The sequence below is a fragment of the Physcomitrium patens genome, chromosome 26, assembly GCF_059467195.1.
Source record: "Physcomitrium patens ecotype Gransden chromosome 26, ASM5946719v1, whole genome shotgun sequence".
Lineage (NCBI taxonomy): Eukaryota > Viridiplantae > Streptophyta > Bryopsida > Funariales > Funariaceae > Physcomitrium > Physcomitrium patens.
The window spans coordinates 11,329,655-11,401,743 of NC_143435.1; the positions used below are offsets into that span (position 1 = coordinate 11,329,655).

Genomic DNA, 72,089 nt, shown 5'->3' on the forward strand with positions numbered 1-72,089 from the left:
CAAAGTTTTAAAAATTCATATTTTTTAATATATTGAAGATAGATATCAAACTTTCTTTTATCTTTTATTTTCAAATTGATAGTCAAATAAAATAAGTCAATAAAATTTTGGAGAAATATTTGTGATGCACCATCAACTATCAACAAGATGATCAGATCTTATATTTATCTTTAGTAGAATTTTCTTATAATAATACACTTCATTCTTTCACTCAGCAAAGACTATTTTATATCAATTATAATTACTATCCAAAGCTTGATTTGTTAGGTATACTAAAAGATGAAAACTTAACAACTAAAGATCTTGCAAAATACTTGCCACAACTCCAAATAACTTTGAAGCTCTATTTATAAGCAATTTAAGATTCTTCTAAAGCATTTTTAGATAAAAATTCCTTACTTTTTAAATTAGAAATAAAGTACGACTTCTTTAACAAAATATCAAGATTAATTGACCTTATAATAAGTTAGACTATTAAAGATTAAGATCATTTTTTATTTAAAAGAAAATCAATCTAATGGCTAACTGATTGGAACTATCCATATTTATGAAGATACATTCAATTTTTCATATTTCTCTTTTAAAAGCTTATTTACAATTAACTATTCCAAGAAGAATACAACCATCACTACCTTGTATTAAAATAGATAATCATATGGAATATGAGGTAAAAAATATCTTTGATTTATGGCAAAGAAGAGACAAATTAGAATATTTTATTCATTGGCATGGCTATAATATCAATGAGCATACTTAAGAACCAATAAAAAAAAATCTAGTTAATGCATTATAAAAGGTACAAGAGTTTCATTGATAATGTCTTCAAAAAGTTAAATCTCTTTTAAGATTACTTTTCTATAAAGCTAAGACTAAGATGTTGTATGTAACAAAAAGAGTAGGTATTGCTCATAGCAACTTTAGAATTAAGTTTATCCAACTTATTGTCATAAATATATATTTATTATAATTAAATAATATAAATAGATAGAAATAAAAAGAAATATTTTAATTTTATTATATCTTTTAGGAAAACTTCTTAAAAGCTTCATAGATGCTATTTTGATTTTACATGTCTTTATAGTTGGTTGATATGTTAGAAACTTGGTCAATAAATTAATCACTTGCCACATATGTTGGTAGCTTATAGAATAAGGTAACTATATGATATCCATATAAAAACTTAAAATATATCACATCAATTTGCATATCCTTTAAAAATAATAATTAATGGTTATAATATCTTTATGATATTTAATACTATTAAATCTACTTCTAATCCAATTATTTTGATTCATTGTGATTAAAAAAATACAATCCTTTAATATATTAGATTTCCTATAGTCTTGATTTTTTTAAAAGTATAATTAAGAATATAATTAATTAAATAAAAAGACACAAGTTTAATACAACCAAACCTATATTTACATGCAAAAGTACTTTTTTACATGCTGCAAAAAAAAGATTACCTTATGTCATTTATGCCACACTAGTTTTTAATAGAAAAAAGACTTCAAATAGAATTCTTAGCCAATATCAAGATTTTCAAGATATGTTTGAGAAGAAAAATATAAATATTCTTTTAAAACACCATCCCTAAGACTACTCAAGTAACCTTCAAGAAGAAGCTCAATCACCATTTAGACCAATCTATAATTTATCACAAAATGAATTGGCTGAATTCAAAGAATATATTGAAGAAAATCTATCCAAGAACTTCATATGCCATTCCAAATCTCTAATGGAAGCTCCAATTTTATATGTGAAAAAAAAAAAGATAAATCATTGTAGATGTGTATTGATTATTAAAGACTCCATAAGATAACCATCAAGAATAAGTACCTTCTATCTTTCATATCTGGACTTCTTGATTAATTGAATCAAGCTAAAATCTATACCAAAATAGATCTATGGAAGGCATAAAATTTAGTATGTATTAAAAAAATAGATGAATAGAAGATTTTATTTTAAATTAGATATAGATATTTTGAATATAATGTCATGCCTTTTCGACTTAAAAATGTACCAACAAATTTTTAATATTTAATGAATGATGTATTTTAAGAGTTTTTGGAAAATTTTATTTTTTATTATTTAAACAACTTTTTAATCTGTTCTAAGAATATAAAAAAATATGAATTTTATTTTCATCATGTATTACAAAAATAAAAATATGTAAGATTCTATGCCAAGATAAAATATATATATATATAGATATATTTTATACTATTCAAGTCGGTTTTTTAGGATACATTATTTCAAATAATGGACTTACGATGGATTCCAAGAAAATTCAAACTATATGGATTGGAAGATTTCAAAAACTATAAGAGACATCCAATTCTTTTTGAAATTTGCCAACTATTATCGGATCTTCATTAAAGACTTCTTTCAAATTATAGTTCTACTTATATATTTGACTTGTAAAGACAAATTTCAATGGGATCAAGAAGTGGAAGCAACATTTGAAGTTTTAAAGTCAGCTTTTGTTTTACACCAATCTTATATAGAGTCAATTTTTTAAGCCATTTTTTATGAAAATAGATGCATTAGACTTTATTTTAAGTGACGTATTGTCATAAATAGGAAAAAATAATAAATTACATCTAATAGCTTTTTATTCTAAGATTTTTTTAATAATCAAGATCAACTATAAGATCCACAATAAAGAACTTTTTCCAATTATAGATTTTTTTTAAGAATAGTATTATTATCTAGAATGCACTCCTAGTTCAATTATCATGTATACAAATCTCAAGAACCTTAAGTATTTTATATTAGAACATATTTTGAATTGTGACCAAGACTATTGAAATATGTCTTTTTTAAGTTTCAAATTTAAGATTACTTATCAATTAAAAAAACAACAAGCTTTGTCAAACATTCTTTTCAAACAAACTTACTTTATACTAAATAAAAGAGATGTTGCGTCTCATCAATAATGGATAATTTTCTTAAAGCCATAGAATTTTTATTTTTGAGTAATAAAATCAATACTAATTATTGATTCAACTTTTATTATGTAAGTTTAGTCAAGTATGTCTTCTAATCCTCTTATTTATGATATTAAAAAAAATTTTGCAAAGTCTCGTGATACTTCTAAGTTTGAATTCAAAAATAATTTATTATATTTTGAGAGGGACTTATATTTTCTAGAAGGTGAAATTTGATTATGTGTTTTTCAAGCTTATCACAACTTTTCAACAACAGAACGTTTTGGGTACAATAAGACTTTGAAACTAATATTCAAGAATTTTTGATGGCCTCAAATGTAGAAGGCAGTTAAAGATTTTGTAAAATTTTGTGATATTTGTTGAAGATCAAAAACTCTTCATCATCAATCTTGTAAACTTCTTCAGCCATTACTTATTTTAAAACAACCATAGTCTTTTATTTTTATGACTATATGATTATCTCAAATTCTTATGACTATATCTATGATAGTAGATTGTTTCACCAAGATGGTATGTTTTATATTATATACAAAATCTATGGTATGTGAAGAAATAGCTAAATTTTTTCTTCACAACATCTATTTCTATTATGGATTACTTAAAGATATTATATCAGAAGAAAAAAAATCTAATTTGTATCAAATTTTTAGAGAATGTTGTCATGATATAATACGGCTAATGAAAGAAAGAGACAAGAAAAATTTATATTATAAAATATCTTATTTTAAAATATAATAATAAATTATTTTAAAAATATAAATAATAGTTAAAAGAATAATAAAATCAAAAGGTTCTAATATTACCTTTTTATAAAATAGACTTCTACTAACTTTTTACGGCCATAAATAAAGAAAAAAAAATACATTAAAAAATTAAATGATATATACATGTATAGAAGGGAGTTAAGATTAGATTTTAGCAAAATTTACATAAAAAAATCAAGAATTGATATCTAGAGAGGACTAGTTGTCAATCGATATCAAAATCAAATTCTAAGGCAAAAAATCATGCACCTATAATGACTCTAAAGTTCTATGGTAGATTAAAAAAGAAGTTTTTAAAAAAAAACTTGAGAAGAAATTTTTGGAAATTGATTTTGTATCAATTGAATCAATATTGAGCTTTTGAGAGATTTTCAAAGTTAGTGATGTTTTCAATTAGTTTAGATTTTGAGAAATAAAAATATGTTTTCTAATTTGAAGGTTTTTTGAATTTTGTGGTATGAATATGAGTGAATTTTGGAAAATGTGCTTATATAATAGTTAAAAATGTGTATAGACATAGTTCAAAAAAGAGAGATTGGTGTAGAAAATTTAGTATTTAATTTAGAGTAAGAAGCTATCTAATACACAATTGAATTATCTTGCATTTTTTTCAATCAATAAGTGTGATTGATATAATCTTTCTTTTTCTTGTTTCTTAATAAGACATTAAAAAGTGTATAAATTTTGAGTTGATATTTGTTAGGGACATAGTCCTTAGAACCTTCTAGAGACAAGCTTCTAGAACCTTCTAGAAGCAAGTCTCTGGAACCTTCTAGAAGCTTCTTACTTGGTAAAAGATGTTAGGGACATAGTCCTTAGAACCTTCTAGAGATAAGTTTCTAGAACCTTCTAAAGGCAAGTCTCTGGAACCTTCTAGAAGCTTCCTAGTTGGTAGAAGTTGCTTGAGAAGCTTCCTAAATAGGAGTATATATTGGGATCGAGGCTGAAGAGTTCTTCAGTCTCGACAACACATCTCTTGGAGCTCTAGCTCACCTCTCTCGTGTTGTTCTCATCTGATTAATCTAGTTCTTGCCAGTTCTTCTTGAACTTCTTGTTAGATCTCGAGTCTATATATCTGTGTTCATGACAATTTATCGAGACTTCACTCACCTCAGATATCAGAGCTAGTTTCTTCTTTGTTAGAGTGTGGATTACCCCTGTGCTTGGAAGTGTACTAGCACTTTAGAGGTTGCGGATTACCCTCCTCTAAACTGATACTTCTTTTGTTACAATATTGGAGTCTTATTCTTCTTGAAGAGAGTGGATTACCCCTTTTCTTGAAGCTCTTAAGGCATTTTAGAGGTTGCGGAGTACCCTCCTCTAAACCAATATTGTCTTCTTGTAGAGTCATTTCTCTCCTTCTCTTAGAATGGTCGGGGGCCAAGACATTAGTATGACAGAAAGTTCAGAGTCCAAGTTAGATGCTATCATGAATGTCCTCGCTACATTATGTCACGGCCATAATCATGTAAGCTAATAATTACATATAGAAATAGGTAAAAGTAAGTAAAAGTAGGTAAAAGTAAGTTAATTCTATAATATTTAATATAGAAGCTTCCTAGAAATTTCCTAGACGCTGCTTTGACTTCATAGGTGTCTTTAATTGACTTTTTGGATTAGAAACGTGGTCAACAAGTTGGCCATGTGCCACACATGTTGTTAGCTTGAAGATCAAGCTAACTGTGTGGCCCACACGTAGAAAAACTTACCTTGTAAGTCAAGGCATGTGTCCTACAAAGTCAACACATATTGGAGGTCCTATAGAACGTCACCACGTAGCCCCTAGTTAGAGAGTATATATAGAGACAAGAGTGAAGGCTTTTTCACTCTTGTCAACTCCTTTCTTGCTTCTAGTCTGTTTCAAGGGTCTCCAGTTTTCTTGTCTTTTGGCAATAGCCATTCTTGTTTCTCTTTGAATATATATACTTGTTTATATATATTTTTTTACCTCTATTTGAGTGAATGCTCACTTGTTTGAATTATTTTTTCATCGAGTTCTTATCCTTGACAGATTGACAAGAGTGCACTTACAATATCAGAGCTTTGTTTTTCTTAAGTAAGAGTGAATTACCCCTTTCTCTTGACAAGACATAAGCGTATTAGAAGTTTGCGGATTACCCACTTCTAAACTGATATTGTTCTTAGTATCTTCTTTGTTATCAAGTCTTTTCTTTTTCTTTTGTCTTGAGCAATATCAGACAAATTTTTCTTCTTAGTATCATTATGGCAGAGCTTGTTGAAATGAAGAGTGCAATGGCACAAATGCAAGAACAAATGAGGGAGTTAATGCTTGCGATGCATCAACTCAATTCACCAACACATGAAAGAACAAGAATAGCAGAAAGTGGAGATATAGAGATGATCGGAGCTGCTTCAACATCTGCACCAAATCACATTCCTTCTTCAATTGTACAACACCCTGAAAGCACTAAAGAACCAAGAATTGCTTTATCCGAGAAATTTGATGGTACAAGATCAAAGTTTCAAGGATTCATCAATCAAGTACAATTGGCAATTGAACTTCAACCGCAAAGCTATCCAACTCCAGGATTACAAGTTAGGTTTATTGGCACTCTACTTTTTGGTTCTGCATTATCGTGGTTTTCATCTTTTCTTGAACAACGAAATCCAATATTGGACAATTTGGAAGCTTTTTTGGCGGAGTTTCGATCTATGTATGGTGAACACGATGCAACTCGTGTCACAACAAACAAGATCCGAATTTTGGGACAAGGAAACCGCTCAGTAACAATGTATGCTTCACAATTTCGACAACTTGCAATTGACATCAAGTGGGATGATGCTGCACTCATCAGTCAATTTCTTTATGGATTGCAATACGAAGTAAAGAAATTGATGCTCAACTTACCTGATCCTCAAACTTTGAGTCAAGCAATCGATTTTGTGGTAAAATATGACAATCGACTTTTTGAATTTCGATTCGAGAGTCGTACATGGGAGCCTCAACGTTATTACTCAATGGCAACATCAGCATCTTCGCCAAACGTACATTCGAAAGTAGAAGACATGCAAATTGACGCGGTACGTTTTAAACTCCTAACTGAGCAAAAAAAGATTCGTCGTCGTCAAGAAGGATTATGTTTATACTGCGGAGAACCTAAGCACACTGCTCAACATTGTCCAGAGAAACAACGTAACTATAAAATGAGAGGTACGGCGGTCAAAGAAGACAACATGTCAGAAAACGGATTCGTCCAACTACAATAGGGACCATGTAGCTGGAACCTTATACAATTCCTAATGAAGGTCCTATCCTCTCCTCAGAACCCTCTTCTTGTTTTATAATAGAATTATATTTAGGACCTAAGAATTACAAAGCCTTTGCTTTATTAGATTCGGGAGCCTCAGCATGTTTTTTAGATAAACAATTTGTTAAAAGTCATAAAATACCTTTTGTACAGAAAACTAAACCCGTACATGTAGAAGTCATTGATGGCCGTCGTTTGTCTTCTGGAGATGTCACTCAAGAAACTCGCCCTATAAAAGTAACAATAAACAGTCATGTTAACTACATAGCTTTTAACATAATTAAATCCCCGTCCAATATAGTTAATTTAGATTTATCTTGGCTAGAAAAATATAACCCTCGAGTAGAATGGAATTCTCGTAAACTGGACTTTTTCCAAAGTATTATTAATAGTTCTACCAACCAAGTAAAAAGTTATAAATCTACTATAGTAAAACCCGTACTTATAGGTGCAAAAGCATTTATATACGCAACAAAAGAAAGATCAACTTTTGCTATTTATGCTACACCTATTTCTGAAAGCGTAAAGACTTCAAGTGGCATTCCAAGTCAATATCAGGATTATCAAGACGTTTTTGAGAAAAAGAATGCAGATATTCTTCCTGAGCATCGCCCATATGATTGTTCAATCGACCTCAAGGAAGGAACTCAGCCACCATTTGGATCAATTTACAGTTTATCGCAAGATGAGTTGGCTGAACTCAAGACATATATTGACAAGAATTTAGCGAAGAATTTCATATGCCATTCAAAATCTCCAACAAGAGCTCCAATTCTATTCGTAAAGAAAAAAGATGGATCTTTACGAATGTGTATTGACTATCGAGGACTCAACAAGATCACAATCAAGAACAGGTATCCATTACCTTTGATATCAGGACTCCTTGACCAGTTGAATCAAGCTAAGATTTATACAAAAATAGATCTAAGAGAAGCATATAATCTAGTACAAATCAAGGAAGGAGATGAATGAAAGACTGCGTTTCGAACCAAGTACGAACATTTTGAATATAATGTCATGCCTTTTGGACTCACGAATGCACCAGCTGCTTTTCAACATCTCATGAATGATGTATTTCGTGAATTCTTAGACAATTTTGTCGTCTGCTACCTAGACGATATCCTGATCTATTCTAAGAACGTCGAAGAGCATGAAATACATGTTCGTCAAGTATTACAAAAACTTAGAGATGCAGGATTGTACGCCAAGATGGAAAAGTGTGTATTTCACACTACTCAAGTTGACTTTTTAGGATACATCATTTCAAATGATGGTCTCATGATGGATTCTAAGAAAGTCCAAACAATCATGGATTGGAAGATTCCAAGGACAGTAAGAGATGTCCAATGTTTCTTGGGATTTGTCAATTACTATCGGATCTTCATCAAAGACTTTTCACGAGTTGCAGCTCCACTTACACGCTTGACCAATAAAGACAAATTCTAATGGAATCAAGAAGCGGAAGCAATATTTGAAGCCTTGAAGATATCGTTTGTATCTGCACCAGTCTTATATCTTGTTGACTTTTCCAAGGCATTTTTTATGGAAACAGACGCATCGAATTTTGTCTTGGGTGCAATTTTGTCACAAATGGGAACAGATGACAAACTTCATCCGATAGCTTTTTATTCAAGAAAATTCTTAGCAGCCGAGATCAATTATGAGATCCACGATAAAGAACTGCTTGCAATCATGGATTCCTTTCAAGAATGGCGTCATTATCTAGAAGGTGCTTCTAGTCCAATCACTGTGTATACAGATCACAAGAACCTCGAGTATTTCATATCAGCACGCGTGTTGAATCGTCGTCAAGCTCATTGGAATATGTCTTTGTCAAGATTCGAGTTCATTATCACTTATCGGCCAAAAAAACAACAAGGTTTGTCCGATGCATTGTCTAGACGTTCTTATTTTACACCAAAAGAAGGAGATGCAGCTTTTGAGCAACAAAGAACGGTCCTCTTGAAACCGGAGCAATTTCATCTCCGAGCAATGAAATCAACATTGACTGTTGATTCAACTTTTCTCAAGCAAATCCAGTCTAGTATGTCCTCAGACCCTCTTGTTCATGATATTGAGAATAATTCTTCCAAGTCTCATGATTCTTCTAAGTTCGAGTTCAAGAATAATCTATTATATTTTGAAGGACGCTTATATGTTCCAGAAGGAGAAGCACGTTTACGTGTTCTTCAAGCACGTCATGATTTTCCAGCAGCATGACACTTTGGATATAATAAGACTTTGGAACTCATATTAAGAGATTTTTGGTGGCCACAAATGTGGAAGTCAGTCAAAGACTTTGTACAATCATGTAATATTTGTTCAAGATCAAAAACTCCTCATCATCGACCTTATGGACTTCTTCAGCCATTACCTATACCAGAACAACCATGGTCTTCTGTTTCTATGGATTTCATCACAGATCTTCCAAGCTCAAGATCTTATGATTCTATATTTGTGATAGTAGATCGATTCACCAAGATGGCACATTTTGTACCATGTACAAAATCTATCACAGGTGAAGAAACAGCTAAGCTTTTCATTGATAATATCTATCGCTATCATGGATTACCTAAAAATATCATATCAGATAGGGGAACTCAATTTGTGTCGAGATTCTGGAGGACCCTTTTCAAGATTTTAAAAGTGGACATAAAGCTATCTTCGGCTTTCCATCCTCAAACTGATGGACAAACAAAGCGCGTAAACCAAGTCTTGGAGCAATATTTAAGGTGTACCATCAACTACCAACAAGATGATTGGACAACCTTTTTGCCATTGGCAGAGTTTGCTTATAATAATACGGTACATTCTTCCAGGCAATAAACACCTTTCTTTGCTAATTATGGCTATCATCCACGACTTGATGCTTTTGATTTTTCAAAAGTTGATAATCCTGCAGCAGATGATATGGCAAATCGGTTGTCAGAGTTACATGCAATAATGAAGGCACAATTGAAGGAAGCTCAAGAACGACAAAAGATAAATACCGAAGTATATCGTAAGGAGCAACCACAACTTAACGTGGGTGATAAGATATGGCTACTTCGTCGTAATATCAAGACCACTCGTCCTTGCGATAAGTTGGACTATCGAAGGCTGGGACCATTTTCTATTTCTGCACAAATCAATCCATTTGCATATCGTTTACATCTACTGAAGACAATGAAAATCCATCCTGTATTCCACATGTCTCTTCTTGAACCATACAAGACAGTGGACATACCAAGAAGATGACAAGCTCCACCTCCTCCTATAGAAGTGGACAATAATGAAGAGTTTGAAGTAGAAGAAGTCTTAGATTTAAGGCGGCGTCGAAATAAAATAGAATATTTTGTCCATTGGCACGGATATGATATTAGTGAATGCACATGGGAGCCAATGAAGAATCTTGTAAATGCAGCAAAGGCGGCGGAGGCTTTTCATCGACGATATCCATCAAAATCAAGATGAAAACCTTCTTTATAAAAGAAACAACATCTAGGCAAGATAACATTCTACTTTCAATTCTTGTTCGTAGCTTCGTTGTAGTATTGGCGCTCAGGAGATGGAGAACCAACAACCAACGGATTTAACTCAAGAGCCTTCATTTGCTGACCTGCCGAACGAGACATTATGATTGTCACAACCTTCAAGATGACGCAATCGAGATGAAGATCTTCAGGAACGACATGTTCTTCCTTGAATAGATGGTGAGATACAACGCATTTGGTAACACGATTTGGGAAGGGACTCCCGATGTTTGGTGATTTTGCTGGAGGTAGGAACAACTCCTGATGGTGTTCTGAATATTCTATTCAAAGGAAGTTACGAAGGCCTCAACAATGATCAAATAACTGGGTGGTCTTCCCGCCCTGGTATGGGACACTACCGATGGTTGAGAGGCCCTATCAATCATCTTCGAAGAGAACAGAGATCAGAGTATGTGGCGAATACAATTCGTCGCATGATAGATTTCCTCAACATATGTTGACCGCTCCTCGTGGAACTCGTCCCTAGAAGGGGGGATAATGTCACGGCCATAATCATGTAAGCTAATAATTATATATAAAAATAGGTAAAAGTAAGTAAAAGTAGATAAAAGTAAGTTAATTCTATAATATTTAATATAGAAGCTTCCTAGAAATTTCCTAGACGCTGCTTTGACTTCATAGGTGTCTTTAATTGACTTTTTGGATTAGAAACGTGGTCAACAAGTTGGCCATGTGCCACACATGTTGTTAGCTTGAAGATCAAGCTAATTATGTGGCCCACACGTAGAAAAACTTACCTTGTAAGTCAACGCATGTGCCCTACAAAGTCAACACATATTGGAGGTCCTTTAGAACATCGCCACATAGCCCCTAGTTAGAGAGTATATATAGAGACAAGAGTGAAGGCTTTTTCACTCTTGTCAACTCCTTTCTTGCTTCTAGTCTATTTCAAGGGTCTCCAGTTTTCTTGTCTTTTGGCAATAGCCATTCGTGTTTCTCTTTCAATATATATACTTGTTTATATATATTTTTTTACCTCTCTTTGAGTGAATGCTCACTTGTTTGAATTATTTTTTCATCGAGTTCTTGTCCTTGACACGTTATCGCAAAGAACTGCAGAGATTAAAGGAGTCGTGGCAAGGCTTCATAGTGATGGCGCATCTGGGATGGCACAATCTAGGTTGCACTAGCCTCAAACTTCTACACTTAGAGAAGCAACTTTGCCTCAGGTTCGACAAGCACCGCTGGTTCTACAACATAAGGAACTCCGAGTTAGTCTTTTGGACAAGTTCGATGGTATACGCTCCAAGTTTCGAGGATTCGTCAACCAAGTCAGGTTAATAACAGCTTTACAGCCCGAACGCTATCCAACGGAGGAGTCACGTGTTTGGCTTGTTGGAACCTTACTTACAAGACAAGCTCTATCATGGTTTGCTCCTTTGTTTGAGAAACGATCGTCCATACTAAACAACTTTGAAACCTTTTTGGAGGCATTTGCGGAAGCATTTGGTGAACACGACAAGGTTTGATGGGCTACAACAAAGATCCGATGACTACGACAAGGGATGCGTTCTACATCAGTCTATGCATCGAACTTCAGGCAATTAGCATGCGACATCAATTGGGACGAAGAAGAGTTGATGAGTCAATTCTATTGGGGTTTAAGGGACGATGTGAAGGATTTGCTGTTAACTCTTCCTGATCCGCAAATGCTCAACGAAGCTATTAGCTAAGCTGTAAAGTGCGATAACCGCCTATTCCAACGTCGCCAAGATCAACGTTCAAGACAACATACGGTTTCTCACACCCCAACTATGTCGACAAGCAATGTGAATTCACATTCAGAGTTAAAAGACATGCAAATTGATGCGGTACGTGTCAAATCTCTTACTCTAGAAGAAAAAAAGCGGCGTATGGAGGAAGGTCTATGCTTGTATTGCGGTGAAGAAGGCCACAAAGTTGAAAACTGCCCCAAGAAGCAAAATCGATGTATTATCAAGACTAGGGGCACGTTTATTCAGGAAAACGAGGATGCCCAGCCACAATAGGAACCGTGCGGCTGGACAGTGAAATATCGCAATAACAACCAGGTTCCTTTCTTTCCACTCAACCTGTCCTTTGTTTTACAATCCTTTTGCTTATTGGCCCTCAAAAACTGAGAACCTTAGCATTATTAGATTCAGGAGCATCTGCTTGTTTCTTAGACGAAGAATTTATAAAGCGTCATAAGATCCTTTTAGTACAAAAATCCCAACCTGTTCACGTTGAGGTCATAGATAGACGACCTTTATTGTCTAATAGTGTCACCCATGAATCAGAACCTATAGAAATGACGTTTAAGGACCATAGTAGTCATATTATTTTCAATATTATTAGAACCCCATCAAATCCTGTTATTCTTGGTCTTTCCTGGTTGGAAAAGCATAATCCATCCATAGATTGGAAGTTGCGAAAGATGACCTTTCCCACAAAACTACCCAAGAGCAAGCCTAGTAGAAAACCCCGAATAGAGAAATCCTTATTTATTGGAGCAAGAGCGTTTATAAGATTGTCTAAGGAAGGCACACCATTTGTCATTTATGCGGCTTCAACTACCAAAGAGAAGATCTCGACAGCAAGTATACCGGAGCAATATAAGGATTTTAAAGATGTATTTCAAAAGAAAAATGCTGACATGCTACCGAAACACAGACCATATGATTGCGCCATAGACTTATAGGAAGGAGCACAACCGCCTTTTGGCCCAATCTACAATCTATCGCAGATGGAGTTGGCAGAGTTGCGGAAGTACATCGATGAGAATCTAGCCAAGAACTTCATCCGTCATTCAAAATCATCAGTTGGAGCACCCATCTTATTTGTGAAGAAGAAAGATGGCTCGTTGCGGATATGCGTGGACTATCGAGACCTCAACAAGGTAACAAAGAAGAATCGTTACCCATTACCCTTGATTTCTTGCCTCTTAGAACAACTTGGACGTGCAAGGATCTTTACAAAAATTGATCTAATGGGAGCTTACAACCTCATACGAATCAAGGAAGGAGATGAGTAGAAGACAGCGTTCCGTAAAAGGTATGGCCATTTTGAATATAATGTCATGCCCTTTGGTCTTACCAATGCTCCAACGGTCTTTCAACATATGATGAATGACATTTTCTGAGAGTACCTTGACGATTTTGTTGTCATTTATTTGGATGATATTTTGATATTCTCCAAAAATGAGGAAGAGCATGAAAAACACGTTCGTTTGGTATTGGAGAAACTACGAGAGCAAGGACTATATGCCAAGTTGGAGAAGTGTTTATTTTACTAAATAGAGATGGAGTTTCTGGAGTTCGTTGCGACTACGAAAGGCTTGAAGATGGACCCCAAGAATGTGGAAGCAATTTTGTCTTAGGAGGTTCCGAAGACGGTTAGAGACGTACAATGCTTTCTTAGTTTTGCTAACTTCTATCGGATCTTTATCAAGAATTACTCTCAAGTTGCTGCTCCTCTCACTCGGTTGACATGCAAAGATAAGCTGGAATGGGGACCTCTAGCAGAGAAGGCGTTTCAAAACCTGAAGACCGCATTTACTACGGCTCCAATCTTGGTACATCCAGACTTTACAAAGGCCTTCTATTTAGAAACTGATGCTTCGGATTTTGCTTTGAGAGCTGTACTTTGAGAAATGGGAGAAGACAAGAAGCTCCATCCGGTTGCATTCTATTCTTGAAAGTTCTCTGCTATTGAAATCAATTATGAGATCCACGATAAGGAACTTCTTGCTATAGTGGATTCTTTTCAAGAATGGCATCACTTTCTTGAAGGAGCTACACATCCAGTGACCGTATACACACATCACAAGAATTTAGAGTATTTCATGTCGACTCGAGTTCTAAATCGACGTCAAGCTCGATGGAGTATGTTGCTATCTAGGTTCGATTTTATTATCACTTATCGACCTAAAAAGCAGCAAGGACTATCTAATGTCTTATTGAGGAGATCGTATCTTGTACCAAAGGCTGAAGAAGTAGCGTTTGATCAACAATGTACGATATTGTTGAAGCCAGAGCAATTTCAGCTTTGCGCTACTTTTATACCAATTGATGCTGACTTCCTGAATCAGGTACGTGCCGTAACCATTGAAGATTCAGTAGCCATTGATATTAAGCAGCGCGCCAATGACGACAAGTTCAAGGTGGAGGGAGATCTTTTATACTTTGAAGAGCGGTTATATATCCCAAAAGGACCAGCACGACTCCGAGTTCTTCAATCTCGCCACAATTTTCCAGCTGTGGGACATTTTGGATTCAACAAGACCTTGGAGCTTATTTCTCGAGATTTTTGGGGGCCCCAAATGTGGAAGGATGTGAAAGATTTTATTCTCTCCTGCGACATCTGTTCAAGATCCAAGAATCCTCTGCATCGCCTTTATGGACTCCTACAGCCATTGCCGATTCCACGTCGACCATGGTCTTCAATTTCCATGGACTTCATCACGGACCTGCCATCATCGAACTCATTTGACAGCATCTTTGTCATGGTAGATCGGCTTACAAAAATGGCACACTTTGTCCCTTGCAAGAAGACATCATCTAGTGAAGTCACAGCATGACTCTTTCTCGATAATGTGTATCGATATCATGGACTACCAGATGATATCGTATCAGATCGAGGAACCCAGTTCGTATCAAAGTTTTGGAGATCTCTCTTTGAGATACTGAAGGTGGGTAACAAGCTTTCTTCAGCTTTTCATCCTCAAACTGATGGTCAAACGGAACGGGTGAACCAAGTCTAGGAACAATACTTACGATGCAGCATCAACTATCAGCAAGATGATTGGACCACATATCTGCCGCTAGCCAAGTTTGCATATAACAACACCCTCCATGCGTCGACTCAATACACACCATTCTTTTCCAATTATGGGTATCATCCAAAGCTTGATTTATTGAGTCCATCAACAAATAACAATCCAGCAGCTAAAAGGATTTGCGAAACAACTATCAGAGCTTCAAAATACGTTGAAGCTTCAATTACAATCCGCTCAAGAATCCTACAAGGCGTCTGTAGATAGATTTCGGAATCAAGCACCTACTTTCAAAATTGGAGATAAAGCATGGCTTCTTTGACGGAATATCAAGACCAAGCGACCATGTGATAAGTTGGACTATCGAAGATTGGGACCATTTATCATCCAAAAGAAAATCAATCCAGTGGCGTATCGTCTGGAATTACCGGCTTCTATGAAGGTACATCCAGTCTTTCATGTTTCTTTGTTGGAGCCTTATCGAGAGTCATCTCTTCCTAGAAGAGTGCAATGTCTGCCACCTAGTATTGAGATCGAGAACCACGAGGAATACGAGGTTGAAAAGGTGCTGGATTCTTGGCAAAGGTGGGACAAGTTGGAGTATCTTGTTCATTGGTGCGGCTACAACATTAATGAGCGAACGTGGGAGCCAGTTGAAAATCTCACCAATGCGCCACAAAAGGTACAGGAGTTTCATCAACAACATCCTCATAAACCTAAGCCGGTTCGACAATAGCTTCATTCTGAAGCTTGCTCACCCAAGAATATAAGAAAGGGAGAGAGCACCACCAAAATTCGTAGTTGATGTAGTTATTTTCTCCAAGATAAAATAGAATTTTTTCAGTAGCCATAGTTTGGTCTTCTGATATGGATAGCCAAGAGATAGATACTATGCCAGTCAGATTATCTCAACCAACTAGTTCAAGAAGGCAACTCCGAGATGAAGAATCACCTGCACCACGACGACGATGGAGGATACCAAGTAACCGATCATTGGTGATTGTATTTGAGTCCGAGCCTGCTTACGATGGTCAACCGGAAGGCATATTTGTAGGACAATTTCACAATAAAGACACGGAAGTTCATGCTTGGTCAGAAGTTGAAGGAGTGGGCCACTACCGTTGGCTTCAAGGGCCAATGAACCACTTACCTCGTGAACAACAGTTGGAGTTCATAGCAGACGTTATGCAATAGATCTTCATTTTCTTGCGTTGGTATTGATTGACAACAACATTGCTTCTCAGAGACCTCGAAGCTAAAGGAGGGGGTGATGTTAGGGACATAGTCCTTAGAACCTTCTAGAGACAAGTTTCTAGAACCTTCTAGAAGCAAGTCTCTGGAACCTTCTAGAAGCTTCTTACTTCGTAAAAGATGTTAGGGACATAGTCCTTAGAACCTTCTAGAGATAAGTTTCTAGAACCTTCTAAAGGCAAGTCTCTGGAACCTTCTAGAAGCTTCCTAGTTGGTAGAAGTTGCTTGAGAAGCTTCCTAAATAAGAGTATATATTGGGATCGAGGCTGAAGAGTTCTTCAGTCTCGACAACACATCTCTTAGAGCTCTAGCTCAACTCTCCGGTGTTGTTCTCATCTGATTAATCTAGTTCTTGCCAGTTCTTCTTGAACTTCTTGTTAGATCTCGAGTCTGTATTTCTATGTCCGTGACAATATTAATGGTTTAATTATTAGTTATTGATGTTCTATTTTTCAATAGGATTTAATTAGAATTTGGTTTAAAACTTATTTAGGATTTGACTTGGATTTAAAGATTTATTAGGATTTCATTAGGATTTGATCCAGAATTTGGTTATGGTTCAATTAAGATTTCAATTAAAATTTGATCTTGAATTTGAATTAGGATTTTATTAAGATTTAATTAAGATTTTAATTAAGATTATATTAATATTTTTATTTTTAATATAACTTTAAAATTCTTTGTGTTTCTTTTATAACTTTATTTAAATTTATTTCAATAGGTTAAAGTTTGATTGGATTATTAGGGATTACTTAAATTTTATTTAAATTTCTATTAAATTTGATAGAATTGTTGTTGCATTGTTACTTACCTTTCACAACTAGATACCTAGTGTATTTTCAAATAAGAATACATATAATCTGACAATACTTTTTAAGATTCTAAAAATAAATATAAAATTATATTTAGCTTTTCATTATCAAATTGATGCATAAACAAAGCATGTAAATTAAGTTTTGAAGCAATATTTGAGGTATACTATCAACTACCAATAAGATGATTAGAAAATTCTTTTATCATTAGCAAAGTTTTCTTATAATAATATAATATATTTTTTTATGAAAAAAATATCTTTTTTATTAATTATGATTATCGTTTATAATTTTATGCTTTTGACTTTTCAAAAGTTGATAATCACGCAAAAAATGGTTTGACAAATCATTTATCTGAGTTACATACATCAATAAAAGGGCAACTAAAAGAGGCTCAAGAACAACAAAAAAAAAACATAGATGTCTATTGCAAGTAAAAACTTTGTTTTTATATTGGTAGTAAGATATAGTTACTTTGTTATGATATTAAAACTATTTGTTCTTGTCACAAGTTAGATTATTATAAGCTTTGACTATTACTTATTTGTGAACAAGTCAATCTATTTGTTTATTGATTAAATCTAAAAAAGTCTTTAAAAATCTACTCCATATTTTACATATCTCTTTTTGAGCCATGTAAGATAGTGAATATTTTGGAAAGAAGATAAATACTATCCCTTCTTATAAAAATAGATAATAATTAAGAATTTGAGGTAGAAGAAGTCTTAGTCTCAAAGTGATGTCAACTAAGATTTAAATATCTTATTCATAGATGTGGATACATTATTAAAAAATGTACATAGGAACGAGTAAAAAATCTAAAAAATGCATTAGAAAAGATCAAAGATTTTCATCAATAACATCTATCAAAATTAAGATAAAAGATAGCAAATCTTTGCTATAAAAGAAACATAATTTAGAAAAGATTTTATTCTACCTTCTATCCTTATTTATAATTTATACTATATTAAGAAGATAGAAAATCAATAGCCAATAAATTCAACTCAACAGCCATCATTTGCTAATTTATTGAATGAGATATTATAATTATTAAAACCTTCAAGATGATATAATAAGGATGAAGATCTTCAAAAATAATATATTTTTTTTTGTATAGATGGCAAGATGGAACACATGTCACGGCCATAATCATGTAAGCTAATAATTACATATAGAAATAGGTAGAAGTAAGTAAAAGTAGATAAAAGTAAGTTAATTCTATAATATTTAATATAGAAGCTTCCTATAAACTTCTTAGACGCTGCTTTGACTTCATAGGTGTCTTTAATTGACTTTTTGGATTAGAAACGTGGTCAACAAGTTGGCCATGTGCCACACATGTTGTTAGCTTGAAGATCAAGCTAACTATGTGGCCCACACATAGAAAAACTTGCCTTGTAAGTCAAGGCATAAGTCTTACAAAGTCAACACATATTGGAGGTCCTATAGAACGTCGCCACGTAGCTCCTAATTAGATAGTATATATAGAGACAAGAGTGAAGGCTTCTTCACTCTTGTCAACTCCTTTCTTGCTTCTAATCCAGGTTCAAGAGTCTTTAGTTTCTTGTCTTGTGGCAATAGCCATTCCAGTTTCCTTTTAATATACCTACTTGTTTATATTTTGACTTATTATATCGAGATAGCCTTTTGGTGTATATTTTCCCTCATTGAGTCTTTGTCCTTGACAGATTGACAAGAGTACACTTACAATATCAGAGCTTTGTTTTTTCTTGAGTAAGAGTGGATTACCCCTTTCTCTTGACAAGACATAAGCGTATTAGAAGTTTACGGATTACCCACTTCTAAACTGATATTGTTCTTAGTATCTTCTTTGTTATCAAGTCTTTCTTTTCTTTTGTCTTGAGCAATATCAAACAAATTTTTCTTCTTAGTGTCATTATGGCAGAGCTTGTTGAAATGAAGAGTGCAATGGCACAAATGCAAGAGCAAATGAGGGAGTTAATGCTTGCGATGCATCAACTCAATTCACCAACACAAAAAAGAACAAGAATAGCAGAAAGTGGAGATATAGAGATGATCGGAGCTACTTCAACATCTACAACAAATCACATTCCTTCTCCAATTGTACAACACCCTATAAGCACTAGAGAACCAAGAATTGCCTTACCTGAGAAATTTGATGGTACAAGATCAAAGTTTCAAGACTTCATCAATCAAGTACAATTGGTAATTGAACTTCAACCGCAAAGCTATCCAACTTCAGGATCACAAGTCAGGTTTATTGGCACTCTACTTTCTGGTTCTGCATTATCGTGGTTTTCATCTTTTCTTGAACAACGAAATCCAATATTGGACAATTTGGAAGCTTTTTTGGCAGAGTTTCGATCTATGTATGGTGAACACGATGCAACTCGTGTTGCAACAAATAAGATCCGAATTTTGCGACAAGGAAATCGCTCAGTAATAGTATATGCTTCATAATTTCGACAACTTGTAATTGACATCAAGTGGGATGATGCTGCACTCATCAGTCAATTTCTTTATGGATTGCAATACGAAGTAAAGAAATTGATGCTCAACTTACCTGATCCTCAAACTTTGAGTCAAGCAATCGATTTTGGGATAAAATGTGATAATCGACTTTTCGAATTTCGATCCGAGAATCATTCACGGGAACCTCAACGTTATTAATCAATGGCAACATCAACATCTTTGCCAAACGTACATTCAGAAGTAGAAGACATGCAAATTGACGCGGTACGTTTTAAACCCCTAACTGAGCAAGAAAAGATTCGTCGTCGTCAAGAAGGATTATGTTTATATTGCGGAGAACCTAAGCACACTGCTCAACATTGTCCAAAGAAAGGACGCAACTATAAAATGAGGGGTACGACGGTCAAAGAAGACAACATGTCGGAAAACGGATTCGTCCAGCTACAATAGGGACCGTGCAGCTGGAACCTTGTACAATTCCTAATGAAGGTCCTATCTTCTCCTCAGAACCCTCTCCTTGTTTTATAATAGACTTATATTTACAACCTAAGAATTACAAAGCCCCTGCTTTATTAGATTCGGGAGCCTCAGCATGTTTTTTAGATGAACAATTTGTTAAAAGTTGTAAAATACCCTTTGTATAGAAACCCAAATCAGTATATGTAGAAGTCATAGATGGTCGTCCCTTGTCTTCTGGAGATGTCACTCATGAAACTCATCCTATAAAAGTAACAATAGACAGTCATGATAGCTACATAGCTTTTAACATAATTAAATCCCCGTCCAATCCAATTATTTTAGGTTTATCCTGGCTAGAAAAATATAACCCTCTAATAGATTGGAATTCACGTAAACTTGACTTTTCCCAAAGCGTTATTAATAGTTCTATCAACCAAGTAAAAAATTATAAGTCTAGTATAGTAAAACCCGTACTGATAGGTGCAAAAGCATTTATACACGCAGCAAAAGAAGGATCAACTTTTGCTATTTATGCTGCACCTATTTTTGAAAACGTAAAGACTTCAATTGGCATTCCAAGTCAATATCAGGAGTATCAAGACGTTTTTGAGAAAAAGAATGCAGATATTCTTCCTGAGCATCGCCCATATGATTGTTCAATCGACCTCAAGGAAGGAACTCAGCCACCATTTGGACCAATTTACAGATTATCGCAAGATGAGTTGGCTGAACTCAAGACATATATTGACGAGAATTTAGCGAAGAATTTCATACGCCATTCAAAATCTCCAGCAGGAGCTCCAATTCTATTCGTAAAGAAAAAAGATGGATCTTTACGAATGTGTGTTGATTATCGAGGACTCAACAAGATCACAATCAAGAATAGGTATCCATTACCTTTGATATCAGGATTCCTTGACCAGTTGAATCAAGCTAAGATCTATACAAAAATAGATCTAAGAGGAGTATATAATCTAGTACGGATCAAAGAAGGAGATGAATGGAAGACTGCGTTTCGAACCAGGTATGGACATTTCGAATATAATGTCATGCCTTTTGGACTCACGAATGCACCAGTTGCTTTTCAACATCTCATGAATGATGTATTTCGTGAATTCTTAGACAATTTTGTCGTCTACTATCTAGACAATATCCTGATCTATTCTAAGAACGTCGAAGAACATGAAATACATGTTCGTCAAGTATTACAAAAACTTAGAGATGCAGGATTGTACGCCAAGATGGAAAAGTGTGTATTTCACACTACTCAAGTTGACTTTTTAGGATACATCATTTCAAATGATGGTCTCATGATGGATTCTAAGAAAGTCCAGAGAATCAAAGATTGAAAGATTCCAAGGACAGTAAGAGATGTCCAATGTTTCTTGGGATTTACCAATTACTATCGGATCTTCATGAAAGAATTCTCACGAGTTGCAACTCCACTTACACGCTTGACTAGTAAAGATAAATTCCAATGGAATCAAGAAGCGGAAGCAGCATTTGAAGCCTTGAAGACATCGTTTGTCTCTACACCAGTCTTATATCGTGTTGATTTTTCCAAAGCATTTTTTATGGAAACAGATGCATCAGATTTTGCCTTGGGTGCAATTTTATCACAAATGGGAACAGATGACAAACTTCATCTGATAGCTTTTCATTCAAGAAAATTTTCAACAGCTGAGATCAATTATGAGATCCACGATAAAGAACTTCTTACGATCGTGGATTCCTTTCAAAAATGGTGTCATTATCTAGAAGGCGCTTCTAGTCCAGTCACTGTGTATACAGATCACAAGAACCTCGAGTATTTCATGTCAGCACGCGTGTTGAATCGTCGTCAAGCTTGTTGGAGTATGTCTTTGTCAAGATTCGAGTTCATTATCACTTATCGGCCAGGAAAATAACAAGGTTTGTCTGATGCCCTATCTAAACATTCTTATTTTGCACCAAAAGAAGGAGATGCAGCTTTTGAGCAACAAAGAACGGTCCTCTTGAAACTGGAGCAATTTCATCTCCGAGCAATGAAATCAACATTGACTGTTGATTCAACTTTTCTCAAGCAAATCCAGTCCAGTATGTCCTCAGACCCTCTTGTTTATGATATCGAGAATAATTCTTCCAAGTCTCATGATCCTTCTAAGTTCGAGTTCAAGAATAATCTATTATATTTTGAAGGACGCCTATATGTTCCAGAAGGAGAAGCACGTTTACGTGTTCTTCAAGTACGTCATGACTTTCCAGCAGCAGGGCACTTTGGATATAATAAGACTTTGGAACTCATATCAAGAGATTTTTGGTGGCCACAAATGTGGAAGTCAGTCAAAGACTTTGTACAATCATGTAATATTTGTTCAAGATCAAAAACTCCTCATCATCGACCTTATGGACTTCTTCAGCCATTACCTATACCAGAACAACCATGGTCTTCTGTTTCTATGGATTTCATCACAGATCTTCCAAGCTCAAGATCTTATGATTCTATATTTGTGATAGTAGATCGATTCACCAAGATGGCACATTTTGTGCCATGTACAAAATCTATCACAGGTGAAGAAACAGCTAAGCTTTTCATTGATAATATCTATCGCTATCATGGATTATCTAAAGATATCATATCAGATAGGGGAACTCAATTTGTATCAAGATTTTGGAGGACCCTTTTCAAGATTTTAAAAGTGGACATAAAGCTATCTTCGGCTTTCCATCCTCAAACTGATGGACAAACAAAGCGCGTAAACCAAGTCTTGGAGCAATATTTAAGGTGTACTATCAACTACCAACAAGATGATTGGACAACCTTTCTGCCATTGGCAGAGTTTGCTTATAATAATACGGTACATTCTTCCATGCAACAAACACCTTTCTTTGCCAATTATGGCTATCATCCACGACTTGATACTTTTGATTTTTCAAAAGTTGATAATCCTACAGCAGAAGATATGGCAAATCGGTTGTCAGAGTTACATGCAATAATGAAGACGCAATTGAAGGAAGCTCAAGAACGACAAAAGATAAACGCAGATCTATATCGTAAGGAGCAACCACAAATCAACGTGGGTGATAAGGTATGGCTACTTCGTCGCAATATCAAGACTACTCGACCTTGTGACAAGTTGGACTATCGTAGGCTTGGCTCCTTTTCTGTTTTTGAACAGATCAACCCAGTTGCATATCGGTTACATCTATTGGAGTCAATGAAGATCCATCCTGTATTCCACGTATCTCTTCTTGAACCATATAAGACAGTGGATATACAAGGAAGAAGACAAATGCCACCGCCTCCTATAGAAGTAGATAATAATGAAGAATTTGAGGTGGAAGAGATATTAGACTCAAGGCGGCGCCGAAATAAGCTGAAATATCTTGTTCATTGGCGCGGATATGATATTAGTGAACGTACATGAGAGCCATCCAGGAATCTAGCAAATGCATCAGCTAAAGTCAAAGTTTTTCATCAACGACATCCATCAAAAGCAAGATGAAAATCTCTCTTATAAAAGAGACAAGATTGAGGCAAGATAACATTCAATTTCCTATCCTTGTTTGTAACTTCTTTGCATTTGTGACGCTAATTAGATGGAGAGCCAACAACCAGCGGATTCAACTCAAGAACCTTCGTTTGTTGACCTGCCGGACGAGACATTACGATTGTCACAACCTTCAAGACGATGCAATCGAGATGAAGATCTTCAAGAACGACATGTTCTTCCTCGAACAGATGGTGAGATACAACGCATTTGGTATCACGATTTGGGAAGGGACTCTCGATGTTTGGTGATTTTGTTAGAGGTGGAAACAACTCCTGATGGTGTTCTGAATATTCTATTCGAAGGAAGTTACGAAGGCCTCAACAATGATCAAATAACTGGGTGGTCTTCCCGCCCTGGTATGGGACACTACCGATGGTTGAGAGGCCCTATCAATCATCTTCGAAGAGAATAGAGATCAGAGTATGTGGCAAATACAATTCATCGCATCATAGATTTCCTCAACATATAATGACCGCTCCTCGTGGAACTCGTCTCTAGAAGGGGGGGTAATGTCACGGCCATAATCATGTAAGCTAATAATTACATATAGAAATAGGTAGAAGTAAGTAAAAGTAGATAAAAGTAAGTTAATTCTATAATATTTAATATAGAAGCTTCCTAGAAACTTCCTAGACGCTGCTTTGACTTCATAGGTGTCTTTAATTGATTTTTTAGATTAGAAACGTGGTCAACAAGTTGGCCATGTGCCACACATGTTGTTAGCTTGAAGATCAAGCTAATTATGTGGCCCACACGTAGAAAAACTTGCCTTATAAGTCAAGGCATGTGTCCTACAAAGTCAACACATATTGGAGGTCTTATAGAACGTTGCCACGTAGCCCCTAGTTAGATAGTATATATAGAGACAAGAGTGAAGGCTTCTTCACTCTTGTCAACTCCTTTCTTGCTTCTAGTCCAGGTTCAAGAGTCTTTAGTTTCTTGTCTTGTGGCAATAGCCATTCCAGTTTCCTTTTAATATACCTACTTGTTTATATTTTGACTTATTATATCGAGATAGCCTTTTAGTGTATATTTTCCCTCATCGAGTCTTTGTCCTTGACAGCACATTTGATGTCACGACTTAAGAAGAAAGTTTTAATGTTTGGTGATTTTATTGGAGGTAGCAATGTCTCTTGATGGTGTTACAAATATTTTGTTGAAAGAAGTTATAAAGATCTCAACAATGATCAAATAACAAGGTGGTCTTTTTGTACCAAAATAAGACATTATCAATGGCTAAGTAGACCTATCAACTACCTTTAGAGGAAACAGAAATCAAAGTATATAGCAAATATAATTTGCTGCATTTTAGACTTTTTTGACATATTATCATCAATCCTGATGGAACTTGTCCCTAGAAGGAGGAATAATGTTATGGAAATATATTTATTTTAATTTTTATCTAAATAATATAAATAGATAGAAGTAAGTAAAGATAGATTAATTTCAGAATATCTTCTAGAGAAGCTTTTGAGAGGCTTTATAGATATTACTTTGACTTTACATGTACTTGTAATTGATTGATAGGTTAAAAATTTAGTCAATAATTTAACCATATGTGACACATGTTGATAGCTTGTAGAATAAGCTAACTATGTGGTTCCCATATAAAAAACTTATCTTGCAAATTAAGATATTTGTTGTATAAAGTAAACATGTTTTAGAGATTCTATAGGATGTTGTACATAGCTTTTAGGTAGCTAGTATATGTAGAAGCAAGAATGAAGCCTTCTTCATTCTTAGTAATTCCTTTCTTGCTTCTAGTTTAATTTCAAGAATCTCTAATCTTTTGGCAATAGCTAATCTAGTTTCTTTTTAATATACATACTTCTTTATTTCTATTTTATCATACTTCATATAAAGCTTTTCATATCTCTACTATCAAATCAATTGTTTCAGTTCTTGCAACCTTTAGAAGATCAACCTTGAAATAAAAATGGATCTTCTTGAGAGACAAAATGCCTATACTATCATAAACTGAAACAAAAAAACTTTGAAGATAATGCTCAAGATTTTGTCATTTTATTGCAAAAATGAAACCAATACTCTTTGTGGAACGTAAAATTAAAATTAAAAAAGAAATTAATATTATAGATATCCAATAATAATATTTTTAAAATATTTTTAAAATATTCTATCAAATTTTAGAAGGTTCTAAAATATTTTTAAAAAATTCTTAAAAAATTCTTAAAAAATTCTTAAATATTCCAATAGATTCTTAAAAATCCTAAAAAGGTCAAAGAAGTTGTTTAAGAAGCTTCTTTAGATTAATTCATCTTCAAGCACCATAAAAACTTTTTAAGAAATTTTTTAATATCTAATATATAATAGAGTCGAGGTTAAGAAGATCTTTAATCTCTACAATACATCTCTTGGAGCTTTTGTTTACCTTTCTTAGTATTGATCTTATATTGATTTGACTTAATCAAGTTCTTATTAACTTTTTTATAAAAAAAAAAAATTGTTCAATTTCATGTTAGGTATTTTGCTTAGTATATTTGTGATATATATGATTGAAAAGTTGTGATAAACTTGAAGAATATATAAACATGCTTCTTTTTTTGGAAGATATAGATAATCTTTGAGATAGAATAGATTATTCTTGAATTCAAACTTGGAAGTATCATATGACTTAGAAGAAGTATTAATGATATCATAAATAAGAAAATTAGAGGATATACTTGATTGAATTTTCTTAATCAAAATTGAATTAATAATCAATGTTGATATTATTACTTAAAGATAAAATTTCTTGAGCTTTATGATAACCATTTTTTTATTGATTAAACATTGTATTTCTTTGTTAAGTGCAAGTTAAGAATTACCTAAGTAAGAATTCTATGGCAACTTTTTATAAGGTCTCCAATTTATGTCCAACTTGCAAGATGCATGTCTAACTTATAAGACAAGCTTGTTATATGTGCACCACATAGTTAGCTTATTCCACAAGCTATTATTACATGCAATACTTAGCTAAATTGTTGGCCAAGTTTCTAAACTATCAATCAATTACAAACATGTCTTAAGTCAAATACATGTCTATAAAGCTTCTAAGAAGTTAGGCCACAAAACTTCATCAAGTCTACCTACATTTATCTTCTATTTGGTACTTCTTATCTATGTAAATATGTATATTTATGATACTTTTTTTTATATTTATTGATTCATTGATCTATTTTAAATGAAAAATATTTTGTAATATTGTTTCTATAAGAGCTTGTAAAAAACTTTCAATCCAAGTTCTTTGACATGTCTATTATTTCTATTTCAAGTAAGTATTATTTGATATTTTTATAAATATTTAATTAAAAGTATTTCTTATGTAGTCTTAATCCATTCTTTTAAACTTATAATTCAACAATGATAAATTTCTTGAATAATTAAAAAAATAAATAAAATCATCTTTAAAATTATTATAATTTTTTAATTTCATGTTATTTATTTAATTTTAAAAAAAATTGTAATTCACAATGCTTCTTAATAAGATATTTTTATAAAAAAACTAAATTAATATTTTAATATTCTATCCTTGAAGAAGACACTCTATAATTCTAACTTTGTCAATTCAATGATACATTTATATTTCAAACTTTCTTTCATATTATATTATATTATATATATATATATATATATATATATATATATATATATGAAAATAAATAATTTTTTATCAATAAATATTAATATTCTATATATAAGCCAAAATTTTAAAATTTAATAAGAAATAAAAATTTAGTTTATAAATTTATTTCTTCTCTTAAATTTTTGAATAATATATTCTAAATATATTAAATAAGTATTTATATATAAATAAATATATATCATCTATATTTGACGTTATTAAAATATTATTTCAATAGTTCCAAATATCATTCATATATTATTCATACTTAATACCACATAATAATCTTTACAAATTATAATAATATTTTTAAATTTTTTTCTACTAATTTTATCTAATTTGATTTCAAAGTATCATTTTTATTTTTTATGCTATTTATTTTAATTATATCATCCAATATATCTAATCTATTATAAATAAAAAAGTAGATAAGCTTATTATATAAAAATAAATAAATATTTAAGCTCACTCTATTATATTAATATATTTTTTTTTATCTATGATAAATATTATAAAATGTAATTTTTTTTTAAATTATTATATATAGATTTGATAGATTGAATGGTATAATTAAAACAAATAGTGTATCACCTAATTTTTATAATCTATATACATAATAATCCTTAAAATATTATATATTTTATAATATTTCTATTTAATTTTAATGAATATTATTATTTATAATTATGAATATTTAATTTATCTATGATCATGTTAAAATATTTGTTATTAGATTTATTAAATTTAAAAATGATATCAATAATTAATAAAAAAATTAAATAAAAAAATTCAAATGCATTCAAATGTCATCAATATATATATATATATATATATATATATATATATATATATATATATATATATATACATACTTAGATAATACAAATAGATAGAAATAGGTAAAAGTAGAATAATTTCATAATACCATTTAGAGAAGCTTTTTAGAAGCTTGCTAGATGCTATTTTGACTTTAAATGTATTTGTAGTTGATTAGTAGGTTAAAAACTTGGTCAACAAGTTAACCATGTGCCACATATACTATTAGCTTGCAAAATAAGCTAATTATAAGCTACATTTATTGATAGCTTACAAAAAAAACTAATTATGTGGCACCCATATAAATAACTTGTCTTGCAAGTTAAACTATGTATCATACAAAGTCAACACGTTTTTAGAGGTCCTATAGAATGTTGCTATATAGATCCTAGATAGATAATATATATAGAGGCAAAAGTAAAGCCTTCTTCATTCTTGTCAACTCCTTTCTTGTTTTTAGTCTAGTTTCAAGAATCTTTAGTTTTCTTGTCTTTTAGCAATAGCTATTCTATTTTTTTTTAATATAAATACTTCTTTATTTCTATTTTTTCATATTTTTTAAAGAGAATCTTACTTATTTATTTGCTTTCATTGAATTCTTATCCATGACAAATCGATAAAAGTATACTTACAATATCAAACTTTGTCTTGTCTTGATTAAGAGTAGATTACTATTTTTTCTTGATAAGACTTAAGTATATAAGGAGTCGAGATTAGTTTCTTCTAAATTGATATTATTTTTAGTATTTTTTCTCTATTTTCAAGTCTTTTCTTTTATTTGTCTTAAGCAATATTAAATATCTTTCTTTCTTTTAAGAATTATTATAAAAGAGCTTCTTGAAATGAAGAGTACAATGGTACAAATTCAAGAGCAATTGAAGGAGATAATGCTTGCAATGCATCAACTTAATTTACGACCATAAGATACAATAAGAATGGTAGGGAGTAAAGATATAGAAATTATTGGAGCTACTTCAATATTTGCACCAAATCATGTTCCTTCTCTTATGGTAGAATATTTTTTTAATGTTAGAGAATCAAAGATTGCAATGCTTGAGAAGTTTGATGGCAGAAGATCCAAATTTTGGAGATTTATTAATCAAATACAACTTGTGATTGAACTTCAACTCCAAAGCTATCTAATTCTAAGATTGTAATTTAGATTCACTAGTACACTCCTTTCAAATTTAGCATTATTATAGTTTTTATCTTTTTTAAAACTACAAGTTTCAATATGAATAATCTAGAGGCTTTTTTGACGGAGTTTCAATCAATGTATAGAAAATATGATGCAATTTGTGTTGCAACTAATAAGATCCATATTTTACAACAAAGCAATCAATTGATAACATTTTATGCTTTATAATTTTAAAAACTTACAACTGATATCATATAAGATGATACTGCACTTGTTAGCCAATTTTTCTATGGATTACAATATGAGGTAAATCAATTGATACTCAACTTACTTAATTGTCAAACATTGAGTCAAGTAATCGATTTTGCTGTGAAGTGTGGCAATCAAATTTTTGAATTTTGATTTGAGAATTATATAAGTGTACCTTTATGTTACTATAATTCAATGATAATGCCAATATCTTCTCAGCACATACATTCGGAAGTAGAAGATACACAAATTGATATTATACATTTCAAATCTCTTATTGAGCAAGAAAAGACTACTTGTTGTTAAAAAGGATTATGCTTATATAGTGGAGAATCTAAACACACTACTCAACATTGTCCAAAGAAGCAACCACAAGATGAAAAGTATGGCTATCAAAGAAGATAGTATGTTGGAAAACAAGTTTTTTCAGTTACAATAAGAATTGTATGGCTGAAATCTTATACAATACATAGTAAAGGTCCTATTCTCTCCACAAAATCCTCTCTTTGTTTTATATTAAATGTTATTTTAGGACCTAGACATTACAAAACCTCTTCCTTGTTAGATTTAGAAGTCTCAATATGTTTTTTATATGAAAAATTTATTAAAAGATATAGCATATTTTTAGTAAAAAAAACTAAACTTGTTCACATAGAAGTCATAGATAGTTGTCCATTGTCTTCAAAGAATGTTATTTATGAAATCTTTCTTATGAAAGTAACAAGTAATGGCAATAGTAGCTTTGTAATATTTAATATCATTAGATCTTCCTGTAGTCTAATCATTTTAAGTTTATCATAGCTAAAAAAATATAATCCAAAAAGAAATTAGATTTCTCATAGTCTTAACTTTTTTCAAAGTATAATTAAGAGTATAGTTGATCAAGTAAAAAGTCATAAGTCTAGTGCAATTAAACTTGTATTTGTAGGTGCAAGAACTTTCTTGCATGTTCTAAAAGAAGGATTATCTTATGTCATTTATGTTGCACCTATTTCTGATTGAAAAAAGACTTCAAGTAGTATTCTCAACTAATATATTATTTTTTTTATTTTTTTAAATAATTAAAATTTTAAATTTTAATTTATTATTATTGTTATTATTTATTTTATTATTTTTTATCTTTTATTTTTTATATTTATTTATTTATTATTATTATTATTATATATGTTATTTTCATTAATTATTTAAGTTGTTGAGCAATCAACTTTCTTCATCAAAGAAATGACCATACTAAATATTGATCACAACACCACCATTGTTTATTTTCACACCAAAAATATATACAAGAATCCTTTCAAACTCACTATCTAACCACTATTAGAAATCAAATATCTTCTACCGACAACATTACAAATCACCCCCGATCTACTATAGTTATCAACTCCCAAGCCATGTCCTGTTCTTATTACTATCAGATTGTCTCTATGTCCCTGCAATACCACTGTTCTAATTTCTTTTAAACAAAATGCCTTCACTTCACTAGTTCCTTTGAATAGCCATGCATCTTAGCTCTGTCAACACTAACTCAACATAGCACTAATGTCGCTTTTCTTTTAATCAACTTGAGCTCCTCTAAAATTGGCACCCCTTCTTCTTCCTAAACAACAATCTTCTGTATTGATCTGGATCTACTTCTTTGCCTACAACCAATAACTTCTTTTCGCTATAACCTTCACTTTTTTTTATAAGATACTCCCACTCATCTTCTAACTTAATCACAATTTGATCGTCTATACAATTCTGGTACACATTACTATTATATCTATAATCTCTACTTCTTTGCTTTGCACAAAATTCTCAATGTAGCATACATGTCTCCAACTAGATCTATTATTGCTTGACTTTTCCATCTTCAATATACCACACTTTGCATCGCCTTGCCTTGTTGCCTTCATTAATTCTATTACATTTAAATTATGGCACTCCATACCTTATCTGCTCAATATTGTTGACATAATCTGTCTGATCCAAAACTATCTAAACCAGAATTTGTACAACTTAGACTAATCCAGCAAAATAAGTTGTTGGTCTATGGATATATATATATATATATATATATAAGTTTTAATACACCCTTATGAGAGATTATTAGATATCCTTTTAAAAGTCTTTTTTATTCTATTTTTATTTTAAAATAATATGTTCTAAAAAATTATTATTATTAATATATATTTTTAATTCTAGAGGTTCAAATCATTTATTTTCTATCATTTATTTCTTTTTATATTGCTTTATCAATATGACACTACTATCCTTACTTAATCTAATTTTAAACCACAATTATTTCATCTACCATTATGATTGTATTCAACTCTTAATATCTAAATAAGACTTTTTTTCAATAATTTATCCTATTTAACTACATCCAAAAAAAAAATTCTTAATTGCATTGATTTATTTTAATATTTATTCTAATTACATTGACAGTCATAAAATTTGGCTCACTTAGATACTCTATCAAAACATCATCTCTATGACTGTTCAACTAACCTTCAAGAAGGAACTCAACCATCATTTAGACCAATTTATAGTTTATCACAAAATGAGTTGACTAAATTCAAAGAATATATTAAAGAAAATCTAGCTAAGAACTTCATATGGTATTCAAAATCTCTAGCAGAAGCTTCAATCTTATTTGTAAAGAAAAAAGATGGATCATTACTAATATGTGTCAATTATCAAGGATTTAACAAAATCACCATAAAAAATAGATACCTAGTATCTTTGATATTTATATTTTTTGATCACTTGAATCAAGCTAAGATCTATAAAAAAATAGATCTACAAGGAACATACAATCTAGTAGACATCAAAGAAGGAGATAAATGAAAGATTACATTTTGAACAAGGTATGGACATTTTGAATACAATGTCAAGCTTTTTGGATTTACAAATGTACCAACAACTTTCCAACATCTAATGAATATTTTTCTTCAAGAATTCTTAGATGAATTTGTTATCTATTACATAAATGACATCTTAATTTATTTTAAGAACATAAAAGATTATAAACTTCATATTTATTGTGCTTTACAAAAACTAAAAGATATAAGACTCTATGCCAAGATAGAAAAGCGTATATTCCATACTACTCAGGTTGATTTCTTTGGATATATCATTTCAAATGATAGGCTTATGATAGATCTTAAAAAAAATTAAGCTATTATAGATTAGAAGATCTTAAAAATAATAAGAGATGTCTAATATTTTTTGAGATTTTCCAAATACTACTAGATCTTCATTAGGAACTTCTTTTAAGTTCCAACTCCACTTATTTGTTTGACTTATAAAAATAAACTTCAATAGAATCAAAAAGTAGAAACAGCATTTGAAGCTTTGTAGATAGCTTTTATTTCTACACTAATCTTATATTGCGTCAAATTTTTTAAGCTATTTTTTATAAAAACAAACAAATCAAATTTTACTTTGAATGTTGTATTATTACAAATAGTAACAGATAATAAATTTCATCTAGTAGCTTTTTATTCAAAAAACTTTTAATAGCTGAGATCAACTACAAGATTCACAATAAAGAACTTCTTGCAATTGTAGATTTATTATAAGAATGGCATTGCTAATTTAGTCATTGTTTATATCAACTTCAAGAATCTTGAATACTTTATGTCAACACATATTTTGAATCATCATCAACCTCATTGGAGCATGTCTTTATCAAGATTTGATTTAAAAATCACTTATAAACTTGAAAAAATAAGGTTTATTAGATGTTCTTTTTAGACATTCTTATCTTACATCAAAAGAAGAGAATACAACTTTTGTTCAATAAAGAATGATTTCATTGAAGCCAAAGTATTTTCATCTTTGAGTAATAAAATAAGTATTGACTATTAATTCAATCATTTTCAAATAAATTCAATAAAATATGTTCTTTGATCTTCTTGTTCATGATATTAAGAATTCTTCTTTTTAAGTCTCATGATGATTCTAAGTTTAAGTTTAAAAATAATATATTCTATTTTAAAAGATGCCTATATATTCTAAAAAGAGAAGCACGTTTTTATGTTCTTCAAGCATGCCATGACTTTCTAGTGGCTGAAAATTTTGGATACAAAAAGACTTTAGAATTTATATGTAAAGATTTTGGTTTAGATAAGATTACAACAATGTAATAGAAATGAAGACTTTTAAGAATGACATGTTCTTCCTCAAATAGATGGCAAAATACAATACATTTAGTATCATGAGGTAAGAAGAAACTCTTGATGTTTGATGAATTTATTGGAAGCAAGAACAATTTCTAATGGTGTTACAAATGTTTTGTTTGAAGGAAGTTATGAAGGTTTTAACAATGATCAAATAATAGAGTGGTCTTTTTGCCTTGAAATGGAACATTATTAATGGCTGAGAAGACCTATCAACTACCTTTAAAGGGAACAAAGATCAAATTATGTGGCAAATATAATTCATCGCATTTTAGACTTCCTCAACATATGATCACCACTCCTTGTGGAACTTGTCTCTAAAAGAAGAGATAATGTTAGGAATATATATTTACTATAATTGTTATGTCAATAACATAAATAGATAGAAGTAAGTAAAAGTAAATTAATTTCATAATACCTTCTAGAAAAGCTTCTAGAAGCTTTTTAGATGCTATTTTGACTTTACATGTATTTGTAGTTGATTGATAGGTTAGAAACTTGGTCAATAAACTAATTACATGCCACATGTATTGGTAGCTTGTGGAACAAGCTAATTATGTGGTGTCCATATAAAAAACTTACCTTCTAAGTTAAGATATATGTCATGCAAAGTCAATATGTTTTTGAAGGTCTTATAGAACATTACTATATAGATCCTAAGTAGTTAGTATATATAGAGGCAAAAGTAAAGCCTTCTTCACTTTTATCAACTCCTTTCTTGTTTGTACTCTAGTTTCAAGAATCTTTAGTTTCCTTGTCTTTTAGCAATAGCCATTTCAGTTTCTTTTTTAATATACATACTTCTCTATTTTTATTTTGTCATACTTCTTTGAGATAGACTCACTTGTTTATTTATTTTCATCGAGTTCTTGTCCTTGACATCAATTGAATATTGATAAGATTGATTGTGTTTTAGTCTTGTGTTTACTTATATTTTTTATTGGTTTTTGAAATAACATTAAATTAGTCTTAAATAAATTAACAAAACAACATAAAATTTTAAGATAAACCTTTTCATCTGATAAATTATTGAAAATATTAAATAGATCCATTCTTTTGTAAAATCGACCTACCCTTGATGAAGAATATGGTAATTATGATGAATATGGTTGATTTTTATTGGTTGCATTTCCAATATTATGAGATACTTAGAACAAAATTTAGAAGGTAATTCTATACATCACATTTGTAAGAAGATTCTACTTTCAATTTGAAACTAATAAAATTTCTTAGTTTACAAGTATACAACTAAAAATAAATCAGCATAATATTTATTTAATAAAATATCATTTATTATTATTATTATTATTATTATTTGATTTGACATCTTAAATTATACAAGAAATATGTAAATTTATTTTTGGGAGTATTATATACTGAATTTTAAAAATTCAAATTGAGTAAATTAGTTGTGGGAGTCATAACCACATGAATTCAGTAGATATATTTATTTCTTTCCATTTGTTCTTAGTCTGGAACAGAAAATTGTACAAATCTATTACTGTTCATATTTGTTACAACCAGGAATAAAAATGGATGTGTACCCTTATTCTCCTTTTTTAAATTTAATTTAATTATATATATTTAATAATACTTTTATTTGAATAAAAATATTTGAAAATATTATTTTTTTACTTAAATGATGGAGAAAGGATATCATATGAAACGGACAATATTAAAGAATGATTGAGAACGAGTTGATGGCATGAGTGCACGTGCAACCATGTGACACTCCTAAACAAAAACAACAACAACAACTACTGCAACGTAGTGGTGGGTTTCTCACAACAACGAATGATGGATGAACAATGCACGATGAATACGGCATCCACTCAACTCATCATCCATGCCCATGGGTGACACGGTGGACAGGGACTGTTCCGCACGGTTACCGGACTTCCGAAGGCCTATGCAGGTCATTGTCAGCGAAAGGGATGCGGAACGAGCCGTGGAAGGGGACTCGGATCAGGATGTGGGACGAGACGTGACGTGGTGAGGAGGGGGTGGGGGGGGGGGGGGATCGGGGGGAAGCAACAAGCGAAGGAAGGGGATGGTGCTGGCAATGCCCTGGTGAAGAAGGGTTGCAGGTGAGGGTGAGTGTGCTGCGCTTCGGGAATTGATTCTTTGCTTTGCTCTGCTCTGTTCTGCTCACAATTTCTTCGTCCTGTTCCGGCACGTGTTATTTGCCTACCTGCCTGCGCCGTGCCTCACTATGGTACGCGGTGCCTGCATTGTTTTCATTCGGAATTTTGGTACTTTGCTTACGCTTGTTGGGGATGTATTTTAGACCTTCGAGGCTTGTCTGTGGCGCTTGCGAATGTTGGCTTTGTGCGGTAGGGTCGTCAGATTTTCATCTGATTTTGATGAACAGGAGTGTTTGTGGATTTGTTCTAGGTCACCTTTCGGAGCATGAAGAGCGTTAGGGTTAGGTCTGCGAACGTTTCTGTGTAGTTGCGCAGTAATTTGTCTCTTGAAGGAGTGTTCGATGCCCTAGTCCTGTGCACCATGACCTTTCCCACAACGATTATTAGCTGAGCTCGGAGCACGATTGCAGCTTGCGTGGTGAAGGTTGTTTTGGCATGACGTATATGTTAGGGAATTGTTGCGCAGTGCTCGAAGATTAATTGTGATCTTTCGGAAGTTGTGATGCACGAGCTGGATAACTCACAATTGTGACTTCTATTTTCATGAACTTATGGAGTGAATGAGGAAACAATTATTTGTCTTTGGCTGGTTGGAACAGTGTATGGAGATTTATTCAACAGATATTTGTTGTTGGAATGTGTGTTGCACACAGTCGGATAGGTGACGCTACATTGTAAAAGAACAGATCCATAGAAGTGTGCATTCCAAGAGTGTGGTTATGGAGCAGAGACTCTACAGACCTAGTCTTGTACACCCTCTAGAAACGTGCAAGGGTGACATTTCCACCTTTCCGATCCAATACGTGCCTTTTGTTTCCAGCTTGTGTTCTTCTAGAAAGTTGTACATAAAATTTTGACGTATCAGAGTCCGGCCGCGTAAAGTTTTCTGGAGCTGAAGGCATCAGAGTATGATTTGAGCAGTTGGAATGTCGTCTTTCGCTGTTAACTTGTTGAAAACTCATGTGATGGAGTTGGGCAGCAGGGTGATTGGGTCGACTCTTAGAAGCACCAGGGAAATTCATATAGGTACCCTCTTGTACAATTGCCTCGAGCTGATGTTCCCGATTAGAAGGCTTTGTTGCCAATCCAATAGGATTATGGCAGGCGTTATGAAACACGTGACGGATTATACCATCCATGCGAATCGTGGCAGTAATCATGAGGCAGCAGGGCATTCCGGGAGGCAGGGTAATCATCATTCAGAATCGTCGGCAGTGTTAGTGCTGTTGAATTATCGTCTGCCTCGATTCACACCTCTGCTTTGGAGCCAAGGTGAACAGTTCATTTCCTCCGGTTTCCATCATTTGGAGTGAAGTTCATTCGTGCCTGAAAGAGTGTGACACTTAATAAATTTATGTCTGACATTGTGAATTCGTTCTGTTGTGTGACAATGTATTCCTGAGATTAGTCTATTCTGAAGTTGGCACTTGAGTCGTCTCCTATGTTTCTAATGCATAGTGTTGGTAAATGTGTGACACGGAATTACTTTTTAGGAGTGTTGCCTTGAAGAGTGAAGAAATGGGTTACAATTCAGAAGAACCATATGTGAAATGAGAGAGGACTCTGTTGGCGACTGATGAGTATGTGGGCGGTTGGTGGGTGCAAAGGGTGTGCCAGCATGCTTGCGGGTGTGTGCTGATGGCGGGGCTAACCGTCTTTACGACGAGCTTCCCCAGTTTTTCCCCAGAGACGACCCCAGTGTCGTGCGCCTGAGGTAATTTTTTCTTTCTTCATTTGTCACTTTCTGTCGTCACGAATGCTGGAGTAGGCTCAGTTGAAGTGGGAATGGTACATGCTCCTGTTGGTTTATGCTTTGCAAACTTGATTGATTTTAGAATCAGCTTTTGTGTATAGGTCTTTTTTCCTTTTCAAAAGAATTTAAATTTAAAAGTCTTTGGTATCGCAGGCATAAGCCAGATGTTATTAAGGGAGACCTTGACTCTATTCGAGCTGACGTTAGAGATTACTACGAGAAACTGGTGATTCTTTATTCATTATAACTGTGAAATATTTATTCTTAATTCTAATGTTAATTCGCAAGCGATTCCTAAAGTATTAAGTGAATACATTTCTATGCGATGACATCAGGAGAATGCGTTTATTGAGTGTAAATTTGACATTTTCACTGATGTGCTCTCCTGTGTCTTATTGTTGCAAATTTCACGTTGCGCAATTTTGGTTTTATCTCCGAGTACCAAGTGACATCGCATTTGTTGTGCCGTATTGATACGCATTGAGTGGAAATGGTTTTGTCTGATGTGAACCATTTGAATCCCTTCACTTAGGTCTGCTCTCTTAGTGATTCATTTTCTGATATTCACAAGTGGTGATAATGCAGGGTACAATCATTATTGACCAATCGCACGACCAGGAAACAACAGACCTCCACAAATGTATTCGTTTCATAAAAGAATCTACACCTCAGCTTGATAAAACTCTAGTAAGGGCATTTACTGGAAAGGAAAAAAAAAGCTCATTTCCATGTCGCTTGATATGTTGTTTAAGTATGCAGCTGCAGTAGCACACACTGCCTTGTGCTGGATTTACATAAGGTACAACATGCTTTCGGTTCATGAGTTATTGCCGCGCTGAAATATGTGCCGTGGTGCCCTTTTCTGATAAGGAACTGCATCCTTGTCCTGCAGCTGAAGGTGCTCGTTGTGGGAGCTTTGGGAGGGAGATTTGATCACGAGGCTGCCAATATCAACGTGTTATGGACGTTTGCAAATTCATTGAGGATAATTCTTTTCAGTGAAGAAAGTAGTCTCACCTTGTTGCCAACTGGGTATGTGCATGAAATCCATGTTGACCGGTCATTTGAGGGCCCTCATTGTGGCCTGGTTCCGGTTGGCGCTCCTTCTCTCTCGACCACAAGCACAGGACTTTATTGGAACTTAGGTACGTGCCTTACCGAGCAGGGTAGATGTTTGACCTCCTGTTTTGTTTGATTTATCTTTTAAACTTCGATTGTTTTTGTTTATCTATTTAGAAAATTCGTATAACCAGAAGTTGCCTCATTTCCAGTAATTTCTCTCTTGAATTGTTTTAAGTGTCTAAATGGTGTTTTGAGGTTGTTGACTGCAAGTTTATTTAATGGGTTTCTTGTGTGCAGATCAAACTCCAATGTCATTTGGTTCTTTGATAAGCACTTGTAATATTTTGGACAGCGACGTTGTGACCGTTGTCTCTGATGTGCATCTACTTTGGACAACTGAATTACGATATGAACCGTGATTCCTGTGTCCTTCGTAACAGAGAGTGTCTCTTGACCTTGATATGGATGCATGTCGAAACCTGTTGGTCTATGTAGTTTGGTTTTCTTCCAGATGTATTGCAATTTAAGCATGCTCCAGTGAGCGTCGTAATTGATGCATACGACTGCATTCAGTGCAGTTAGGAATGGAGAAATCGTAGCAGCAGTCACTTCTCCCATGTTCAAATTATTTTCCTTCATAATGCCTATGTAAGTAGGAGACGACTTCGAAGTGGCAAAATGGAAGTCTGAATTGGTGGTCCTCTTGAATGTTAAGTCCTGTTTGCCCTAATTCAATACAACGTAAACAATGTTGTGTAGTTGTGTGTGATACAAGGGAGTAAGTTCGACGGTGGATCCTGTGGAGGTTTCTGGTTTTAGGGTTTTTTTAAACGTTGTTAGAGTGGCTCCGAAAACCAATCCTACAAGTGAAGAGCCTATTAAAATTAATGTGTTTATAGTTTGGTAAGTTACCTCTCTTTTTATCCTAAATCTTACTTGTGGATATCCAACAAAAAAACTAAACTTGAGTGACAATTGTTGCAAAACAACACGTCTATCATCAGACCGACGGCTTACAAATAGAATATTTTATTACACCTTGACTTCTTATCTAGTGGAATGTCATTTGTATCCAACTCCGCTCCCATAAAGAAGCTATGTCTAGAAGGCTTATTTGGTACAAATGTAATGCAACTAACATGTGGTAAAGTAAAGGAAATCCTCTCATTGACATTAACTGGCTAGTGTGCTCCTTTTCACAGTTTTTATAAGTGTCTTAAAATTGTAAAATTTTGGATAAGTCTACCTCTCTTTCAGATCCTTGGAAATGTGGACCTTGGATTCCTTTCTCATGAAAACAAGCTTTATTTGTGAAGACTTCCTATCATTGGTTTAGATTTTTTTGGAAGATTTTATCTTTGCTAAGAGGTTTCTACTTACAAACCATTCAAATTTATTCCTTTGTATGACCTCTACATTAGAACTCTACTGTGGCAAGGTCTCACTAAGTAGAAACAACCTATTTGGAAATTCTTAAGAAAACGGATAAATATCTGGAACACAAGACTCTCCTCAAAAGATAGAATAAATCTTGAATGGCTAACGATACATAAGCTTCCAAAGAGTACGATGTAATTAAATGGAAATTTGGTATACCACAATGTGACCATAATTACCTCTTGAAATATTCTTATCTTTGAATTCTTGGTTAGTAGGAATTAAGGTTTCTTTTGTAAGTCTGCAACTCAATCAATGCACTGGGTGTACACCATTTAGACAAAAAAAAAAAAAAAAAAAAAAAAAAAACTTAGTCAATAAATCAATTTTCAGCATATGCAATAAGTGATGTTCCATAAAATCACTTAATTTGAAGTATATATATATATATATATATATATATATATATACATATATAATCATAAAAATCATGAGTTGTCTAACACATTGCAAAGTAACATGTATTAAAAATAATGTGAATAATTTATTTGTTGCTTACAGGCTAAGGAATTAGTAGGTTGTGTATTATGATACTAATGATTAGAATCTTTAAGTTCCATCTAATTATCTTTTTGTCTCTATGCCCTAATATTATCTTAACCATTTAGGTCTTATTTTATGTATACAAAAATTTGAAGTTAAGATCCTTATTTTTTATTTTATAATACTAATTGTAGCTCCAGTCATTTTTGTGATAGATTTTGATATTCTAATATTCTTAACCAATTTTATGTATTTATTTATTTATTCTATAATAATCCATGTGCTATTATCAAAGGATTTTTTTATTTATGTTAAATCTAAATATATCAAATGCATAGGTCATATAATAAATACTAGGAAATATTGATTTTTTTCTACATATAGAGTAATTATATATAAATTTTTTTGCTTCTTTTTAAAAATCAGACAAAATCATTTCCACTTGATTTTGCATTGTTAGTTATTAGTTTTTTTTTTTTTTTTTTTTTTTTTTTTAATTTTCTACCAAAAATCCAAAAGATGTAAATAGAGGTCTTTAATAGTTTCTAATATTATGTTCAATAAAAGATTTAATACTTTAAAATTTCAGATATTTCTTTTTCTAACAAAGACTATAAGACTATGTTTTGATCCTATATAACTTCAAATAAATTAATTTTAGCACAAGAATAAAGTAATTAAAATTTAAAACCAATTTTAATTTTGATATTTGAGGTAATTTACATTAATATTATCTAATAATAAATTACATGCTCTTATAATTTTCTTTGGTTTTAGTAAATAGGAACACAAAAATATAATATAGAATAAATCTTTTATTAAAATATCTTGGTGTCGTATTAGTTATTTTGTACTTTAAATGGATACATAATATTCTTTCGATTAGCTTACTTTGTGGCTGGATTTCTAAATCAATGCTATTTTTATTTATTTTTACTTATTTTTGGTGATTTTCTTTGATTAAAGTTTTTATTTCCAAATTCTTGTAGTGCTTAGTTGTGTTGCTTTTTTAAAGAAATCAACTCATAAATCAAAGATTTGTTGTTATGTTGGCAAATAAGACATTATTTTTGTTTTATTAGATAATCAACCTAAAACATTAAATATTTTTTTTATTTTTAATTTATCTTATAGTTATAATTTTGTGTTAAATTGGTTGATTTTTTACTATTTTGTACATAGATATATATTTGTTTTGATATGTCTTAATTGTTCTATTCTTAGTTTAAGAATGGCCTTCATTTAAATACTGTTGGATGTAGATCTTTATGAATGGGGGCTTGAATTTTGAAATGAACTTCTTTATTTTATTTTACTATGTGTTATTATATTAAATTTCTTTTAAATATGTTCTACAAGAAAAAAAATTACATATAGAATAACTAAAGGTCAAACAAATTAATTACTTTTACCAAGGCTTATTGTTGTTGTTATTTTTTGTTATTTTTTTGTTTTTTTTTTTTTTTGTTTTGTTTTTTTGTAGTTTTGTATTGTCTCTTAAAAAATAAAATAAAAGAAATGATGCCTATCTACAAAAAAATTTAAAACAACTAATTTCTTGCTTGATTTTATATATTTATTTATTTTATAGTCTTTAATTTAATATATTTTAGACTTACTTAATTTATTTAATTTCATAAATATTATTATATTACAAAAATAATTTAATTTATCTTTTATAAACTTCTTACTAAAACATCTACTAATGCTATCAATTTTTTTGACTTCTTGATAACCTATTGAGCACCTATGTTTATTATTTGCAATAGTTGTTTTTAAGTCTATTTTAATCTAAAGTAACCACTACAAATTTAATTGTTAGTATTGCAGTCAATACTTTTATAATCTACATATTTAATTTAATTTATAACACTTTATATATATATATATATATATATATATACATTCTTTTAAATTCAAAAATGCAACTTTTCCACAATCCTAACCAATCTATAAGCTCCAATCATAACATGTATAACAATATTTGTAAATGTATGTTTTGATGTTGTAATTAATTACCATGTTTAAATGATGATAAAAAAACAGAAATTATATTATTGAAAGTAAAATTTAAACCAAAATATGTAATTTATGCTAATAACCATATAAAACATAATAAAAAATAAATGAAACTAAAATAGCATGAAAGACACGTATATGATATATTGATTTATTTGCAATCTAATTTTTATCTGTCATTATTTTTTTTTGTATGTTTCTTTTTGGCACAAATGAAGGTAATTTCATTGCAAGGAAAGATGTAGTACAATTGCTCAATTGCATGTATCTTAAAAAAAAATTGATTTTCTATGGATTAGGGATGATTAGTAGAACCTAACTATAGGTTACTAAGGTAAGTGGTCCAAACGGATTCCCTCAGAAGGAAAGAACTACCCAATTGTTTAATTGAGCTACTATTTGAATTAGAAGACAAAGCCTTGAGTGGGTCTAATTAAGACTTGATACAAGCAACTGTCTATAATTGCTGCAAAGATTTCTTGGATATACCACTCATTAACAAAGTTCTTAACAATTGTAGCTCTCTTCTTTGGTGCATGTTTATTTTGGCTAATAACTATGTTCCATTCACCTCTATCATAATTAATAAGGCCTAATCAAATTTGTTGGAGAAGCTATGCTGTTAACTACTAAATTTGATTAAATACCACATTATTACATTTTATCTAAAGAGATTAGAGAACAACTGTTCAAAGATTTATCCAGAGTTGACTAATTTTATAAAAATTTCTCAATAATTAATCAATTTTTTTTTCATGTCTTTAGGTTAATATTTGTCAAGGACCTTGGGCATCTTATGATGTAAAAAGCATGTTCATGATATATATGCTCTATTGCTTAGTCTTGTGGATTGAAGAGCATTTTCAAAATCTATAAAAGATGTATTCTTTTGTTTGCTTGTGGTAGATATGGCAACTAGTGACAATAGTTGTACTTATCTTACTATGCGATAGATTTACAACAACCACCTTATATCATATTAGCTACAGAAGCCTTGTTTCTTTGGATGTGGAGCCTTTGTTTCAAATAGATGACTATTACAAATAGATAGTAAGGATCAAATTTCCTTGTCATTTGCATTCAATCATGATTGATGCGATGTAAAGTTTCTAAAAGAGACTTTTGTCAATTTTTGTTAAAAAATTCATAAATGGAATAAAGAAATCTTGTCTTAGGAAATACGACCTTTTGGAGTTCCATTCAAGACTATCCATTTTCCCGTAGAATAAAAAAATGAGAGATTTTTGAAAGCCACAAGTGGATTTTTGCACACACTTGTGATATAGAGTGTCATGAATAGAACAACTGAGATATCTATTGCCATGTATTAAGAGAAGAGGTGGAAATTTAGAAAAGTATTGTAATATAAGATAATATTATAAACATTTGAGTATTTGCCATGATGAGTTGCTTTTTTAAAGGACTTCTAATGGAAATGAGCAAGTCGTGGATGAATCAAAAAATAAAACTTAGGTGGTTGATAATGTGACTATAAAAGAATCCCATCCACTCTTAATTGAGTAAGCAAGGTGAGTGGTGCTTAAAGATGCCTCTAAAATTGCAAGAAATCTTAGATAGCTCCATTTTAGTCTCTATGCTTGATAGGCAAGATAGTAAATTACTTAGCAACCTCTACTATAATGAAAAAATGATCAATTATCTATACATTTCAAATATAGGAGAGGCTTTTCCACTAAAACTAAACTATGTTGGTTATGAAAAAACCAACATCATTGTAGGGATGATAGAAACTTACTACTAGAAAGATTTGTTTATAGCCTCATCAAAGGAATTGGATTAAGACGACACTAGAATGGATGCAAAGAACTTCTAAGTTATTCTCATTCAATTTTCAATCTTAAATCTATACTTGTTTTGGAACTTTGGTTGAATAAAATATTCAACATTAAAAATCCATCAGCTTTCTATGTAAAATTGAAAATCCAAAATTTGAAAATTGACCAATACATATAGATTAAAAGATCTAAGCTTGCAAGCTTTAATGATCTATTTAGCTATAAGTATAGTAAGGGCATTCATTGAGTTAATAGGGTCAATTTCTTGTGCACCTTTGGCTAGTAGTATTGCAGCTACACAATCTTATTATGAATTAAATATAAAAATTTAGACCACATGAAGTTTTAAATGCTAGCCCTGACCTTTAATATCCCGGTTTTCATATCCTTCAGATAGATGCAATAAAAAAATTGAAAGATATCACCTCCTTATTGGCAATAATACCTCAATGAATAGAATTAATTTTTGCCATGCACTAATAAGAGATTATTTTTATTAATTTTTTCTTTTAAAAAGTCATTATTTTTTTAATGCTAAGATAGAGAAAAAATAGTACATCAGTAACTTGCTGGTAGGAAAGTTGTCAATCTAAGTCACGCCAAGGTAGTTGATTTAAGGAAGGTGGTCCATGATATTGGTAGTTTTTTTGTAATCATAAGATTTGCTCCTATTAAGTATCATTCCCAAGTTATAGCAAAACACCTCTTAATATATAGATGGTGGCCTAAGCCAATGCCTCTTTTTTTGTAATGGTTAGGAAGATATCATTAATATACTAAGCTATCACTTATTATTGATCTTCTATTAGTGGTTTAATATCTTTGATTTGGCAAGCTATAACTCTTTCTTTGATTACGAAGTTAAGTGATTCCACAATTATGACAAAGAGATATAATGCTAGGAGATACCTATGACTCACTCTTCTTGCAATGTTAACCTTAACATTGGGTATAGTGTCTTGGAAAAATACTTAAGTTAGAGCAATAAATTCATTAGAAAGTTCAAGTGCCGCTAATGCATGAAATAGAAATATACAATCAACCATATCATAGACTTTATTAGAATCTAATTTTAAAAAAAATGAGAGTTTGATTAGTATATTCAACCTAGTAGATGATTTTGTGGATTAAGAAGATGTTATTTAGGATGAAGCATATAGGCAAAAATGTTAAATGGTCAAAGCTAATTATTTCTATTAATATTGGTTGTAAGCAAAATCAAAGGATTTTGGCAAAGAACATGTAAGATATATTTAATAATGTGATGGGCATCCAATTAGTAAAGTCTCTGTACTTTTTTTCTTTGTAGAGTAATAAAATTAGTCTTAAAGTAATAGTAGGAGATGGTCTTTTGTTATTGTCTACTTCTAGAATCATTTAGTGATAGTCTTATTTAATTAATTTCCAATTTTTTTATAAAATTTTAAGAACATCTTTCAAAAGCTCAAAGCTTAATCTACTGACATCTTTTTGAGGGCTTTATCTAGCTTGCTCATGTAGATGGAGGTTCAAAGATATTCTTTTGTTTTTAGGGAAAGTTCATCTATTAAGATGTCCATTACTTAGGCCATTGCACTAGCTTGAACTTCCAAATTGGTTGTAGTTGTATATAACTTAAAATAGTTATTGCTATAGATTTGCTTTAATCTCATCTAATTTGTATAAATAATACCATAAGCATTGGCAATTTTAATATTATATGATGCCTTCAAGTGTTCTCTTGTAGCTATAAAAAATTCTTTCAAGTTAAAATTATTAACTTCTTGTAATTTCATTCTATTTTTGATCCATTAATCTTTAGCTTGTCATTATTCATAAACATGCAATTGCTTTGCAATCTTATTCATATGGAGTTGATGAGCCTATTTGAGCAAGTCTTCTTAGAAGATAATTATTACTTCAAAGAATTTGATATATGTAGGACAGTTTTTATATGCAAAAATTCATTTATTCTACAGATACAAAATTCCTTGTAAAAATTGATTGCAAGATGTAGTTTGCTAGTGAAGTTCAATATCAGATTTGAAAGCTATATATTGATGACATTGCAAATCACTTCGTCTACATCTAAGTAGCGGCTATTCATTTTATATAAAGTCTTTTTTATTTCTTGAACTAAAATAATATCTTTTTCTGTACAAAGAAGTGATTAGAGTAATCACAATTACTTATAATCAAATATTCCATAATTGGCTAGGCCCTTACATTGATTGACTGAAAAATATACAACCAATCAAGATGGATGAGAATATACACCTTATTCTTTAGTTTGTTACCTCAAATATATTTGACATGACTTTTGATTGGAAATTAATCAGTGACATGTAAGCCTAAGGTAAGTTGCTCAAATAGTCTCATCTTAAGTTCAGTCATGATTTTTTTGCATTATATTGATTTATCAAATCTCTTCTTTACAACATTCCAATTACTGAAAAGCATCCAACAATGGTCTATGATAAGATTAGAGATAAGTTAAGGCTAGAGCGCCATTTTTTCTTCAAATTTTGTAAATGCAAAGATATTTAATAATATACTATCTTTATTGGAGTACCACTTAAACAAATCTAGTATGCACACCTACAATAAGAATGACTAGAACTTGTAACTAAATAAAAAATTTGGAGATCAATCCACAAGCTAAGTTCTTCTTAGCCAACTCCAATCTCATCAATATCATGTCAATAGTTTATTACATCTTCCTTTATAAAGAAACTTATTCAAGGCCAAATGAAATTACCAAGTATAAGGAGTCTCTTCAATTGAAGCTTATGCTTTTAAAAACAAAATATGTTGATATTTGACAAGATCAATAAGAAATAATTTTACACTATTTTGATTTTTTAACAAATATTCAAGCTCTTAATATTTTAGGAGATTATTATTAATTTATATTTAATTAGACGAAGAATTGCTAGGAAATAGAAAGTGGTTGCAAATTGCTTCAAGTCTTGCATTGATTTTTGGAATATCATCAATTATTGACAACAAGTCAACTTTAAGATATCTTGCTATTGTTGAAGTTAAAGATCCATTAGCTTTCTTATCTCAAGAATGAAAAAACGTCCATTTAGAGGCACCAATTGCTTTTTTTGAGCCAATTCATAAACTATGAATGAAAATATTTTGGGATATATGTTTTTGAGGGTATCATCAATAAAGACTAGAGGGTGAAAATCACTAATAGGACATCCTTGTGCATAGCTGAAATTAGAAATTAGTAAGGATAAGCCATAGACATATTGTCCATGCTACCAAATACCATGGATTAAGATGAAAGAACAACTTCATTGATGTGAACGGCCATTTGAATCAAGGCATCAAAACTATCTTTTGACACATTGTACAAGGCATCCATTTATTCGTTACTGACAACTATCAGTTTTTAGTGAAGAGGTAGAGGAGATGAACTAGGTAATAAGAAGCTTAAGACTCTATTAGTCAATAGTTGGAAGCATTGGCTTTGGATACCTTTAGAATCTACAACTTTGCAAGGTTCTTTCACTAGAGATGGCTTAGGATATTAGAGGATGTTGATATTATTAAGCAATTTGAATTGAGCTTCAATTTTAAGATTGGACCTCCCTTCCTCTACCTAATTCATGCTCTTTGAATTGGATCAACTTTATATTCATCCTAAATCATTAGATACATAATTTTTTAGCCTTTTGAAAAAAAATATATTCATTTATTTAATAAAGTGAGGATCAAAGGCAAGGAATTGCTATTAATGATTGAGAAAAGAAGTTAAGAAGCTAGCTTCTGCTTTTTGGAGACTTATTCATTTAGGTAACATAGTCATGCTTTTAGTAGGCTATGACCTTTTCTTGTTAGCTTTGGATGTCTTTTTGTGAAGGACCTCAAATTTTCTTATTGTGATGCAATCATTTCTATTCATTCTATTTCCACTTAGGAGCATTATATAAGGAGTTCAAAGAATAGCTTATTGCATGGATTGCCAAAATAGTGGCCCATATTACAAGAACCACTACATGCCTCAAAACCCTCAAAGTCATTAAAAGTGCTTATTAAGATCATAGAATTGTACCTAATTCCAATTGGAGGGGAAGTAGAAGGTTATTGCAACATATATTATTTAATTATCATCGTAGCATTACTTTAATAGAAAAAGCTACAATCTCAATACTTTTATTGGCAATTTGTCTATAATCCTTTATTAGATGATTAGTAAAAAGGCATAATTAATGATGAATGAGGAATTTACAATAGTCAATATGAATTATAATCTTCTTTCTTGTGCTAATGTTTATGACTAATAAAGATGTCTTCTATCCATATCTTAGCGTGTGACCTATATAGAACCTTTGATTGGAGGATGTGGAGTTATATTTATCAATGCCAAACACTTTTCTTAACCCTCCTGCCATATTGGCAACCACTTCTAGAAACTCTCTTGAAATGTTTTTGAAGGTGATTTACGTAAGCAACTTAAGTCCAAGGAGCATGAGGCATTAAAATTTGGTATTTACATTTACAAAATATATGTTCCTCATTAGGACTTATATGGCATGAATATTAAGAATTTTTGAGTAATTAAAGCTTCTTAATTGATAATTTGAAAAAAACCTCTATCCAAATCTTGGCCTACTCTTATCTAATTCCAACTTATTTTTGTAAAGAATTTATCCAATTGGCAATAATTATTGGAATTTGCTTATATTCTATGAAGTACGTCACAATTATGTGCTTTTAGAAATACTTAAAATCCTTCTTAATGATGTTTTAGTCTTTCTCAACTTTAAGTACATTATTACATAATAGAAATTTTGTACAACTATGTGGGAAGTCAAAAGACAACACTTCCTTTGATGCAATGCGGATTGGGTAGAACTTGTCATGTTTTGCTATGCTTATAATTCCAACAACCAATTTTGGTTCAACCGTCTTATCTTTTCCCACTTGTATATGCCCCCTCTTTCTTTTGGACCACATCAAGATTATTGGAGCATGGACCATCCTTGCACCCATAGAGTCTATATAAGAGGTTTTGCTTGTCATTTTCCTAGAAATCTTAGATCTTGCTTGCCCTACTTACAAACAAACAATCTTTTTAAACTTTGGATCTTGAAATCTTCATTAGCAAAGTTTATATGATAGTTTTCTAGGAAAATACTAGGATGCATAGCAGATTGAACCAAAAAGATGTGCTTATTCACAATGGATATGAGATCATCACAGGTTGGACTCATCACAAACGTGGAAGCTCTTTTAGCACTTCATTGCAACTCCTTATCTTTCTCATTATTATTTCTTTTTCAGTCTACTAGGAACTATTAAGGCGCTACTAGAATGAGTAATACCCGGTGTGTGCATTTATTCCATAATTTAGGTTCAATTTCATTAGGGTTGTTCTAATTAGAGCACTTTGGAGTGTGATGTTCCCGCAATGCCTGTTTTTTTTTTGTGAGAGTGTGGGAACGGGGAACTCGAAGCCTCATGCGGAGCGACGACAGGGGGGCATGATTCTGGAAATTCAAAAGCAAGGGGACTGAGCCGGCGGGGAGAACGAGGACGGGGGACCAGTGCGTTCCCAATGGGTGTGGTGGGGAACGGGCGCGGCAAACGAGGCGAGGGAAGAGGAGACCGTTTCAGTTTGAATTTCCCCTGGAATATCGGTAGCTTGCTCCACCATGCAATGAAGGTAATTCTGCTCTCTCTCTCCCTCGTCGCTTCATAGTTCAATTTGCAGCCTTCGGAATCAGGTAACGGAGCCCGAACTTGCACTCTGTGGTGCATGACGGAGCGCTCGGGAGCGCTGTGGCGCGTGGTTGGTGCAGTCTGGGACATGCGCTGTGGACCAGCGGCGGCGAGTTTGAATAGGTGGGTCGATGCATGCCTTGGGCACTACGCCCTTTCTTCCAGTCAAATTTCATTCCTTTTTTCTAGTCTTGTGTTTTTAGAGCTGCTGTTAAGCCTTCAAGTGTGTTGTGCTTATCACTGTCGGAGCTTTTGAGGTTACTCTGTTGGATTACAGTATGGAGGTAGACACAATTTGGCGTCTGGTTGTTCACTGCCCACGCGCTATCGGAACTGTTTTCACTAGACCAATCTGGCAGCACGTGTCGCAGGTTTGCAAGATCATTGAGACTTTTCAGCTGGAAATAGAGTGAGAGATGCCGCCGCCTCATCCGACGCCCGCCGGTCACTACTCTCATCCTAAGGAGAAGAAGACTCCAGGAGGAACGTCATGTCACTTGGGCACCCCCACTCAATCACTGCGGCGAGTAGTGAAGCCTCTGGGAGAGCACAACAGGTCCCGCAGCCACTCGCCCGCGTTAGACTCTCTCAGCGTGAAAGACAAGAGGACTCCGCGCTCCAAGACAACAATGCTTCCTGGAGTGGATCTCACTCGAAGGTTTGCCGATAGTATTCATGGACCTTGCTCGTTAGCTACTAACCGGGGCTTAGTCGACATTAGAAGTCCCCGCGGGTCGCCAACCTTGGATCGTATACACGAGGGATGCCCGTCGTCACTTGGCCGTGAGAAGAAGGGGCCAGGCACAGGAACTAAGACGCGATTGCGAGGGGTTGATGATACACCCCCTGTGAAGAAAGCCATAGCCTTTTCCACGCCTTATGGGAAAGATAGCTTTAGAAAGCATGAGAAGCTAGTCAAACGGAAAGATTTGAATGAGCGCTTTATCCACGAAGCGAAGAAAGATCCCACCACCACTCCGGCTATAGGAACCCCGCCCCTATCTACCAAGCCGCCTATTGATCGTCATGCAATGGCGGATATTCCTCATATCTCTAAGGATCTCAATTTTACCCAGCTGAACCATATTGATGGCCAGAGCAAGTTTCCCATGTTTCGGGACTTGACAATGCCGATGGGCTGCAGATTTGTGGGAAAGGCCAATGGTAGTGACATAGTGTCTCTTACAGAGATCGTGTCTCCGAGAGACAGCATTCATGATTTAATGGCAGTTAAAATGGGCCATCGCTCCTCCGATGTAGTTGATGGTCTGTTTCTCGTTAAGGACGCCCCATCCGAGTTGGGTTTCAACAGCACGGAGCTGTTCATGTTAGGACCTAAATCTCTTTCTGGAAATGCTCTTGGGCCTGAAATTTGGAAAGATGTGCGAACTAGTGGAGCTGCGATTTCAAGTTCCAGAAAAGATGTGTACCGCATGGAGAACATGTGTGAAGACCACATGTCTAAAGTGGACGAGTATGGAGGAGATGCCGTATTATCTCCTCTGCTGTGCAAATCTCCGGAGTTGATGAGCAAGGGCTTCTCAGCAGACGAAACGAACCTGAATTGGGAGTTGCGGGAGGATAACGTGGCCCAGGAGTGGTTCCGTTCTAGAGGAAGTATGAGCTGCTTTGAGTCCTTCAGCGGGGGCAGCAAGACACCTGAGCCGCAGCCCTCGAAGTCGCCGGAGCTGAGTAAGCGGGCAATCGGCGAAGGATCACGAGTAGGATCCTTCCTTGGTAGCTCTGGAGTGGACCGGCAGGACGATGTCTTGCATCAACACACCCCTTCTCCACAAGCGACCAGCTCTCCAGAATTTTTGAAGCGTGGCTCAGTACCTCCATCAACGGGGGGATGCTTCGGTGCAGGTCCCTTGATGGGTCCAGAAGGGCGATCTGTGAAGGACAGACGAAAATGCAAGCCTCGAGGTATCTTAACAATCGAGGGAGAATTCTTATGCAGCTCCGGAAGTGCAGAACTTTTTGATGAAGAAATACAGTTCAAGGAAACCATCTCTGTCCCAGCCTTAGCGTCTGTCGAATGGATGGTTGCCGAAGGCTGCGATGCTGAGCTTACTGGGCAGTCATCCTTCAGAGGTAGTCGAAACGTGGGTGCGCTCGACACAGACGCTAGCTTGAAGATCTCGCCGGGGTCATTTAATCATTTGTTGGGTCTCGGAGAGTGTGCGTCTGCCGCTCCACGGCACAGTAGAAGTAAGAGTGCTGGATCAGAGCAAATGTTCTGGAAGAAAGGTTTGCTTTACGAGTGGAACCTCTCCTTGTCCGACCAAAAGAGAGCAGAGAGTCCTTCACCCGTAGCAGAAGAAACAAGAGACTCTCCAATAGGGAAGTTGCGTGATTTCTCTCCTATGGTCACACCGCCCTCTCGTCCAAGTGATTTCACAGGCAATTCCCTCGTTCTCGGTGCTTTGGGATCCGTGACTGACACACCTCCCAGCTGCAGAGCATCAGAGGTTCCTGGAGAGGATGAAGTTGACTCCACAAATGGAACGAACAGAGCCGACAATGTTGGTCAGCAAGGATCTATGTCCGTTGCAAAAGCCCTCAGAGAGTTGTCTCTTGATATACAGTCCGCACCGTTGTCATTGAGTTTTTCTCTCGAATCTTCCCCCGATTCATGTGAATCATGGCAGGACATGTATACATCCGAGAGCACAAGGTGGTCGAATGCTAGCAGCAGGGGGGAATGGGGCGACTATCTACGTAACAACAGATATGAAGGCTTTGACAGTCAATTCCGTTTCCATGCCACGGAAGAGCATTATCCTTCAACCAATGTGGATACCTACACCAAATCTGCATTCAAGGAAGTGTCTTCTACTTACTCAGATAGAGGGGACTCGGTTTTGTGCACACCCAATTCGACTGTCACTTCCTATTCGAATAACTTCGAGTCACCCGACGGAGACACTTGGAAGAAATTCTCAGTCAGCAAGGGTCCAAAGGGTGTTATGCTGAACGATGTGGAACGTATGTCCACTGCTCCTTTCAGCAGAGACGCATCACCCGACATCGTGGGGATCAGCATTTCCATTAGTGGAGCACCCTCTCTGGACAGCAGCAGCGACGACTTCGAAGTTCCTAGGTATCACCATGCCGTTGAAGGGGTTTCTATGAACCCAGTCCACACCACACCTCCAGAGACAGGGGAGGACACGAAGGTGCACCGAGAAAGATTTCACCTTTACGAAGCAGACTATTCCCCCTCTTCTCTTCTGAAGGCCGATGCATTCAGTGGGGTTTCTGTTTCAGTTATGAAACCACGAGGAAGCTGAACAGCATGTTCGGCCACTGGTGAATCCGCCAAGGTGGGCATTGTCAATTGCAGTGTTCTATCTCGAAAGTTGCGAGTGCTCGTAGTCAACAAGATATTGAAGTGACTCTGTTTTTGCAGGTTTTTAAATGACTCGTGCGTATGTAGAGTGCACGTGTTACTGTATTATTCAGGTAGTACGCTGAATGGCTGGTAACTGAGTTAGGCAATTTCGATAAACCATTGACTGGAAATCTTGATTACATTGTTGTTGACCTGACTGAAGAACTGCACTAGGCAGCGGATAGAGACAGCAGATTTCCAACCCACTGGTTAACTTGATAACCTATGGTTCGATGCTGAAATATGTTATATATCTGTACTACGAAGTGTCAAGCAACTTAAAATGAATGCCTATATACAAGGGTAAGAGTTTCGTCCACTTTTGTAATGATGGCTCGCTTCGCAATTGAGAATTGCGTGCAGTTTCTGCTTTCTCAGCTGAGCTATGGCTTCTTACCCACGAATAACTTATAGAGTAAACCTCCTCGACGGCTGCTGAGCTTAATCCATGTGGAATTCCCTTAATACAAAATCGTCTTATACATTAACGAATCACTGTGGAATGGACTGGAAGTGCCCGTCGGGATATACACACTCAACCATTTTCATGCAGAAAATATGTAGACAGCCATCAAATGGAAACGTTCATGTTGCCAATAATCGACGGTTAGGGCAACTGCCCTTCACGAAAAACCGCAGAATTCTCCTTCACGACAGGGGCACTTGTAACAGGCAGCTCCAAAGTCAGCCCCTATGTAAACAGTAGAAATATCCTTCGATACTGTGTAAGCTGTAGAGTCAAATATGTATACACACAGATATCTTTTCACATTCACAGCTCATGTTAAGGGGGATGATTTAAACGGATACATTTGTGTGCCTATACATTCCCAATGATATGAATAATTCTGTGAATTAATGGCAGAAAACCGAATCAAGAAAACGTGACAACCATTCAGTATCTAGGAATAGTGTATAATTAAAGATTCTCCTCCCTGTTGACTAATTGACTGTTTTCCAGAATCTGATCAAAAGCAGTTGCAGTACTTATTACTTTTTGTTCTCTCGTATTTGGTTTATGGAATAATATGCTTCGTCAGCAAGGCTATTAAATAAATGCAGATGGCAACTAAGTTTACAGTGCATGAACTGAACTCGAGAAATTCCAACATCTGTCATGTAACGGTGGGTTTCTAATATATTTTCTTCAAACATAACAATAAAGAAAAAACATAAAGTAAATTCATATCTCTATTTATGTACATGCTTAAAATTAAATACATAATAAAATATGAACATTTTTAGGGTTTTACTAAAAATTGTATTTGTAATGCTCGTGAAGAAGGAAATAGATAATTAAACACACATCGTGGAAGGTCATTCGGACAATTTTATTTAAACTCGACACGAGAGAGATAAAACAGAAAGTACTTACTTGATTAATTTGTTCAAAAAGTGAATCTTAGCATGCTCTATTCAAAAACAATATTTGTTACAATCTACAGATTGGACTCATTGAACATGCTTTCTCAACTGTTTTCTTATTGATGAAATTGAATACAGTTTGATTTGTTTAGCAGTTTTTATGGTAATATTGTACATAAACAAGGAGTGCTTTGCCTGAACATGTTCTACAAGATGTTGTAGAATCATTACAACAGAACCAGATCATGTAAATCATTGTTGGTTAAATCATCATCTCCACTTGTAACCTACAATCGAACTTGAGAATCTAGTTTAGTAAATGAACTAACCAACAACCTACAAATCATCCTCCACCCTAAACTAGAGAGTGCTTGTCACCACGTTGCATCTATATCAACCTAGCCTATACACTTACAGTACAGCACTCATCTCGCATATTCAATCGCTGAACAGGAGAAAATCACTACGCTACAGTTATTAATTCATCACAAACTCTGAATCCATTTACTTGTCAGAATCTAGAAAACTTGGGAAGGTCACGAACTCTGCTCTACTCCTTTCATCAAAATAACTTAAAAATGCTTGAAAGATACCCTTCCAACATGTTGCGAATCCTTCCAAAGGGAACCAAGGTTTACCCGCGTGACCCATAGAATTTCTCCATGCAAATATACTTGATAGAAGGTCCAAAGGTAGTGTAAGTCCAATTATGTTGGACACACTTAACTTCGGCAACCCCGAAGAAAAATTCCACCACAGAAGAATGAGATGATGATGTAGAGAAAAACTATGATGATACAAGTTAAGGTTGCCCTGCGACAGTCAATCGTTGCATTAGTATGCAGAAAAATAAAAGTTTAAACCTAAAGATCTAGCTTCTTTTGGGAGTTTTTAGTCTTGACTGATACCCTTTGAGAAGGCAACACCAGTGAACCTTTCCTTCATCAACATACAAAACTGTAGTTCATGATAGATTCAGGTTGCCCTAATCACCTTAGCAGGACTATTCTGCTTGAAGTCACCAACTCCTCAAAAATAGAAAATCAAATAGTTCAACTTTCCCAGAATATCTCCCATGCGCGGATGAGCATTCACTACCATACTATTTCCAAACATGCCCATTTTTTTTAAAAAAAATTACTAAACCACAAACTGTATAATACACTTCACGAATTGAAGAACTCACAAAAGTTTGGCATTCTTCATCCACATGGCTTGTCGCAATCGGCGTGACTGTTTCTTGAAACGAAAGGTATTGTCTTGAATAGTGGATGTCTTATCCACCAGCAATTCGATGCGGTCACCTCTCTCCAGCACCTTATCAATGTTCTCCACCATGACAGCCCGAACCTGATACAGTAGTTCTCAGTTAAAAAAAAAGCTTAACTCTATGCAGAGGTCTTCAACAGATGATGTGGAACACTAGCTTGAAGACGGAACAATTCGATTTAGTACGTAAAAAGGAGTATCACAGGCAGCAGCACTCCCAATCTGGGAATGGTTTGTGACAAGACATACTTCTGCAATTTCCCCTTTCACTCTGTTTATGGTATCCGCATTTGGATTGCGGGAGAAATACTCCATCTGCTGGTGCAGAACTCTGGAAAATTCGTCGTTCATTGCATATGCTAAGGCAGTACTTGCCACCTTACCATAGTTTTTCATAAACCTCATGTGGATATCCTCAAGATATGAGAAAGGAATCCTTCCTGGAAAAATCCAATAAGAAAATAATAAAAAATAAAAAATAATATAAGCACTCATTTAGTTTGACAGCACGATTCGAACTTCTGAATTCTACTCCGCCTAAAAAAGCAATCAAAGTTGAAATAAACTGCAAAACCCCTAAGGTTTGCATAATATGAGGAAGAATCAAATCGTAAACGGCAAGGAAAATATCTTACTTCCAAATGAATCGCTAGCCATGCAAAGAAAAGTCAAGCCATCAGCTTTCATAATGTGGAAAATGTGCCGATCTTGAGAATAAGACACACGACTGTCTCCTCCTGGAGGAATCTTCTCCAAGATGCGGCGAGCGATGGTGCTTCCATTTCCTGATGCAGCACTAAACTCCGCAAGCAAGACCGTCCCCCTCGCTACTAAGGCATACAGGATAGTCATGTTTTCGACGTTTAGACCCTCTTACCTGTTACAAATCGCACGAATTGTGTTTAGTACTAGGACGTAATACAAATTCATGCTAAACAGGAACAGCCCAGGTATTGCTTGCCTTGGGATAATCAATGACAAGATGATCACCACAGCGCACGGAAGTTTCTGATCTCCTAACTGCAATAGCTCTCCAATCCTGACAAACCAGACGATTATCCTGGTCACTCACTAAACCACGGCAGACACTCTTTACGCACACGTAAAACCTCTCTGCCACTCAAACCCCAGAATCCCATGTTCATTTCACCCACAATACCCACAAACGAACCTCATAAAACAAATGAACTTTCTCCAAACCTCCCAAAATAAAAACAAACAAACAAACGAACGAACAAACAAACAAGAAACAGAACAAAAACCCTCCTCTGAAGCATAACCCAACGCGAGAAAGAATAAGTTAAATCACAGCTTGCAATGCACCACAAATAGAAAATGCCCTAAACCAACACTACAACCAAATTTCGAAACGCAAGAATGAGCCCCAGGACATCACTCACTCACTCACTCACTCGTTCGTCGGAAAGGAGTGCGAGGCGATTCTGAAACTTGATGAATAACTAAACTAACAAACTAAGGAAGAAGCTCCATGGGAACCCGAACCAGGCAAGGAATGAATGAATGAATGGCAAGGTAGGAACGAGGACCAGAAGAAGTAATGCAGTAGAGGAAAATTCAAAAACTAAGCAAAGAGCATTATTTGATGATGAGTATGATTTCAAAAGGGGACGGGGGGGGGGGGGGATGAGGAGCAGGATGATCATCAGAGATCAGGAGACGAAGAAGAGGACGAAGAAGAAGAGTTAGAGTTTAGAGTTAATAGAAGTAGAAGTAGAATAGATGATGAGCCTTCCCCCCGCAACACTACACAACACTAAACCAAAAAATACACTTATTGTGTTTAAAACATACGTTTTGTGAGTTTAGTAGTGGAATTCTTAAATAATTAGAAAAAATAGACTGCTAATAGCGGATATGTAACCTAGGGTAGAATTTATTAAGACAAATTTCCAAGATGAATATGTTTTTCTTTAAGTTAGCTAATACTAGATGGTGGTCCAATCAGAGTTATCTTTGTTATCGATTCTTAATTAAGATAGGAAGTTAAGAAATTTTTTTGATTCAAATCGATTCAAAAGAAAAAGAAAAAGAAATATATATAAACATTTTTATTAGCAGTCTTCAAATAATAGAGGAAAAAGAAAATAAGAAAAAAAGAAAAAGGAAAATGAGAAGAAAGAAAATGAGAAGAGGAAAAAGAAAAGAAAGAGGAGAAAGAAAAGGAAAAGAAAGGATGAGGGAAAAGGCAGAGGCTAACTCTGAATTCCTGCAGATTCTTCGTCGATAGGGGTCCGGGCCGCCCCGAATCGCTTTCTTCTTTTTCTGGATTTCTTATGTGATGTGTTTCGGGGGCTTCGACTGCTACGGAGTTCTTCCACTGTTTTTTTTTTGTACGTGTGTGTGGCTACATTTTTTTCCTCTTTGTTCTGGTGAGGTGCTGTGCAGCACTCTCCTTGTTTCTGTGATCATTGTGGAGCTTTTCTTATTGGTGATGCGATTGGAGCGTGGTGTTACGAAGGTGGTGGTGCCACCGTTGAGAAGCCGGTTATCGCTGTGTGTGGCGTTGGATCTATACAAAGATCTTGCTGGCGCTGCGGGGTTATCGAACTGTCCTACTGTGTGGGGAGTGGTGGTGGTTGTCTTTGGTCAATCTTCCCTTCTGCAACAGTTCCTTTCCTCCTCGTCTTGGCACTAGTTATCAGCAGCCTCGATCCCGGCCTGGTTCCGATGGCGTGCGACTTTGGCTGCCTTGCGCTCGCACTAGGAGCTTGATATTGCATGAGTTATTGTTGGATTTACACCTAGACTATAATCTGGTCACCAGACAACATCGTGTGTTCTCTGTTTGCTATTAAAGGAAGGGTTGCAGCAAGGTCGTTACATAATTTTTTCTTGTTTTGGATTCGAAGAAGAGGTCAACTTTCCTTGTTTTTTTCCTTTCCCTTTGATGTTCCTGTGGTCAATGGCTACAACGGTTGCAGCAATCGGAATGGAAAGTCGGTACTGAAGAGATCTCATGAGACACTTGCGTCGATGTTGAAGTTTGGCAACCGGATGCTATGCCTTGTTTTTTTATGAATAATGTACTTGATACCATCCTATTGCAGAAGTCACGTATCGTTTCAGTAGAATGTATCCAAAGGTTCTAGGTGTGGACAGTCTTAGCGTTGAGTAATTAGCTCCAAATTGAGTAGTGTTAGAAGTGATTGCTTGTGCATTGATTAGAGTGAATTGCGATTCAGGAAAGTTGTATTCATAGTTTGCATTTTTTTTTAATTCAACTTCTGCCTAGCCGTATCTGTTTGTGCATAGATCAGAATCTGCTCCTTAGCATACTGTCACAATCTTTGACAAGCAGGCCTCTAGCTTCTCTATACGGAACCTAATCGAAGATTCTAATCATCGGAGTAGGAGCTACCCAATTGGCGTTCAAGATCGTCAGTAGATCAAGCGGAGAAGAATCCTCAGTTGTTGGGATCTTCTTGGAGATGTGTAGTAGGGATCGAATACATGAGGTTTTAACCACAATGCAATTTTCCACCGATCTTTAGAATTATGCACAAGTGTGTGAGAATTGAAGCTTAGATGAATCTGAGCGTCTAATCTGTTGTTTAGTTTGCAACTAGCTTTATATGTCCATGTATGTAGGACATTTGGCCAAGTACCACTTTCTATGAGTATGCTAAATTCCACAAATATAGCCTTTTCATGCTAGTAATTTGGAACTTGGATGATGATCTTTTGGACAAGGAGAATGTATGATGACGACTATTTCAGCATGTGTGATTTCAAACAAGGGCAATATAAGAATCCTTGAGTTGCATTAAAATTTTGTCTTCAATAATTTGCTATAAATCTTGCTTCAAAGGTTATTATGGCTTCTTTTCTAAAATTCTAAAGTGAAGAAATATAGTTTGAATGTCATCCTTTGTTATAGCTTTTAAGATGATGTAATCAAGATAAAGACTCTCAACAATGACAAATTCTTTTTCAAATAGATGGTACAATATAATGCATTTGGTATCACAATCTTAGAAAATATTTTCAAAGTTTGGTGATTTTATTCGAGGTAGAAACAATTCTTAATAGTGTTACAAATGTTTTGTTTGAAGGAGGTTACAAAGGCTTAAACAACAATCAAATAACAAAGTAGTCTTTCCATCTTAGAATGATATATTATCAATGGTTAAGACAACCTATTAATCATCTTCAAAAGAGAACAAAAATCAAAGTATGTAGTAAATACAATTTGTCGCATCTTTGATTTCTTCAATATATGATGATTGTTCCTTGTAGAACTTATTTCTAAAAAGAGGTATAATATTATGAACATATATATTTACCTAAATAAAAAATTTAGATAAAAAATAAATATAAATAGATTCAATATTATCTTTTGAAAAAGCTTGTTAAGAGCTTTATAGATACATATTTGACTTTATACATGTTTATAATTAATTAATAGGTTAGGAACTTTGCCAACAAGTTAGCCATATGTTGAATGTGTAAATAGCTTGTAATATAAACTAACAATGTGGCAAGCATATAGGAAACTTGTTTTGCAAGTTAAGACTTATGTCTTATAAATTGGACTCATGTTAGAGGTCTTATAAGATGCCACCACATAGCTCCTAGTTGATAAATATATGGAGGTAAGAATGAAGTCTTTTTTAATTTTATTAATGTCTTTTTAGTCCTTGATCTTATTTCAAGACTTTATAGTCTTTTTTTCTTTGGCAATAGCCATTCTTGTTTTAATACTATATTAGTTTAGAATAAATATCTATTCTCTTTTTTGGATGAATGAATAATAATTTAAAATAAATATAAAATAATAAAATAAAATATAATAATAATAATAATAAAATTTTAAATACATGAATCTTTTTGAGTGATTTATCATTGTAAATGTGAATTTGTGGTTAAAATTTTGCTTGGCTACTTGGATGATTTAAAGAGATTAAGAATGAATTGATTAGAATTTAAATAAGAACTACAAATTTTAGAATTTACATAGTTAATTCATTGGTTACAAATTAGAATAAACTTCCAACTAATAAAGATTTATTTTAGTTCATAAAACACACTTTAAATTAATATATACACATCTATTATGTTTATATAGATACCTAAGGCCTCTAATTGATTACTCTAGACCTTTTCTTTTCTTGTCTTGACATAGGTCCTAAACCTCCTTCTTTTTTTCTTTGTTGTGGCAAGAATCCTGGTCCTCTCTTCTATCTTTTTTTTGTTCCAATATGAATTTTAAACTTTTTCTTTGATTTCTTCAAATAGAAAAGAAAAAATTAGAACTCCTATTAAGAAAAAGAAGAGGGTGAAGAGGTTTTAGACTTGAATTAAGACAAAGAAAGAGAGAATCTAAAATAGCTAATTAGAGGCCTTGAATGTGTATATAGATATATTAGATGTGTGTATAGCAATTTGGTATATATTTATAGCTTAAGTCTTTAAATATATGTATGTATAATGTATATATTATTTTTTAATAAAAAATTATGCTTCATATATGTGATTGTCATTTTACTTACTCTACTCTAATCCAATTGGAATAAATCTATATAAAGGAATTCGAATATAAGGAAAGACTATCTGCATGAGTTTTCACATTAGAGTTATACAATCAAGTGTCTCCTGATCAACTGAAACACCTAAAAATACTATATGTCTTTTACATTCTATCAAAGAAAATATTACAATCAATAATTCTATCTTAAGCATTTATTGTTTCTTCTCCTTTCTAAACTTATGACAACAATAGGTTATACTACACTATCTTAAAAGACTGCATAAAACATTCCATAATCCAATCACTGAAATTTTCCAAAACTAATTTTCATTTCTAGTAATCTGCTTCACACAATTCTACACTCTATAAACTTCTTCTTGAATCTCAATATTCAATGTATTATAATTCTTCCAATTATATCCATACTTTATAAACATCCTTAATCCTCAACTTTTTAATCTTCTACTAATAATTCAGCATACAATAAATTTACTTTTTCATTTGATAATATTTAAATCAAATCTTTCTTCTATTCCAAAATTTCACTCCATATTATTCAAATTCTATCCATTACTCTTCTTCTATAAGAAAACAAAGAAACAAAGAGGTAGCACTAAGCTTATCCTAGCTCATGACTATTACACTTTGGCCCTTTTTACTTCTTCTTCAAACTACTTATGCTTTTCTTCAAAATACCAACCACTGCAAAATCGATGATAACTACTTTTTTTGACTACAACATCCATCGTGCATTCTAAACTATCCATTCATCAGTTTATTAGCTTCTCTTAATCCTACATACTATGTATTGTAAAATAAAAAATATCCTATCTATTTTGCATAGCCCCACTTCTAACTGTGCAATGACTTTACAAACACAGAATTGGTAAAAATAAACTTCTTTATCAGAATCCGTACAAAGTTTTTAACCCTCTAGCTCATTGGACTGATCAATCCCAACATTCTCCATAAGTGGTTCTACTAATTTCGGTTCTAATAATAAGTCCTCATCTTCCTCTAATACTTCCATTGGCTCTCTCTTTAATTGGACTAATAAGTCCTCATTATATGCTCCAAATTCACGAACTTAAGCCTCCAATTGCAGAATCTTGACATCTTTTGCTTCTAAATGGTGCTGCTATTACCCCACCTTCTCCTTTAATTCATCAATTATTGAAACGAGTGGAGTAGAAATTTGTGACTGACTAATACTAGCTAAATCACTCTCAAATTTTATCACTACAGCCTTCAAGGTTTTAATTTTTATTTGTAATGTTGTCGTTTTAATTTGATATTAATCACCCAATGTCTGATTTTTTTGTTCGAGTAATGATATTTTTTTCCATTCTATTTCTAAGTGACACTTTGCCTTTTCCCGTTCCAACATTGATATATTACAAATCTGGTTTAGGTCTTGTCTTTGGCCTTCTATGATATGTTAAATGCATTTTTTTTTTTTTTTTTTTTTTTTTTTTTTCCAAGCTTCTTGGTCTTTTTCAAATTTATGCTCTAATTGCAACTTGAATTTCACATTTCCTTGGATAATTCGATCTTATTTTTTTTAATTTGGCAGCTTTGTTTCCATATCTCTTTCTTACTCGCTTCCAATTGTTGCCTTAAATTTCCTTCCTCATCCAATTTACTCATCGTAAGTTCTAATTGAGAAATTTGAGCCAATATGACATCCTTGGAATTCACTTTTTCTCATGTTCTATCTTGTAGAAATGCTAACTAGTTGATGTCCATCAAAACTACAACTTTAGTCTCTACCTCGATCGCTGAACAAATTGGAACCCACTATTGAGATGGAGAGAGTTTGCCTCGAGAAAGCACTAGGCTCCTAGTTGTCACTGATTACTCAACTAAGCTTCAAAATAAGAAAGGTCTTAAGTTTATATATAAAATTTCCCTTTTGGAATAATTACACCAAATACACAAGCCTCAAATAACCAACAACATCCAAAATATGATAAAATCCTTTAAATCCTTATATATTCTTATGTAAAATTTTTTCCAAACTTCAATACCCCATAACTCCTGATCCGACTCTCCAAACTTACTCAAATTTTATATAAAGTATTGATGTATTCTTATCAACTTTTACAACAAATTTCAATTACAAATTAATTGCCGATCTTAAGATATCTTAAAAATCCTAAGAGTAGCTTCAAATCCTAGTTTTTATACATCCATATGCATTTTTCTTCATATCTCACAAAATAAATAATTAAATGCCACAAAATTTATACATATAGATTTTTAACACAATTATCTACCTTTTCCAAAAAATTTTAGTCAAAAATTTATCCAAAAACTTAAGATATGGCTCAAACCATTACTATAAACAAAATCACTTACTTATTGCCTTTGATTTGGAAGTGCCACTTTCAACTCCCTATAACTTCTTTATATGAATTCCAAAAGCAATAATTCCTTTATGAAAGATGTAGGCCTTAAAATCATCGTTTCAGTTGCACCTTGTGATCTTCAAAAGCTATTGTACAACTCCTCATATCCTCAAAAGAGAAATAATATGTCATAAATTAACACCTTAATTTCAAATGGATATATCTTCTTCACCCTAATTCCAAATCTTCTAAATTTTTTATATAAATTGTAGCTCAAATCCTAAAATTTACAGTTTTAGCTTTTAATTTCTAAATGTTCTCTTTGAAGTCACCAAAACCCTTGTTAAGGTCACAAGCAGCCTCCTTAAAGCCTCTTCAAAGTCCATTAGGCATGGTATTCGACCAATAGAGATATAGTTCCCCATTCCTTGTATCCATTCAACCATGCCTTTCTTTCTTTCCTTCCAATTAGCCTCCTACTAGTTTTAATTTTCTTCCTTACGCTTCCATCTTTTCCCAAGGCTTCATATTAAACATTTAGGTTATATATATATATATATATATATATATATTTTTTTTTTTAAATGTCATAATTAAAATAAATAAAATTCAAAATAAAGTTTTTTATATTCACTCTCTTTAAATTAATCTATTAATTATTCTAACACATACTAAGACTTATGAACATATTATATATTTTAACTAATTTTTACATACTTTAAGCATTTACAATATGACATTTCTCTGGTACAATCTTTGGTATAGCCTCTTGTCTCAACGAGTTATTTAATTTCCCAATTTCATACACCACGAAATCTGGACTAGCTGTCACTGCCGCTAAATTCCAAACACTTTGTTAAGGCACTAGAACGGGCATACTTTTTTTCCTTACTGGCAGTATTTGACTCAATGTATATGCAATTATGGAGTACACATAATTAGAGCAAAGCAAAGATGCAAACTTTCTTGTCTTCTGTTAAGCTCCCATCTCTACATGGATTCTAGTGGCTACAAAAGTTATTCAATTAAATACCATATCTTCCAACGTTCCTACTATAGCAAATAGTAGCCAATTGGATATGTACGTGGTATGTCGATTTAAGCCTAACCGCTTTTGAACAAAATACATCCACTCTATAAGCTTTGATGTAAGTACTTTTGCTATTTGACAGATTTGATTCTTTTCGAATGACGACATACCACCTTTGAAATAGCTTTCCGGTTTGAAATCATTAGACACTTCAACACCCACTACAAGCTTACTAATTAAGAGGTGAAGTACCTTTTATAAGGTAGTCTCATCGATCCTGATAATACTCTCTTTGACAATACTTGAATTATCTTTTGGATCATAATTGGTTATATATTTTTAAAATCTCTTTATCTTTTTGTGTTCCAACAAGATTCCAACTTCATTGGTTAAATATTGGTAAGAACCACTAAGGATGACGACCTTAAATTGCTCTTAGCTTTGACATTACGATAGTTTTCGTCTCTATCTATAGCTCTCTTCACTCTTTTTATCGACATTGTGAAATTCTTGCTTCTGTCACTCCTTGCTCACAATGATACTCAGTTCTTACTTACTGAAGTAAATCCTACACTTTATGATGGTACACTCCAAACAAAAATATTTGAAATGCTGAAGAAACTTCTACTAAGTGCCATACTCCTAACCTTTTACTTAGGATAGGGATCAAGAATCCCTAATCTTGTGTTCTATAATCCTACTTCTGATTTTTCGTACTAGCTCGTATTAAGATCCAAAAATAACCATCACCCGTTTTTATTATTCATCATACACCTATGATTATAGATAATCTATCATTAACAAATAAGCCTTTTTTCTTCTAATTTTTAAAATCCACCTTAGATTTATCTATAATATAGATATAATTGGGTTTTGTTGATTCGTGTGATAAATTGGATATCCATAAAATCTTCCGATTGAACTAAATCATTAGAAAAATCTTCCACTATACAATATAGTGTCATATTGTAATTATTTATAGTATGTAAAAATTATTTAGGACATATAATATATTCATAGGTCTTAGTGTATGTTAGAATGGTTAATAGATTAATTTAAAGAGAGTGAATATAAAAAACTTTATTTTGAGTTTTATCTATTTTGATTATAGCATTTAAAAAAATTATAAGACCTAAATGTTTAGTATGAAGCCTTGAGAGGAGATTAGAGCCTAAAGAAGAAAATCTTAACTAGTAGGAGGCTTTTTGGAAGGGATAAAAGTAAGGCATGATTGGATGAAGACAAGGAATGGAAATCTTCATTCCTATTGGTCAAAGGCCATGTCCAATGGGCTTCAAGGAGGCTTCCAGAGGCCTTACTAGAGATTAGGATTTCTCTTTTGAAGTCAATCGAACTTTGGAGGCTAGGATCATCAATTTTAGGTTTTTAGATATGGATTGGGTGCAAATTTTGTATGATTTGGAGTTTTTATGAAGGAGTTATTGGCGCTCAAAGTTAAGCTATCAATTTCATACCTATTATCACTCTTTGAGGCATAACATATGTTTACGAAGAGCAGTGAAAGATTGGAGATTGGAGTTAAAGATAATACTTCTTCAACTATATTTTTTATATACTGTTTGATGAATTTGGAGTTTGGATGAAGAAGTTATAGAGGGTTGAAGTTAGTATATCCAAATCAAAGGCAATAAGTAAGTGATTTTAAATTCATAGTAATGGTTTGAGCCATATCTTAAGTTTTTAGACGAATTTTTGGCTAAAATCTTTTTAAGTAGCTAGATTATTGTATTAAAAAGCTATATATACAAATTTTATAGCATTTGAATGCATATTTTGTGAGATATAAAGAAAATTACATGCAAATATATAAAAACTAAGATTTGAAGCTATTTTTAGGATTTTGGTGAAATCTTAAGATCTGCATTGAATTTTCAATTAAAATTTGTTGTGATAGTTTTTAAAAATATATTAATACTTCATATAAATTTTGAGTGTGTTTAGACAGTCCGATTGAAAGATATGAATTTTTGAAGTTCATGAATTATATCCCATAAGGATATATACGAATTTAGAATTTTTCATCATATTTTGGATATTTTTGGAAACTTAAGATTTATATATTTATTATATTTATACTTAAAGATGTTATATATATATAAACTTGGTCTTTCTTATATAAAGACTTGATTGAGCAATTAGTAGCAGCCAAGAGTCTAGTGCTTTCTTGATGCAAACTCTCTCTACCTTGACAATGGTCCATGCCAACAAACTTGGAATTTTCTTGAAAAATTGTTAAATCAGCACTAAATCATTGGACAAAAAAGATTTGGGATGTAATTTATTATCATAATAATTCTTACATCGATGTTGTGTAGCTTCTATAGTCAGAAGAGCCAATGTCACGGACATATATTTATTGTAATTATTACCTACGTAATATGAATAGATAGAAGTAGGTAAAATTAGATTAATTTCATAATATCTTCTAAAAAAGCTTCCTAGAAGCTTCATAGATGCTACTTTGATTTTATATGTGTTTATACTTGATTGATAGATTAGAAACTTAGTCAACAAGTTAACCACGTACCAAACATATTAATAGCTTACGAAACAAGCTAACTATATAGCGCCTATATAGAAAATTTATCTTGTAAGCTAAGATACGTGTTGTGCAAAGTCAACACATTTTTGGAGGTCGTATAGAATGTCGCCACATAACTCTTAGGTAGATAGTGTATATAGAGGCAAGAGTGAAGCCTTCTTTATTCTTGTCAACTCCTTTCTTGCTTCTAGTCTAGTGTCAAGAGTCTCTAGTTTTCTTGTCTTTTTGTAATAGCCATTTCAATTTCTTTTTTCATATAAATATTTAGTTATTTCTATTTTGTCATCTTTCTTTGAAAAAAGTCTCACTTATTTATTTATTTTTATCAAGTTCTTGTCCTTGATAGATTGAAAAGAGTGTACTTATAATATCATAACTTTTACTTATCTTGATTAAGAGTGGATTATTCTTTTCTCTTGATTAGACATAAGCGTATTAGAAGTTACAGATTATCCTCTTCTAAATTGATATTGTTCTTAGTATTTTTTTTGTTCTCAAGTCCTCTCTTCTATTTTTCTTGAGTGATATTAGACATCTTCTCTTTTCTAAGTATTATTATGGCAAAACTTGCTGAAATAAAGAGTGCAATGGCACAAATACAAGAACGATTGAAGAAATTAATGCTTGCAATGCATCAACTCAATTTACCACGACAAAGAGCAATAAGATTGGTAAGAAGTGAAGATATAGAAATGATTAGAGCTACTTCAACATTTGTACCAAATCATGTCCCTTCTCCTATGGTAGAACATCCTTCCAATGTTAGAGAACCAAGAATTATCCTATCCGAGAAGTTTGATGGCACCAGATCAAAATTTAGAGGATTTATCAATCAAGTATAACTTGTGATTGAATTTAAATCCCAAAGCTATCCAACTCCAGGATCACAAGTTAGATTCATTGGTATACTTCTTTCAAATTCAGCATTATCATGGTTTTTATCTTTTTTTGAATGACGAGATCTAATATTAGATAATTTGGAGGCTTTTTTGGCAGAGTTTCGATCCATTTTTGAAAAATATAATACCATTCATGTCACAACCAACAAAATCCATATTTTGTGATAAGGCAATCGATCAATAACATTGTATGCTTCACAATTTTGATAACTTGCAACTGATATTAAGTGGGATGATACTGCATTTGTTAGCCAATTTCTCTACGGATTACAATATGAGGTAAAAAGAATTAATGCTCAACTTACCTGATCCTCAAACATTAAGTCAAGCAAATAACTTTGCTTTGAAGTGCAATAATCATCTTTTTGAATTTTGATTTGAGAACAGTATAAGTGAACCTCAACATTACTATAATTCAATAGCAACATTAACATCTCTTCAACTTATACATTCGGAAGTAGAAGATATGTAAATTGATGTGATACATTTCAAACTTCTTACTAAGCAAGAAAAGACTTGTCATTGTCAAGAAGGATTATGTTTATATTGTAGAGAACCTAAGAACTACTCAACATTGTCCAAAGAAGTGACGCAACTATAAAATGAGGAGTATGGCTATCAAAGAAGATAGTATGTCAAAAAACGAGTTTGTCCAGCTACAATAGGAACCGTGCAGTTGGAACCTTGTACAACTCCTAAAGAATGTCATATTCTCTCCTCAGAACCCTCTTCTTGTTTTATGATAAATATTATTTTAGGACCTAAACATCACAAAGCCTCTATCTTGTTAGAATCAAGAGCTTCAACATGTTTCTTGAATGAAGAATTTGTTAAAAGACATAGCATACTTTTAATGAAGAAAACTAAATTTGTTCATGTAGAAATCATAAATAGTCATCTATTGTCTTTAGGAGATGTTATTCATGAAATCCTTCCTATAGAAGTAGCAATTAATAATTATAGTAGCTTTATAATATTAATATCATTAGATCTCCCTCTAATCCAATTATTTTAGGTTTATCATGGATAGAAAAATATAATCCTAAAATAGATTAGACTCCTCGTAATCTTGATTTTATTGAAAATATAACTAAGAGCATACTTAATTAAGTAGAAAGTCATAAGTCTAGTATAATTAAATCTATATTTGTAGGTACAAGAGCTTTCTTGCATGCTACAAAAGAAGGATCATCTTGTGTCATTTATGCGGCACCTATTTCTATTGGTCGAAAGACTTCAAGTGGCATTTCAAGTCAATATCAAGATTTTCAAGATGTATTTGAGAAGAAAAAAATAGATATTCTTTCAGAACATTATTCCTATGATTGCTCAATTGACCTTCAAGAAGTAGCACAACCGCCATTTGGACCAATCTACAGTTTATCACAAAATGAGTTGGCTAAACTCAAGGATTATATTAAAGAGAATTTGGCTAAAAACTTCATATGCTATTTCAAATCTCCAACATGAGCTCCAATTTTATTTATAAAGAAAAAAGATGGATCATTGAGGATGTGTATTGATTATCAAGGACTCAACAAAATCACCATCAAGAACAAATATCTGCTATTTTTGATATTTAGACTCCTTAATTAGTTGAATCAAACTAAGATCTATACAAAAATAGATCTACGAAGAACATACAATCTGGTACGCATCAAAAAAAGAAATGAATAGAAGATTGCGTTTTAAACAAGGTATGGATATTTGGAATACAATGTCATGCCTTTTGGACTTATAAATGTACCAACAGTATTCCAACATCTAATGAATGATGTCTTTTGAGAGTTTTTAGATGATTTTATTGTCTGTTACCTAGATGATATCTTAATCTATTCTAAGAATATATAAGAATATGAACTTCATGTTTGTTGTGTGTTACAAAAATTAAGAGATGCAAGATTCTATGCTAAGATAGAAAAGTGTATATTTCATACTACTCAAGTCGACTTCTAAGGATACATCATTTTAAATGATGGACTTATAATAGATCCTAAGAAAGTTTGCCATTATGGATTGAAAGATTCTAAAAATGGTAAGAAATATATAATGCTTTTTGAGATTTGCCAACTACTATCGGATCTTCATCAAAGACTTCTCTCAAGTTGCAGCTCCACTTACACGTTTGACTTATAAAGACAAACTTCAATGGAATCAAGAAGTGGAAGTAACATTTGAAGCTTTGAAGACAACCTTTGTTTTTGCACCAATCTTATATTGGGTCAATTTTTTTAAGCCATTTTTTATGGAAATAGATGCATCAGACTTTACTTTGGATGTTGTATTGTCACAAATGGGAATAGATGATAAACTTCACCTAATAACTTTTTATTCCAAAAAATTTTCAGCAGCAGAGATCAACTATGAGATCCACGACAAAGAACTTCTTGAAATTGTGGATTCATTTCAAGAATGGTGCTATTATCTAGAAGGTGCTCCTAGACTAGTCACCATGTATATAGATCACAAGAACCTTGAATATTTAATGTCATCACATATTTTGAATCGTCGCCAAGTCCGTTGAAATATGTCTTTATCAAGATTCAAATTTAAGATCACTTATCGAGCACAAAAATAACAAGATTTGTCAGATGCACTCTCTAGACGATCTTGCCTTGTACCAAAGGAAAGAGATGGTGCTTTTGATCAACAACGGATAATTCTCTTAAAGCTAAAGCATCTTCAACTCTGAGCAATAAAATCAATACTAACTTTTGATTCAATCTTCATTAAGCAAGTTCAATCAAGTATGTCTTTGAATCCTTTTATTCGTGATATTAAAGAAAATCCTTCAAAGTCTCATGATACTTCCAAGTTTGAATTCAAGAACAATCTATTATATTTCAAGGGATGCCTATATGTTCCAGAAGATGAAGCATGATTATATGTTCTTCAAGCTTTTCATGACTTTCCAGCAACAAGATATTCTAGTTCCAATAAAATTTTGGAACTAATATCCATGGATTTTTGGTGGCTCCAAATGTGAAAGGCAATCAAAGATTTTGTACAATCTATGACGTTTGTTAAAGATCAAAAACTCCTCACCATCAACCTTAGGAACTTCTTCAGCCATTACTCATTCCAAAACAACTATGGTCTTTTGTTTCTATGGATTTCATCATGGATCTTCTAATCTCAGGTTTTTATGACTCTATATTCGTGATAGTAGATCGTTTTATCAAGATGGAAAATTTTGTACTATGTACAAAATCTATCATAGGTGAAGAAACAACTAAGCTCTTTTTTGATAATATCTATTGCTATCATGGATTATCTAAGGATATTATATCAGATAAAAGAACTCAGTTTGTATCAAGATTTTTGCGGACTCTTTTTAAGATTCTAAAAGTAGATATAAAACTATCTTTGGTATTCCATCCTCAAATTGATAAATAAATAGAGCACATTAATCAAGTTTTGGAGCAATTTTTAAGATGTACCATAAACTACCAAGAAGATGATTAGACAACTCTTTTGCCATTGGCAGAGTATGCTTATAATAACATGGTGTCGGGATAGAAAGAGTTTGCCTCAAGATAGCGTTGGGCTTTTGGCTACCACTAAATGCTCAATCAAGT

The 72,089-nt window shown here is 33.2% G+C and overlaps 3 protein-coding genes and 1 long non-coding RNA gene across 12 annotated transcripts; 3 read left to right on the forward strand and 1 right to left on the reverse strand.

The window, feature by feature from the left end:
• The first annotated feature begins 35,768 nt into the window (after positions 1–35,768).
• On the forward strand, positions 35,769–39,407 carry LOC112278098 (thiamine pyrophosphokinase 1). Its single transcript, XM_024511191.3, has 7 exons — positions 35,769–35,833; positions 36,870–37,162; positions 37,508–37,604; positions 37,797–37,869; positions 38,229–38,330; positions 38,536–38,788; positions 39,003–39,407. The coding sequence occupies exons 2-7, from the start codon at positions 36,946–36,948 to the stop codon at positions 39,122–39,124; spliced, it is 864 nt and encodes a 287-aa protein (XP_024366959.1). The 5' UTR covers positions 35,769–35,833; positions 36,870–36,945; the 3' UTR covers positions 39,125–39,407.
• Positions 36,176–36,690, forward strand: LOC149986242 (uncharacterized). The gene is made up of 2 exons (XR_016501198.1): positions 36,176–36,314; positions 36,544–36,690. It is a non-coding gene; the product is annotated as an uncharacterized LOC149986242 (long non-coding RNA).
• A 10,729-nt stretch (positions 39,408–50,136) lies between the features above and the next one.
• On the forward strand, positions 50,137–53,868 carry LOC112278157 (uncharacterized). 3 transcript variants are annotated; one of them, XM_024511321.3, is made up of 3 exons: positions 50,141–50,278; positions 50,527–53,481; positions 53,568–53,868. In XM_024511321.3, exon 2 carries the CDS (start codon positions 50,572–50,574, stop codon positions 53,446–53,448), a length of 2,877 nt encoding a protein of 958 aa, XP_024367089.1. In that variant the 5' UTR covers positions 50,141–50,278; positions 50,527–50,571; the 3' UTR covers positions 53,449–53,481; positions 53,568–53,868. The 3 variants fall into 3 exon arrangements, with proteins under 3 accessions (XP_090104120.1, XP_024367089.1, XP_024367088.1); XM_090247994.1 differs by having other exon boundaries at positions 50,137–50,278; positions 50,527–53,868; XM_024511320.3 differs by having other exon boundaries at positions 50,515–53,868.
• A 1,289-nt stretch (positions 53,869–55,157) lies between these two features.
• On the reverse strand, positions 55,158–57,762 carry LOC112277712 (vesicle-associated membrane protein 714). 7 transcript variants are annotated; one of them, XM_090247995.1, is made up of 6 exons: positions 57,584–57,646; positions 57,145–57,222; positions 56,819–57,060; positions 56,433–56,623; positions 56,101–56,264; positions 55,158–55,727 (listed from the first exon to the last, which is right to left on the reverse strand). In XM_090247995.1, exons 3-6 carry the CDS (start codon positions 57,033–57,035, stop codon positions 55,637–55,639), a joined length of 663 nt encoding a protein of 220 aa, XP_090104121.1. In that variant the 5' UTR covers positions 57,036–57,060; positions 57,145–57,222; positions 57,584–57,646; the 3' UTR covers positions 55,158–55,636. The 7 variants fall into 7 exon arrangements, with proteins under 7 accessions (XP_090104121.1, XP_024366120.1, XP_024366124.1 ...); XM_024510352.3 differs by lacking the exon at positions 57,145–57,222 and having other exon boundaries at positions 57,584–57,762; XM_024510356.3 differs by lacking the exon at positions 57,145–57,222 and having other exon boundaries at positions 57,596–57,733.
• Positions 57,763–72,089: the final 14,327 nt, after the last annotated feature.

Bases quoted from the DNA above. Each gene is read 5' to 3' on its own strand.
- LOC112278098 (XM_024511191.3), top strand. From the start codon at position 36,946: ATGTTCCCGATTAGAAGGCTTTGTTGCCAATCCAATAGGATTATGGCA. The intron at 37,605-37,796 runs GTAATTTTTTCT...TTGGTATCGCAG, and splicing joins CCCAGTGTCGTGCGCCTGAG to GCATAAGCCAGATGTTATTA. The intron at 38,331-38,535 runs GTAAGGGCATTT...CTTGTCCTGCAG, and splicing joins CTCAGCTTGATAAAACTCTA to CTGAAGGTGCTCGTTGTGGG.
- LOC112278157 (XM_090247994.1), top strand. From the start codon at position 50,572: ATGCCGCCGCCTCATCCGACGCCCGCCGGTCACTACTCTCATCCTAAG.
- LOC112277712 (XM_024510352.3), bottom strand. From the start codon at position 57,035: ATGACTATCCTGTATGCCTTAGTAGCGAGGGGGACGGTCTTGCTTGCG. The intron at 56,624-56,818 runs GTAAGATATTTT...GGATTTTTCCAG, and splicing joins GGCTAGCGATTCATTTGGAA to GAAGGATTCCTTTCTCATAT. The intron at 55,728-56,100 runs GTGAGTTCTTCA...TGACTGTCGCAG, and splicing joins ATGAAGAATGCCAAACTTTT to GGCAACCTTAACTTGTATCA.